We start from the raw sequence: 72,089 nt of genomic DNA, 5'->3' as shown, positions 1-72,089 counted from the left end.
GATCTATTATATAAGCTGAGGGGCAAATGAACTGAGAAAGGCCCCTGCTGGCACTCTGTAATGTATTCTATTGTGCTCAAGGTTAGCGAGGTATGATACCATTGGGTGGTTGGGGGTGTTCTCCTTGTTGTTCCATGGTTGATGACTGCAGTGGTTTTCAAGCTCGGCTTTTTTTACTTTAAACTGTGTACCTCAATTCTAGGTTAGACAAAGGCTAACCCTCCATCCTCAGAGCCATTCACTTCCCCTTTTCACTCCTCTACAATGTGAACAGAGTGGAAATAACCCAGTGGAAAGTTACTGAGAAGATGTTGTAATCAAGCTGAACAACCTTTCCTACAGGTGCAGGTAAACAACAAGCTAGTGGGTTTTCACTGGTTCTGATTCTGCTGACCCCAGATCAGCAGAGGTCATCTTAGCCATGAGGCGTGGAGAAAGACGTTTGTGAAGGGTCTCAAATGTGGCTCCAAGGAAGTCACTTTCATCAATCACAGAATCCTCAGAGAAAGTCTCGCACTGACTAACTTTGCTGGAGGAGCTTCTGCAGAATCTGTGACATTACCGTTATCAGTGGGAGAAAAAAACGAGTGAACTTTTCACTTTTGAAGACGTTGCTCACATCTGACAAATGGGCTGATGTGCAGTCAAGTCAAATATAAACAGAGACATTCTCGGAGGATGATTATGTATGTACTGTATAGATGGATAAGGTTGGTTTTTGCATGAGAACCCAAACCACCACGGGGCACGTTTCTTTTGGATATATGAAGTCTAACACATGCCCGCCGAGATGACAGCTTCTTGGATCCCAAAATGCGAGGTCTCTCAGCCCGGGAGGTGTTCACATTTCAAAATGGCGGAATCGTTTCTGACCGAACTGTCAGATTGCCTCCAATCCCAGCATTGCCTGCAGACACACACTGCACACTTTCCTTTCCGCATTCATTCTACTCTGATAAGTAGGAACTAACCTCTTAGCTTAACATTATGTAACTCACATACTGTATATTCATGTCCACTAACAAAGCTGCTCATGCTGAACAGCTGGTACAGCATCAGAAACACGGAGCTATTTAGTGGTTTGGCAAACATAACTTTGTCATACCTCAAGTGTCAGGTTAGCTTGCAGTAATATGAGAGCATGACAAGATAGAACTAGATGTACCGCATAGCGGTACAAAATATGACCGTCGCTCAGTCCTGTACATCCGTTCCGCGAAAATAAATCACACTTCAATTTGTCTCCATCTTTTACTCCATCCCCCACTCTTGAAACTTTTGTGTATGCTTGTTTGGCATGCCTGAGTGTGTGTGTGCGGCTGCACAGAAAGTAGCCTACTGGTGCTGAAAAGGTGAATAGATTGTAGAATAGCCAAAGAAGATTAAATTTTATTTATTTATTTATTTATAAACAAAAACATCTCTGTCAGTTCCATGCCGTTTTCAACAGCTATCAAAAACAAAGGTCATTTTTGGATGGATGGATTTTTTGTGAATGTTTCTTCTTCTACATAAGATTTTAGTCATCTTTAGTTCATGTGATACTTTATTGTCAATGCACAAATTAAGTAACAGTAGTCTGGAACGTTATTGTTAATGCACAAATTAAGTAACAGTAGTCTGAAATGAAATGCTGTTTTACATCTAACCAGTGGTGCAAATAACTGACATGTCCAAATGGGCCTTGATGAAATGCGTCGCTAGACTGTTCATACATGTACATATTTTAACGGGCCAAAGTTGAAGAGCTTTTGTCCGTTATTGTTCGTGCAAATATAGGCTGATTCATGTTCCTTTGCATTGTGTAACTGAGGTCCATTGCTAGTCTGGCTTTCACCATACCAAGCTCAATCTTTTAAGAAATCAAAAAATAAATAGCGGGCAGATCAGGCTAGGTTCACCCAGCCTAGTCCATAGGCACCCGATATTGTTTATTTTTCCGATTGAGATATCCACGCTCTGGCTATTCTAAATGCAAAAATGCATCAGGGAGTTATGACAAAACTGTAACTAACAAACTAGATCCTAATAGAAAGCTGTTAGCTTCCCTAAGCTACAGGTAGGCCTATTTACAACATAAATTGTCAATAGGCTATGCTGGCGACACAAATAAAATCTCCTTTGGAAACCAATGGCTTACGCCTTACAGTATCAAGCGGACTTAAATTGCCATATCGTGGCGAAAAGTTGTAATAAAATTCACGCAGCTCCATGAGTCAAGGAAAGCGCGAATGAAGTGGCCCCCGGGGACGAAACGAAATTTTTCCGTAAAAGTCTAGTGGGGCTACGTACCCACCAAATTTCATGTGCACCGGTGTTTCCGTGTCCCGGGTATCGTTGACCAAAAATTCAGGAAGTAGATGATAAAAAAAACTTTGACAATCATTATATGACTGCTTCGCTAGCGGCGGTCCTAATAATTGGGTCAGATGTCAGGAACAATACAGTGTATTGTAATATATTGAAGAGGTTCATTAGGCTTACTGTTTTACTATAGAAACAGTAAGAATTAGTGTAATGTAATGTACAGCATGTGTAATGTGAAATGGCTATAGCTACTGTCATATGATTAGCATCACTGATTAAATGCACTGTACACAAATAGATGTCTGTTCCTTTTGCTTAGTACATTAAGCTGGCATGGGCATACTGTACATTTGCAGTGGAATAGAATTAGCATAGCATTCTCAGATTCCGATATCATTTAAGCTCTAACTGAAGAGGGAGATGGATGCTTGTATCGTTTTGAATGTCATTCACTCACCAGACACTCAAAGTTCTCTGTGAGTTTACCCCACCGTGTGTGGTGATGTGTAGGCCGAGGGTGAAGACAGCTCGGGCACAGCTACCAGCAGGGAGCCTTGTGCATTAGCAAGAACAAAATCCTGCTGGGCTTCACTTTATCACAGTCGATGGGCATCGAACCAGCAACGGGCAGGCCCGATTCACAGGCGAATGTGCTGTCTGAACAAACAGAACAAGCCCACACAGTTCCATTAGCAAAACATCCAGCTCATCAATACACTCCTCAGGAGTTCTGGCACTCATTTACTGTAAGGTGGCCTTTCTTTCAAATTCAAATTCACTCTCTTTCTCCTTCTTTCTCTCTTTCATGGTATATCTCACAAAACAACTGAACTTTTCTTTTTCCGTTTTTATTTGTCCTGGTGTTCACATTTGTGGACTGCTACCATGACCTACCACCACAGTGACAAAACATTCAATTAAAAGAACCAAGACTCCTCTAGACACAGCTGTATTGGCAGGGAACCTTTTTCACCCCCTTATCTCTGTGTCCCTCCCTTTTTGGATTTTGACTGACTATCTCTCCATCTTGCCTCCTCAGTCTCTCCCACAGCATTTGCCATCTGTCCTCACATGCCCTATCCTCCCCTATCACTTTCTCCCTTTCTCAAACATCTATCTATCCCACCATCCCACCTCACTCAATCTCTCTCCCTCTCACTCTGTTTCCTGTCCCTCTCTCAATTTCTCTTTCTCTCCACCTCCCATCCTCTCCCTCTCTCTCTCTCTCTCTCTGTATCTTTATCTGTCTCTCCATCTCACAGGCCAGAACAAATGGACTTCTGCCAGTGGAGGGGAGCAGCTCCTGCTAACTCTGTCTGGCCCGTCAAGGTCGACCTCACACTGGTGTGGGCTGCAGACGGAGTGGGCCTTTTTTTGGTTTGTTTTGTTTGTTTTTTTTTTCTTCACAGTGGTCATCAATTTTCCTGGCACACCAACCAGCCCCAGCACACTCACTGCTTCACTGGGTGCCCGTGCTGTGTGCGCCCACGTCAATGGCACACCCACTTGCCCTCCTCTCAGGCCAGCTGTCAGTCAGAGTAACCTCCCCCACCCCCTCACCCCCTGCCATCCACGCCACCTTCACCCCGCCCAGCCAGCAGAGCTAACTTTACCTTCCACTCAAGGTATCTTTAGCCCAGTGGCCAGCGCCATGGCGATGATGCCACGGCAACTCAGACAGAGTCTCCCAACATCCCACTCTGGGGAGGAAAGAGTCGTGTGGGCGTTGTCATGGGAACTGCTCTCATACAATTGGGCGAGCGAGGGCAATTTCCTTGTTGCTTTTTTTTCTGAGAGAGAAAGTGTTTTCATTTACGCAGTTATTCTGGTCTGTAATGAAATTGCAATCTACTTTGAGTCTCCGTCTCCCTTTAATGGTATATCGCCAATATAGTCAGCAAACTCTAATAGATAGAACAACAACATAAACAGCTTCTGCCTAGTGGCAGCTTGACAAAACACCCCTCTCCCTCTCTCTATCCCTCCTTCCTCTCCCTCGCATGCAAATGGGGCATGAAGGAGTCTGAAAAAATGATATTGAAGACTCGGTCTGATCCAAATGAAAGCTGTCTTGTTGATGTGAGATATCCCTGCCAAGATCTGAATGCATGCAATTTAAAGTTACACACATTGGCTCCCATAAGATCAGTTAAAACACACACACACACACACACACACACACACACACAAGGGCAAATAAACACACTCACTTCTCAGGATCAGCCATAAAGCCAGTCATCCAGCAGTGGCAGACACCTCATAAATAGCTCACTTCAGAAACAGTACATTGCACACACTCACACGGTGTGTGATAAACATTCACTCACACACCTATATAGCTACACAGCTACACAACCCCACACGCACAGACTTACACATATACAGCCACTTACTAACCCCCCACCCACACACACACACACACACACACATACATGCAGAGACACACACACTCTACCTCATTATCAGGATGCATTATTATCCTCTCTCTCTGAAATAGACACTCCCATATCAATCAATATGCAAGAAAAGTCTAAAGCGCACACACACTCACACTAGTGTTAATTTTGTCACCTATTTTTAATTTAGTCTTAGTCTTAGTCTTGTGACGAAATGTCCTTTTTAGTCTTTGTCATATTTAGTCATTCAAATATCATTTTTGTTAGTCAAGTTTTAGTCGACTAAAAGTCTCGTCATTTTAGTCTAGTTTTAGTCAAAAGAAAACTAAAGGTATCTTAGTCTTAGTCAGTTTGTCAACACATTTTAGTCTTTTTTTATAACAAATTATTTCTGATTACCATTTGAGTTAAATAGTGTTTCACACATCTCAATTTTCCAACAATATTGTGTGTCCACAGGGCTACTCGTCTGTTATAATTACTCATTCTGATTTTTTGTCAGTCAGTATGTTTACATGCACAGGTAAGTCGAGCTACAGTTATAGCTCGGCTGGGATTTGACCATAGACAGTAAAAGATTTGACTGGACCACTGTCATTTTAAGTAGACCAGTGTTTCTCAAAGTGTGGTCGGGGGGATCACTGGTGGTCTGCAAGCTATCCCAAGTGGTCCTTGAGCAGGCGTGGTAAAATATAATATAGATGAGTTGTTTGCAATATAACTTGTATGTAAATCCAAACAGTTCTGCAACACTGTCTATGTAAGATATGCCAGTTTAAATCATACAGTATGAATCCTCTGACACAATAAGCAAAGTGCAAAGACAAAAAGCAAGGTGGTTCAGTGAGTAGGCCTATTGTGTAGACTAATTATAGGCTACTGTTGAAGTAGGTCTAATTTTTTTTTTTTTTTTTTTAGCTAGGGTTAGTTAAGTGGTCCTGAAAATGAAAAAGTTTGAGAAACACTGTCAGAGGGCCAAACTATTAATGTTTTACTCCGCACTAAGCTAGATGGCAATATGCTACCAAACACAACACATTCCCCAAACAGACTCTCCATCTTAGCCATAGCTAACTTGCTAGCTTAACTTTCCATATTAGCTTACTTGCTAGCAAACTTTGAATCATCAGTCTAACTAGATAAATAGTTGACATTACATGCTGAACATTTTCGTATGGACATTCTGGGGATGTTAATTTGTATGAGAGAAGCTTCAACTTCTGGGTATGTAGCATTGTGGCATAAAGCTTAGGTAGTTAGCTTGCTAACTCTGGCAGAAATCTCCAGTGTTCTTGTTCCATGTAGTTTCGTGTTGCAGCCACAGGGTTGCAGCAGCAGCACGTAGACTAGCCTACAGGAAAGCTGTTAGCGTATGAACTCATTCGAATATTTTGAAAATATAACAGCTAGATATTCTGTCTTCTCATTTTGTAGACAAACATGAAGGGAGATTTTATCTTAGTTTTTTATTTCATGCAAAACATTTTAGTCTCGTCTTTTTTTATAATGCATCTTAAGATAGTCTTAGTCAGTGTTTCAGGACATTACTGCCGTCTCGTCATCGTCTCGTCTTAGTCATGAAAAAAAAGGTTGTTGACGAACATATTTCCTCTCGTCTCGTCTGACGAAATTAACACTAACTCACACTCACAAGAGAGACAGAGAAAGAGCGTGAGATTGATAGATATGGAAGAGAGCAGGTTTCACAGATGCCAGGTCAAACAACAGGGTAGTTTAGAGCCGAAATGGGATTATGAAATATTAATGGAGCCAGCTGCAATATTTATCTGTGATATTGACTTGACTGCAAGCGACTGCAGGAGCCCAGAGTGCGGGCGGCTCTGGAGATTACACCCGGTCCTCCTGAGGGAGTGCCCCGTCCTCGACCCTCCGTACTCCGTCCGGGGCCTCACTCGCCCGCAACCTCACCGCTCTTTTAATGTCGCAATAAAACTTCAAAAGTCATTTTCTCCGTCCTATTGTTTTCCCCTCCATCTGGCCGTTTTCTCTAACACACATATACGGACACGTATGAACCCATGCACATGCCCACACACACACACACACACAAAGATACACATACAAAAACAAATACGCGCACACGCACGCACACACACACACACACACACTTTTATATTCCGGAAAGATTTTATTGCTTGTCTAGCAAAAATGTGCAAAACTCACAGGATTATTACACACGAGTGTCATTCACAAGAGTCTGACACACACAGAAAGTGACACACATTTCACACCCTCTCCTGTGCAGAAAAAAACACACACATACTTACAAAAAATACACACACACACACACACAAAGAACAAGAACGTGGGAGAAATCTACGCTCCAGCAAATTAACTGCTGGTCACGGGTTTTTGCATTTGGTCTTTTATATTTACACACGGCGCTGTCAAATGGCAGACCTCCAGTCTAGTGGCAATCTCTTTACTGTAATAACGGAGCCAAGCACAGGGCCGTCTCCTTAAGCTTTGCTAATTAAACCTCACGCTCCTGTGGGAAACCCTGTTTTTCTACCCAAAAATGGAATATAAAAGCCAACAGGAGACACCGCCATCTTGAGAGGTGACTTTGTTCCTAAGGTTCCTGGGTCCGTAAGATAAATGCCAAGCCAGGTTTATGTAAAAAAAAAAAAAAAACACTAAAAGACCATGGTGTTTATTATTTATTTATTGATTGATGTGAACATTTTAAAGACAAAGGCATATGAGTCACTAGAATGGCTGAGGGAGAAGTTATGGCTTGTAAATGCACTTGACCAAGTTTCTATGTCCAGCTGTTCATTTAAATTAAACATGGTCATTCGGAATGTACGATGCGGTTGAGTCCCTGAGAGGCCACGTTCCCTCCGACAGACACGTGACGGAACAGCAGGAGACCCACAAACAAGCCGGCCGCTCATGGACGTATATGAAAGCTTTATAAAATAAAGAGTAAATGTAAAATGCCATGGACACAGCAGGCTGCAGCTACCTCTGTGTGAGGGACTTACCGCACGTTATGGCAGTACTGCAGAAACAGGGTTAGAGTTTTATATAAAAGTGCTATTCTTTCTGTGGATAAATGCACATACCCTCCTTTGTGTTCTCTCTCTTTCCCTCTCTCTTTCCCTCTCTCTTTGTGTGTGTGTATGTGTAAGTGTGAGTGTGTACATTTGGCAAGCAGCAAACCTGGCCCCCTTGAAACCGTTTGCTAAGATACCCACATTTGTCACCATGACACACCCACGCATACTCCCACATAACCCCCCAACACACACACGCACACACCATACTGACACTCACACACATGTTCCCCCCTGCAGACACATTCATCATGAGCCACGGTGGAGAGAGAAGTATTGCCCGTAAGGTAGCCATTCCTCCCTCTCCCTGAACAGAGGAGGGGGAAGAGTTTGGGGGGAGGACAGACCAAGGGAATAGGAAACAAAGAGTGGAAGAGAAGTGTGTTGGGAAAAGGGAGCACTATACTGAGGGATCTGAGTGAGTGTGTGTGTGTGTGTGTGTGTGTGTGTGTGTGAAGGTGTGATTGAGTGAGTGATTAAGTGAGTGAGTGAGCATGTGTGCGTGTGTGTGACTGAGTGAATGTGTGAGTAAATGAGTGTGTGTGTGTGTGTGTGGGTATGTGAGTGAGTGAGTGAGTTTGAGTGTGTGAATGAATAATTGGAGTGAGTGTGAGTGTGTATGAACTTCATCTCATTTTCTTATCTATTAATTTGCTGCATCTCAGAAATGCTTTTGCTGTGCCAATAAAGCTGATTTGAAAATGCAGTTCAAGGAAGAAGTAGACAGACGGAGGGGAAAAGAGAGCAAGACAAATGGGAGGATGAAGAAAGACAAATAGAGAGACAAAGAGAGACAAAGAGAGACAAGAGGGAGGTTTGATTTATTTACGGTGACAGGGATAGCTTTGAGCAGGATATCGATGCAGTGTGCACACCAAGACCCAGATGAGCTCATGTGCACACACACACACACACACACACACACACACACACACACACACATTGTTCCACAGGACACAATATCACGCAGGATAGTCATCACCCCCCGGACACGTATCATATTACACACAGTGTCAAAGGTCAACATTTCACAATAGTGTAGCCAATTCACTTAGAAATGATCACTGATTTCAGACCGCAAATCACAAAGTTGGCATCTCCCTTCTTCAAAAAGGGTTCTGTCCTGGTGAATGATGTATGACAATACATTTCACATTCCTCACAATATTACTGTCCTCTGCATTACTAGTGCTAACTTTCCCTTGTGTATCACGGTCATGAGATGAAAGCGTATTTTTGAGAGAAGATCAGGAGGTGAATATGACTAGAGGATGACGCTAAAGCATCTTGTGCTTACAGTACAGTACCGTGGGACATTTCAGTCCCTAGAGCTTTTCCCGACATGAAACCGGCACAGAGGCATTGCAGTCCGATCAGCAACTCAAGTCCCTTATGAATGTACCTGCCTTCAGTTTACATGACCAGTCATTTCCCCAGTGGATAAATACATCGCAGATCAGAAAAGCACAGCACTCACTCCTCTCCATAGGGAGTGGGAAAAATGACAGAGAGAAGGAGAGAGAGGGGAAGATAACATAAGAGAGAGAGGGGTGAAGAGAGGAAGAGAGTAATAGAGATAAACAGAGACTGCAAAGAAGAGGTAGAGAGAGAGAGAGGTAGGGAGAGGGAGAGAGAGAGAGAGAGGTGATATAGCAGCAGAGGTGTCTGTCCAGGCTGGGACGAGAGCAGGAACATGCCCTGAGGGGGACAGAATGGCTGTCCTCTGAACATAGCAGAGGCGGAGAGAGAGAGAGAGAGAGAGAGAGAATGAGAGAATGAGAGAGAGAGAAAGAGAGAGAGAGAAAGAAGCCCCTGAGGGCACTGGCAGGTTGTCTCGTCTCGTTTGGACTGAGACAGAGGGAGGGAAAGTGTTCACACTCGGCCCTTCAGTCTGAGGTGGCACCGTTGTGGCACGGCGGAGCCCCGACATGAAGCGCGGCCTCCGCCCCCAGGTGAAGCCCGCCGGGAGCAGGGCTGATCTAAGAGGAGCCACCCTGCCAGGCCCAATCAGACAAGCTGGGAGAAGGCCGGGCCGTTATATTTGCCATGTACGCTACCTCTCACTCTCACTCCCTCTCTTTCTCTCGTTGTTTGCCTACCCCTCTCCTTCCATATCATCTGGCATTCTTTTCTCTACCATTTCTTTTATTCTCCTTCTTTTGTTGTCTTTCTTTTTTTCTTTCTTTCCCTTCTTTCTCTTCGTCTCCTTCAGCAGTGTTGTCCTTGCTTTCTTCTACCTTTCTCTCTCTCTGTCTTTTTTCCTCTCTCCTCATCTCTTCCGCTCTCATGTCTTCCTCAGCCTGTGCGGATGGGGGTCAGTGCTGGAGAAGAATGGCAGCTGAAATTCGGTCCAGTCTGCCGTGACAGGATTGTCATGGTGATGCAGCGATGGCACCCGGGCCCTCAGGGCGCACACAGTGCAGCCTGCCTGCTTGAGACGCTAGTGACATCACGCGGCATGTGGGGCTGGTGCTGCCGTGGCAACGGGGTTAGAGGCAATACACACACACACACACACACACAGAAAAAGAAATAACGCGATGCTACATCTTAGACTACAATTAATTTCAGGAGCAGGGACCGTGCTAATAAAAATGTAAATACAGTCCCCTCCCTGAACATAACCCTTGTGGCTGGCAGATCAGGAATGAAATGTGTGTGTGTGTGCTAATGGATAGCTCACGGGGTCTTGCAGGCACTGGGGTAGGGGGGTTTGTGGGGTGTGTGGAGGTTGGTAAAGAGGTACAGTTAATATAACATTCCCCCACAGACCTGCTTACATCCCCTTCAATACTCCATTCCTTTCCCCCACCCTTCCCATCTCTTTCTCTCTCTGCCTCTCCCCTACCCTCCCTCCCTCTCCATCCATCCTCTCTCTCTCTCTCTCTCTCTCTCTCTCTCTCTCTCCTTTAGTGATCAATAGGTAATGATTTATAGGAGGTGGGCTCCTGTGACCTGGGCTCTATTCATCTCTGACAAGCCCAGCAGGTAATGAGGGGCTCGATATAGCCTCCTCTGAGCAGCCTTGCCCAGCCCAGCACAGCCCAGCCACAGCCCATCCTTGGCCAGGCATCCCCTTCACATTCACACACACACGCAAACGCATACACACACACACACACACACACACACACACACACACACACACACACACAGCGCATTTCCAGCCGGCTGGCCTGCTCTGAAACACCCGGGGAGGGATGGATGGTGGGTGGAGTGGTGGGGGGCGGGGATGGGGGCTAGGGGTTAGAGGATGGAGGGGATGAGGGGTGGAGGTCAGGAGTGGGGGTTAAAGGAAGGAGGTGGATTTGATTTGTTAACCCTGTCATTGCTGAATATGAACTACTGGTTTATGGGGGCCGCAGTAGCGTAAATTAGCAAACGTAGACAGACATGGATGGAGGAGTGTGTCTGAAAGTGTGTGTGTGTGTGTGTGTGTGGATCTATGTAAGAGTGTTTGTGTGGCTGTGTGAGAGTTTGTGTGAGTGTGTGTGGATGTGTGTGAGTAGATGTGTGTGTGCGTGTGTGTGTGTGTGTGTGTGTGTGTGTGTGTGTGTGTGTGTGTGTGTGTGTGTATGTGTGTGTGTGTGTGTGTGTGTATAGTCAGGCCCAGGCTGCTGTGCATCTGTCTTGTCTTGGGGCTCCGTGCTTGAAGGATGCCCTTGCTGCTCTGGCTGTTATCAATGCAGCCCACAGAACCAAGGGGCTTTGTTGCTATTTACAGACAACTTGGCAGTTGGCTCACTCCCTGACTTGGATAAATTGCCAAACACATGAACAAACAAATACTGTTCAGCATACACAGTTACAAAAAAATACACATGCACACACAGAAACTCACAGTTCATACACGCTAACACACACACACACATGCACACACCAACACACACACACACACACACACACACACACACTCACACACAAACGAGAGAGAGAGAGACAGAGAGAGAGAGAGATACAGAAAAGGGACACATGCAACAACAACATGTCCTTCTAACCATACAGATAACACAGCTTGTCTGGTGTGAATGATGTGCACACACACGCACAAACACGCACGGGCACGCAACCCGCACACACACACACAACAAGTGAGCAGATGCCAGAGCAACAAAAGAAATGTTGTAGGAAATGCAACCAAGAACAAAAGAGCACAGAGACAAAGAGAAGGAGCGAGTGACCTAATTCCATCCCATCGTGATATCACATCCTGGATTGTGCTGAGAGCAGGTATACTCTCTCTCTCTCTCTCACACACACACACACACACACACACACACACACTATCTCACACTCTCAACCCACACACACACACACACACACACACACACACACACACACACACACACACACACACTATGTTATTTGGAAAAACAATTAGGTCACATTAACACACACACACACATGCACACACCAACACACACACACACACACACACACACACACACTCACACACAAACGAGAGAGAGAGAGACAGAGAGAGAGAGAGATACAGAAAAGGGACACATGCAACAACAACATGTCCTTCTAACCATACAGATAACACAGCTTGTCTGGTGTGAATGATGTGCACACACACGCACAAACACGCACGGGCACGCAACCCGCACACACACACACAACAAGTGAGCAGATGCCAGAGCAACAAAAGAAATGTTGTAGGAAATGCAACCAAGAACAAAAGAGCACAGAGACAAAGAGAAGGAGCGAGTGACCTAATTCCATCCCATCGTGATATCACATCCTGGATTGTGCTGAGAGCAGGTATACTCTCTCTCTCTCTCTCTCTCTCTCTCACACACACACACACACACACACACACACACACACACACACACACACACACACACACACACACACACACACACACACACACGCCATGTTATTTGGAAAAACAATTAGGTCACATTTATGAAGACATGTATTGTCTTACCTGTCGCTTCTCTTCTTCAAATGCATGAAGATAAATGGTTAGAAGACTGGGTTAAATGATTGGGACTGAACATTTCACATCTCTTCTCTGTGTCCCTTTGTGTCTCTCTGTTTGTGGGTGAATTTTATTTGTGTTTGTGTGTGTGTGTGTGCATGCACTACCTGATAATGAATCTTCCAAATGGCAGTGTGACTGTGGCCATTTGAAATGTGTTTATCAGATTGTCCCATGTGACCACGGCGGGCACAACTCTGCAGACAGATACAAACAGCGTACACACACACACACGGTGACACTCTCCACCTGACCAATGGGCCTTAAGTCTGCGGAGCTAGAAATGTATAGGGCTGTGTTTCATGCTCACACACACTCACAAACACATACCCTGACCAATGACAATCACCTTTGCACAGCCAGAAATATACAGCTATGATTCACACACTTAGTACAAAAAGACACACACACTCACATTAACACAAACACACACACAAACACACACACACCAATGAGTCTCACCTCTGCACGATCCAAGTGCTTCAGAGTCCATGCAAATGCAACAGACACACTAGAGAATGAAAGAGAATGAAACATCGAGACAGAAAGAAATGGTGTGAGAGGAATAGAGTGGGAGGAAAGGGAGAGCAAATCCCTCAACGTGGGTGTCTAAATAGAGAGGAAAGTTGTTGATTGTTAGGAGACAAATGCCCAATTTCTCAGAATGCATCTCAGTGGAAAAGTATGCCCTCATCAACACACACACACACACACACACACACACACACACACACACACACACACACACACACTAAAATTCACACAAAGAAAGAAAAACAGAGAGTGAATACACAAGCACACTCCACTTTTTAATAAACCCATCAAGCTCTCCCTTCTAAGGACCTCAAAATAACTAGCGTCACCTCAAAGGAGGCTAGATGAAAGCTATTGAGAATAGCACAGCATGCAGTTACATAGTCAGAGGGAAAGAGAAAGGCAGTGAGAGAATGAGAGAAAGAAAGAAAGAACTCTCCTGTTGGCATCAGCAAAGATTTTTCTCTGAATCACCATCAATTTGCCAGAGAACAGCATTCCGTCTGAAGAATAAGCAGCAGATGCAGAGTGTGTGTGTGTGTGTGTGTGTTTGTCTGCCGGCTGCCTCTCATCTCCCTGAGTGTGTTGAATATTTCAGGTCCATTATCGGAGTGCGGGGATGAAACGATTGCAGCGGCCCAACTGTTTGATAAGCTGACCTTTCTGTGGCGCTCAGAGATCAACTAGATGTGACTCCTGCTATGGTGCGCTGTTCAACTGGATGGCATGCTGGTCGGTGTGCATACTCACTCACACACATACGCACACACACAAACATAAATATGAATACAAACATACAGACAGGGAAACATTCATGTACTGTTACAGATGAGATGCCTGTGGTCATACATTTCGATCCTCCAACCCTTTGTGCGCGCGTGCGTGCGCACACACACACACACACACACACAGGCACACACACAGGCACACACACAGGCACACACACACACCAGCGTCATTGGCAGGCCTTAGGGGGCCAGGACCATCCAAAACAGGCCAATGTGCCCCCTCAACTGAGTTCTGCCATAAAAAAAAAAAAACATTTAAATATTATTACGGCTATGATTGAAATTAAACCCATATTGAACGTTGAACTCTTAGGCTACTTCACATAAATCATGAATAACACGGACTGACACTTGTGTCAACTACTTATAGTGTTGGCAAACTGCACGATGAAGAGGGATAGTACATATGTGGACATCGTTACAGCAAGTGCCACCGACAAATGAGCATAAATCTTGACCAGTATATTGTTGAGGAGCCGACAGGGTCCGGTGCTAATGACAAACTTGAGCTACTGAAATTGTATTTTAGTGTTTCAGATCGTGTAGGCTACTTGGGAAGAAGCTTTAGTGAGTGCAACATGGGGAGATACAGTTTTGAATGCAGTGACAATAAAGCCCATCATGGACCTGGGAAATATGACAGTTGTGGAGTCGGCATGTACAGTAGGCCTATATTGTTGCAAAACAGTACATCTCTAAACTTAGAAATAGTAGTCTAACAGTCAATTAAAGTGGACAGTCAGAGCAGCACAAAATACTAAAAGTCAGGCCGAATGTCCTGTTAGCTCTTAAACTTTTTTTTGCCACATTTGGTGCATCTACACTTTGTGAATGTGTTAATATTCGTTCTCTAGTTTAAAGAACATTTTGAGCATAAGAGTCCGTTTGAGCAGCTTGTTTTTGAGCAGGATCTTAAAATAATATTTAAAAATGAATAGAAAGACACTACTGTGATGACATTTTGCACTCAGAGTAGGTGAGTTCAGCTGTAGCCTATAGGCCTACTACTGGTGAGTTTGTTATATTTACTTGTACTGTAGCCTATTCAACGCTATGCAGTTTGTTGCTGTGTGCTATTATGTAGTATTAAACGCTATCTTAGGCTATGACCGCTATGTTCTATGACCGCTATGTTCTTGCACTATTTTTTCCCATGATTATATTGTTTCAGTTATCCAAAGGGCTCGTAGGATGTCCTTCATTATATGGCAAATTTGTACAATAACAAATGCTAATAAAAGAAAAGTGAGATACCCCCCTGTCAATGTTCATGCCCCCAAGCCCCCCCACACACACACACACACACACACACCACCCACCCTTTGCTCTCTGGCGCCGTGCCTGACACACACAAACACACACACTCAACTGGAGTTAATATGGCCGGTGAAGACAAATACATTGATGAAAATGTTGAAATCCACGTGAAGTATATGATACAAGTGTATGTAACCTGAATCAATCAATTTAAAAGAAAGAGAACACATCACAAGTCTCCAACAGTGACCACAACTTTCTCCTGCTTAAGGATGAGTAAGGGTGAAACTAAAACATGGAGATAAAGAGGAGGAAAGAGAGACAGACACAGAGGAGACTAAGGGAGAGATGGAGAGAAGGGAGCGAGCGAGGGAGGGAAAGATGGATGGATAGAGTGTTCCAGCACAGGGCATTTCAGACAGAGTCACCACATCCATCATGAGGACAGCTGAGGGCTAAGATGGGTTAGAGCTGCTACCTTTGGACACAGGCAGAGTGTGTGTGTGTGTGTGTGTGTTTAAGAGATATACAGAAGGAGAGAGAGAGAGAGAGATAGTATGTGCCTGTGTGTGTGTGGGTGGTGTGTGTGTGTGTGTGTGTGTGTGTGTGTGTGTGTGTGTGTGTGTGTGTGTCTGTCTTTGCTTGCATAACTTCAACTTGCTGTCCAGTTCTAACCCAAAAGACACAAGGTTTAAAAGGCCTTTTTTCTCCTGAGTACACACTGTAATGTATTAGCATAATGTTTCAGTGAAAAGGTGTATCTTTTTAAGATTCAAGGAGTGCTTGCAAATCCATGATAATACAAGACACCAACTCAGCCACACACACACACAGTCTACAGAAAGCAGTGATCACTCAACTTGAATCTACATAGCTGCTCTTTCAACACGCCCTTGATTCTCCATTAAAAACAGCTGTCTAATCAGTCACTGAGTTCTACCCAGGGAGCAGTGAGCATCGGTGCACTGCTGTGCCATGTCTGTGTGTTTGTGTGTGTGTGTGAGAGTGAGAGAGAGAGAGAGAGAGAGGGTGACAGAGCCACTGTGGAGCGAGCTGCAGCCTACCAATGAAAGAGAGCTGTCATTATGACAAGCCTACACGGCTCCCCTCAATCCCTGCTTAGGGTCATGCTTTAAACAGCAGAGAGATTCTGTCTACAACACAAAGTGTGTGTGTGTGTGTGTGTGTGTGTGTGTGTGTGTGTGTGTGTGTGTGTGTGTGTTGCATATGATCCTCTTTTACTCTCAAATGAAAAAAGGAATAAACATGGGGGTCGTTTTGTTGACAGCTTTACAAATGTATGTGCTTTTCAAGAGTGCGTGACAGGGGTTGTAAGAAAATGTGCAATTTCTGCATTTGACAGAGCGACTTAACCTGCATTTGACTCCAGAAGAATTTGCAACATGAGCACATCCTGTTACGCACCCGCAAGAGCTTACTCTTCTTCTCCCATGTCAGGTTGCTCTAGTTCTTTTCATGCAGGGTGTGTGTGTGTATATCTATATGTGCTTATTAACCATTTATAAACCTGTTATAAACAAGTAAATAATTAATCCAATTCCTCATTTTGCTTGTGTGCAATTTTCTCCATTGCCTTCCTGTCTCCATCTCTATATCTTTTGTTTTCAACTTCTTCATAACCTCCCTATATCCCATCTCTTCTGCCTGTTGCCCTTCTCTCTCTCTCTCTCTCTAGGCGTCAGTAAAGGGCGCGCTCAGTGCTTTGTTGTTTGGATGGTGGCTAGTGGAGTGGTGTGTGAGGCAGAGCTGAAGGCCATTAAGAATTCATTGGAGTTAAATGGCCGAGGCAGGAGAGAGTGCTATGAGAAGATTGCCCATCTCAAAGGCCATCACTTATGTGTGTGTGTGTGTGTGTGTGTGGGGGGGGTTGTCTGGAGGTGTGGGAGGGAGTGGAGTGAATTTTGTGTGTGTGTGTGTGTGTGTGTGTGTGTACTGTGTGTGTGTGTGTCTGAGAGAGAGAGAGAGAGAGAAAAAGGGATTAAGTGTGAAGGTGTATGGATGGGAGGATACGTGAGAGAGATATATAAAGAGAGAGAGAGAGTGTGCTTAGCTCTGCTCACAGCAAAAAACCACCTAATTATGAAAAGAGCAGGGACTCAGTCTTGGTTATATGAATGGATTGATCCACACTAAACTCTGACAGCGTCTAATGTAAATGCTGTGGTGCATTAGAGGCATAACGCTGTGGTGTGGTGCTCATCATTACCAGTAGGGGGAGTCCACAAGCCTGAAGCAACCATGGGGGTGAGTGAGGGGAGGGGGAAAACCCTTCACTTTCACCATCTTCATAAGATAAGACATAAACAGGTCATAAACATGACATAACTTGTCAAATGTTATTAACAATTTCATGACAGAGCTGACAGACTGATAGGGTGATAATACCCTACCAGTGTCAGTAACGGTCATGACAGCTCAAAAAGTTGTCATCACATAACAGTTCATAACAGTGAGTTGAAAATATTAAAATGGCATCTGTAGCAGCATCTGAGTGATGTGGTTATGCTATTCTAATGAAGAAAACTACTACTCAGGTGCGGGGTGTATACACACAACCTTCCACACAGTACATCATAATATGCTGTCTCCACCTAGGCAAGTGTCAGAGATGGGAAACCTGGCTTCAGAAAGAAACAGTTTCCTTGTTTCAACCGTTCAGTAACGGCTCAACTCTTCAGGTAGGTAGATGAGCTAATTAGTGAAATCACTTGTTTTAGGTGCATGGGTAGAACCAAAGCGTGGTGGGACTTTTACATTCTGAAGCCAGGTTTCCCATCTCTGATGAGTGTAATGTATCAGGGTGAGATTAGCCCAAAAGTGTACGTACAATGAGTTACGTTCTGCAGGAGCACTCTCTTCACTTGTCCTTATCAGCCTGCAGTGCAGTGCAGGTGAGCGGGGATGAGGATGGGTGGCTGTGGTGGACGGCGGGCCAGCGTCATTAATAAATGAGTATCCTGTAACAGTCTGGCCACTGAACAGGATTTTTAAGGACATGCTCCTGGGCCCGAACCTAACGACTCTAAGACATCTGAGCCCCCCCCCTCTCTCTCTCCTCCACCCATCCCTTATCACTCCCCTCAGCAGGCTCCCTGAGGTCAAGTGAATCGGACGACATTGGGGCGTGACGCACCATGCACTAGAGTGGGACATATGCGAAGGGAGCTCGGTGTGCTCTGCAGTACTGCAGTACATCAATGTTTTTATTATTACTATTTATCACTATTATTTTGCCAGCGCGGCTCTCCTCAGCTCTCCACGGCTTTTCTGATGCATTTTTAATACTTTATTTGGTCGGATTTTGGCCTGAAGAACTGGCATCGTGTCGGGTATAACAAACAGCCACGTCGGGTCCCCCAGCCCCCCGAAATAATGGCCGTCATTACAGGGGAGCGGACACTGGGCACTGTCTATAAGGCTATTACCAGTCGGTGGTGGGAGTCAATTATTCAGCGGCGGTCTACAGGGAGGGAGAGCGGCCCTGCCTGCTGCACCACTTACAACATGCCTAAGTAGGCCAAAGAGACAAGAGAGAGGTGTGTGTGTGTGGTGTGGGGGTAAATATATATTTATAGGAGGTGCTGCTGCCCGGACAGAGCTGAGGGATGGAGCAGACTACATCTGCATTAAGTCAGTAGTCACACAGTAGACGCCACGGGGGATGCCAGAGTTCCCCCTCATTTGTACTATACCGGAGTTGCCAAACAGCTTGGAAGTGGGTCACTACTGGGTTCTGTAATGAAACAGGAGGATTTGTGTGTGTGTGTGTGTGTGTGTGTGTGTGTGTGTGTGTGTGTGTTTTGTCTTGGAGTTGTTGTTGGCTCCAAGTTCTCGATGCCACCCATAAATCTGCACAATTATCACTCCAGCTGCGACTGTTTAGGCTGTAATGAACTGTTACCACAATTACAGCTATTGGTGCCGTTGCTAGAATCAACAGTGGTGCTATTATGGTAATAGAGCAACACCACTCTTTGGTGTGATCAGCAGATATCCTACCAGCAGAACAGGCACAACCACCATATTCCTTGAGTTCCATGCCTGCTACCTCAAAAGATGAGTTTGAAATTCTCAACTTTCTGACCACCCTTACTGAGGACGGGGGTTTTCAGCGCCCCCTTGTGGCTAACGCACAATAGTTAACGTCTATTCCCTGTCTTCCCATGATGCCTGGAAGGCATTAGTAGTCAGCCCCTTTTGCTGCGCTGCACAAGACATTGGCAATCTATGCTGACAGGCAAATGCTTGCTTAATAGGCTACCACCAAACACAGTGATTCACCAACTGACCCCTTCACCCTGCCCGCATAGGGGCCAATGCAAATAAACCTGGCCCCTACTTACTGTCATTCATATGGATAAACAACTTCTCTCTGGGATCCGTCAGCAGTGTGGGGAAACTGCCACCATCTGAGGAGGCTGGCAAATGAAGCGTGATCCCCATCTTTGCCTTCCGACTGACACCTTCACTCTGAGGCTGGGTCTGTAATAAGGGCGTGCTGAGTTGAGAATTTTCAAACGATTTGCAAGAGCACAGGAATGCAAAACCTTTTTTTCCCCACGTACAGCCTGTGTGTGTGTGTGTGTGTGTGTGTGTGTGTGTGTGTGTGTGTGTGTGTGTGTGTGTGTGTGTGTGTGTGTGTGTGTGCATGTGTATGTGTGCTCCTTATGAATAGGACAACTAGGTCTCGTCCTGAATATGGATGCGAGGGGTGACATGAGTCGAGAGAGAGAGAGAGAAATATACCGCGCACCAAAATAGACGCCATGCTAAGATGCTAATTAAAACATCATTGCCACTCTCGGTCTGCTAGCATGAATTAGCATTAGTGGGCCTGGGTTGTCCCGAGTGCAAAATTCACCCTGACACTAATGCGTGCTTCTGTCCGCTGCGGCGTGCTAACGTGCCGAGCAGAACCACTGGTCTTTGGGAAAACAGGATTATGAAGGCAAGATGAAGTGAGAGGAGGGGGGTCATATTTCAGGATTCAGTTTTTATAGAATAGTGTTGAAATTGAAGACCTGACCAAAGCAATCTGTGGAAGTTATTAAGCGGGTGTTATTAAAAGTTGAGGGGACCCAGTAAGAAGCTCACAAAGAGGGCGATCTAAGTGCCACAAAGAGGATCAGGCCTCTACTGCACAGAGTCCGTGGATTATCTAGGGGGAGAGGGAGGGAGCGAGGAGAGAGAGGAGTGGGGGAAAGGGGGAGAAAGAGAAAAAGTGAGAGGGAGAGAAAAAAGGGGGGTGAGAGAGGGGAGGTGAAAGAGAAAGGGAAGACCCCAGGATGGAAAGACAGTAAAGAACATTGTGGTGGATTTTTGTAAGTTTCCTGATAAGATAGTCTGTAGTTGTGCTAAAAGATGTTCTATACATTGGGCTAATGTGTAACCTCTGTGTGGTGGAAAGAGCAGGGGTAAATATAGCACAAGCTAGGGGCCCAGAGGTTTACCTATCAGGATATGAATGCATAGGAGAGACTGGACATAGCAGTTGTTCAGCTCAGGTCAAAGGTCCTTTGTAGAAATAGAATAAATACCTAGGCACATATGTATTACCAAAAGAGGTAAGGAGGACACAGGAGATATTTTCTATTCTGAGTTCACACAAACAAGTGACGACATGAGAAGGTATAAGAACCATGTACAGAAAGTCAGAAGCAGCTGGCTTCATGAACCTATGCTCCGTGTTGGATTAAAGCTACACCTTCTGCAGTATTCTATTGTTTTGTCACAATTCTTCTGAGTTTGAATCAGTTAATTATTATTTGACACCACAACATGAGCAGAGGTATAGATAGAGAGGGGGAGGACACAGAAAGAGAGAGAGGGAGGACAGAGAGAGAAAGAGAGAGAGAGAAACAGATGTGAGTGCTGGAGAAGGCGGTGGAGATGAGGCTGATGTTTATCGCTGTTGACGGTGAGCCCCTCCAAACGGGTCAGATAAATAAAGTTGGAGGCTTTAACCTCCTTCAGGCGCTACTCTCCCGCTCGCTTGTAGCCACTAAAGCAGAGGGACCGTCCGCAGAGATAAGGGCTGAATATAGCAGCCCCGAATTAATCCTGTTTCCCAAGCACAACACGCTAGTCACATGAAAGGGAAGGAATCTCACAATAGCCCAAAAGTTGTGCTAATGTAAACACACTGGGTGGGTGGATGGCTGAATTCACATGAGGCGCTGAAATGCCACCCAATGGAGTTTCAATAGGAAGAGTTTGCAGGTCATGTTATATGGGTCTGCAAGTATGAGTTCTCAACAAAATAATGTGAGAAACATTTCCAGAAAAGCAACCAAAAGACCATGTTTGATAAATTCAATCGACATCTAGAAAGGTTTATCGGCAATGGTTTTGTTGACTGAACTACTACAATCCCATAACACTATCAATTGCATGAAATGGAAAACTACATCACAAGGATACAGCCACTAACCCGAGTTTTCTCTCTTCAGTAGCAACACTTACAATCTGTTGCTATGTGGGTGTTGGATGTACCCACTTGACACACACACTCTCTCTCTCTCTCACACACACACACACACTCTCTCTCTCTCACACACACACACACACACACTCCTTCAGTCATTTGTCCTCTGTGTGCACTCTTTTTACTCTCTCTCTCTCTCTTGTGTGGTGGATGCAGATGATAAAGCGTAAGGGATCCATCATTGTGCGGCTTCCTGTGAAGGCGAGAGTGGGAGTGTAAACATCGGGTACACAATGTCTCTCCCGCCTGTTGGAAATCACATCTGCGCTCGGCCGGGCGGCTAGCTGCCTACGTGACCGGAACTGAGGCGCAGAGAGCAAGGCCGTTGGAGTGGAGAAAACAGTCTGTTCATTGATCACTTAGAAGCAGGGACATGCAGGAGCAATGGAGAGCAAGAGAGAGAAAAGAAAGTCTGAGAGAGAGAGAGAGAGAGAGAGAAAAAAGGCTGAGAGAAAGAGAGAGAGAGAGGCTTACTGCTTTGAATAATTTGGCAGTTTGCCCATAGATAGATAGATAGATATTTGCAACCAGTTATAGAGGGCTCTGTTCTGAATCGGACGAGAGATATAAGTACAGATGTGACAGTGGGGAGAGGTGTTCCTCTCAGTGATTTTCTTTTGATATCCTTCATTTCTCTTCTCTTAATGCCTCTTTACTCTTGGTCCCATGAAGAGAAGATACATTAAGAGGTGAGAATCAGGCATGGTTGAAATATGTGTGCTGCAAGTACACATTTCAAATTGATCACTGCCATTGAACAGGTTCCATGAGGCTTTTTATGGCCCTCTGGCATTACAGGTGACTCCAGTTTATCATGCTGTAAAGAGAAGAGAGGCGACCGCAGCGTCACAATCAATCATTCTCATCAGCTGATGGACCTGTCCATCCTTTCTTTTGTCTTCCAGTTTCCATAAATGCATTTCACTCCCGTAACCACACCGCCCCTCACCCTCGTTCATTTTCCCTCTCCCTCTCTCCCTCCAAACCTCTAGGACAATGCAGTGGTCCTCTCCTAACCTGCAGGGTAAGGTTAGGTTATTGACCCTGGCACCCCCCTGCCCGCACGTAATGAAAAACAATTGTCCTGCTATGATGAGACCAGGACAGACAATCAGCTGGGATCAATGGAGGGGTCAGGGGAGAATATTACCTCCCCAAGACCTGCACCCCTGCACCCCAACACACACACACACACACACACACACACACACACGCAGCAGGCATCAACCAGACGAACAGCACTTTCTATTACTGGACATAACAAATGAGGTGGGGGCAGGGGTGGGGAAGGGGTCAGAAATGAGGCTGAAATATGGTCAGCTTGTGGTGGTTGTGATAGGGGTGGGGGCAGACACCATCAAGTATGTGGCACTGTCGTGACCACCCCACCCATGAAACGAGATTAAATTAGACTTCAGTGCTGGATTTCCCCCACTGAAGATAACAGCAAAGCATGCCATCCACTCTATCAAAGCTGGTCCACCACCGGGCAATCGCTACAGAGGGGTAGTAATCTACTGAGTGAGCATGTCTAGAGAGGCCTTAAACAGTGTCCACATACACAGGTTGTTTTAGTGACCAGAGTAGGAACTCTTCAACTCCATGGGCCTCATTACAGAAAAATATCCTAAGTGCTTGTCCTATATTAACTTAAAGGGATATTCCACCATTTGGGAAATTACTCATTTTCCACCTCCCCTTGAGTTAAACATTTGATTTTTACCCTTCTCCAGTTCATCCAGCCGTTCTCCGAGTCTGGCGATACCAGTTTTAGCTCCTCCCTAGCATAGATCATTGAATCTGACTAGACAATTAGCTTCTCGCCAGCTAGCATCAAGTTTAAAAGTGACTAAGATTTCCAGGAATTTTCCTATTTAAAACTTGTCTCCTCTCAAGATAGAAAGTGTAATAAGACCAACGGAAAATGAAACGTGGCGATTTTCTAGGCTGATTTGACATGGAACTATACTCTTATTCCAGCGTAATAATCAAGGGGCACCATGAGCACAGCAGCACAATGGTATCATGCAGCACCTGAAAATAGTCCCTGTAGGCTAACTTCCAGCAACAAGGTTGAGCTGCAGCAGACGAATCGGTTAGTGACTGGATTATTACGCCTGAATGAGAGTATAGTTCCATTTTCCAAGGATTGAAGGTGGGACACCACGACAATTGTGGTAAAATAATTCCGTGGAAAAATAATTCTGTGGAAATGCATGGATTCCAGTTGCTTCCAGTTATATTATATTTTGAATCTGATCCCTTATCATACCTGTTCATTCGTACTCGTCGCTCGACTTATCGTGACTAAATTCAAGATGGCGGCGAACGGTAAACTTCCTGAAGGTACTGTCTGTAAATCGTCTTGTAAATAAACCACCAGTGCTTTTTCAAAGTTCTCAATGTCTCGTTTTAAATGTCAAGGCCCTCGGAAGTCTACCAATGAAGTATGGAGCTACTTTGAGCCTCGTAAATGGTGTAAAACAGTGATTTATTTGCATGGCTAGGCCGATGCCCGAGGCACCCCCATCGAAAAACTGTTGGTAGCATTGGCTAACTAGCGCCAGATTTCTGAGTGCAGGGGACAAGCTGAGATGAGCTATGAGACATACGTTTACACTCGGTATCATGTTTCAACACACTTTAGGTCAATATCACACCGGAATTCTCCTTTAAGTTAAGATAGGATTTTTTCCTAAATGCAGTTAGGAAACATGCTTCTGTAATACCAAAAATCCTAAATGCCATCCTAAACTGAGATAAGATATGATTTCATAGTTAGGAAATTTCTGTCAAAGATTCTAGAGCTCTGTTCTAGAATTTTTGGTTTCTGTAATGAGGCCCTGAGGCTACATCATACCATTCCGTTTATGATCACAAAGGTGGCTAGGCAACATCATGATGCCATAGAACACAGGGTAAACTGGAATTTTTGTTCACTTTTGCTTGAGTTTGTGTAGATGTTGGTTGGTTTCAGATTTTTCGATATTGAAATTCAAACTGTGATTTTTGACAATCTGATTTTAATGTGGTTCTGGTTTTTAGCCTGCTGCCTGGCAGCACGGCAGGATGAAGTCAAAGTCAAAGTCAAAGTCAAAGTCAAAGTCAGCTTTATTGTCAATTTCTTCACATGTTCCAGACATACAAAGAGATCGAAATTACGTTTCTCACTATCCCACGGTGAAGACAAGACATATTTTACCAATTTTAAGTCCACAGACAAACATAACATTCAAGTAAACAAAAAAGTAAGTAAATAAGTAAATAAGAGGGCACATATAATAATGAAAAAATAAGAGCAGCAAAATTTTGTTGAAATTGTGCATAGACAGTCAATAAAAATACTAGTGCAAATTCAGGCCAATAAAAGGCTTGGGTAGTTCTGTTTGACCTGAGTAATGAAGAAAGTGGCATAGTGGTGCAAGTTATGTAAGAGCAGCAGAGGTGTTGTGTTTTCAGGACAACAACACCAAGTTGTAAAGTGTACAAGTGTGCAAGTGTTCAAGTGTGCAAGTGGAGAGTGCAGGCGGCCATTGTGGGTCCAATGTCCAGGATGTTATGTAGCTGAGGGTGGAGGGGGAGAGGAGGGAGAGAGTTCAGCATCCTTACAGCTTGGTGTATGAAGCTGTTGGTGAGTCTGGTAGTGCGGGAGCGCAGGCTTCTGTACCTCTTCCCAGAGGGCAGTAGATCAAACAGATTGTGAGCAGGGGTGACTTGCATCACTCACAATTTTGGTTGCCTTGTGGGTGAGGTGGGTGGTGTAAATGTCCTTCAGGGAGGGGAGTGAAGCACCAATGATCCTTCCAGCTGTGTTCACTATGCGCGCTGCAGGGCTTTCCTGTTGTATTCAGTGCAGCTTCCGCCCCCCACACAGCGATACAGCTGGAGAGGATGCTCTCAATGGTGCCTCGGTAGAATGTGGTCATGATGGCTGGTGGAGCACTTGCTCGCCTGAGTTTCCGTGAGGAAGTACAGGCGGCGCTGAGCTCTTCGCCAGTGATGCAGTGTTGGTGGTCCAGGAGAGGTCTTCGCTGATGTGCACCCCCAGGAATTTGGTGCTGCTCGCTCTCTCCACCACAGCACCGTCGATGGTCAGTGGCAGGTGTTGGGTGTGACCTCTCCGGAAGTCAACAACAATCTCTTTGGTCTTGCTGACGTTCAGCAGGAGGCAAACAAATTAAGAGATGCGTCAAAAGATATGGACTGGTGGAACTAAAAAGAGAACTGAGGGCGTTGGGTGTTAATATTGATGAGGACGTGGATGGGACTAAAAAGAAAATCAAAAAGAAACTACAAAAGCTCCTCATAAAGGAGCTGAAGAAGATCGACAACAAAAACGGACTGGAAAATAGGGCTTATAACGACTACACTATGCCCATGGATACCCCTGAATATGTCCTATCTGCTCTCAATGAACTGGAGGCTTTGATAGTTTACATTGATGAGGACGTGGATGAAGCTCAAAGGAAATACAAAAGGAAGAAGGAACTACAAAGTTTCCTAATAAATGAGCTAAAGGAAGTCGAGCACGGCAAAACTGACCTGGACAACAAAGTTTACAAAGAGACATCAACTATGCCGATGGAGATCCCTGAAGCATCAGAGAGAAATGAAGGAGAAGCCGTGCTGGACAGTCTCCTATATAAAGTGGACTCGACTCTGGGTGAGTAGAATACCTGCTCACATTGGGTGTGAGAAATAGCCTTGCATCACCAGAACCCAACTTGAGCAATAAGGGGGCTATGTAAAAAGTGAGCTCACATTTAAAACATCAAAATGGTTCAATAAAATGCTTCTCCAATTTATTTCGCCACAGAAGGACGAATGAAAAGGAAGAGAAAGGGAGAGCATGGAGGCCAGACGCTGGAGACAGGAAAGAAGAGGCGGAGCGGGAAGCCTGTTTCTGGAGTACCCTACAGATTCACAAACGCTCCGTCCCTGGGAGGAGGTTTTGTGTGGTAGGACACAGCAGCAGACGGGACAGACGAGGGCAAGGACCATCATCAACAATTAATAAAACCAAAACCAGAAGCCAGACTAGAGTACATACCGGTATACAGTAATTTCCTGTGTATTAGCTGCATTGTGTATAAACCGCAGGACAGTGTTTTATGCAAGTTAAAAAAAAAAAAACAAAAAAAAAAACATATGAATACCCTATTAGCTGTCCCCGTGTATTAACCTCATAGCTGAAGATTTTTTGCAAGAGCAATGTATAAGCCTAATAGTTCATTATTCGGCTAATAGTTGGGAAATAATGGTCACATTGAAGCTAACATTGTAGAGGAGACTAGCTAGGAGTAGGATATGACTGAGTGTGCTTGTATGACAGCATGTGTGTGTACCGCTGCCTCACCTGGGGTACCTGCGCAGCATGAGGAAGCGTAGGCGCTCCTCCTCCTGGCCTCCTCCAGGGAGCATGGCGGCCGGTGACATGTCTCTGGACTCTGCTCCAGACGGAAGCACAGGGACTGCATCCGCACCAGCAGGTGCGAGCACTCCTGTCCCACAGACACCCACTGCATCCCATCAGGGAAACACTCGGCCAGATGTACGTAGCCTATTTTGCGAACGTAGCGTTATCAGCGCCATGGACAAACCGCAGATAGCGATCACTGTGATACCCAAGTTTACGACGTACTTTTCAAACTTTCAATTCATTTCATAAAGGAATCTGCCAAGTAATCTGCGCCTTCCTCTGCCCCCTACCGCAATTTACGAATGTCCACAATTGAACAGCATAGCCTATACCTACTGTACAAGCGCAGTTGATGACAACATTAAAAAGAATCAAAGATCATGAAATAATACCATAAATGATAAGAGGTCAACAACGAGAGTTGTAGATGTCAACCAGGGTGGGGAGGGGGCGGCCAACCAGTTTCTGTGCAGTCTTCACTACCCTCTGCAGCCTATTCCTCTCTGCTTCAGTGCAGCTGGTAAACCACACCGTGATGTTGTATGTCAGCAGGCTCTCAATGCAGGCTCTGTAGAAAGTCTCCAGCAGCTTACTGTCCAGTGTGTTCTTCCTGAGCACCCTCAGGAAGTGGAGTTGCTCCTGGGCCTTCTTGGTGACTGCGTCAAAAAATACGGAATGGTGGAACTAAAAAAAGAACTGAGGGCTTTGGGAGTTAATATTGATGAGGACGTGGATGAGACAGTCAGTTTTGGTAGTTATTTTGAATTTAGGACAGGGTCTAAGTTAGGATTCCTAAGTTAGGAAATTCTTGAGTTAGGATGGTTCTGTAATAGCCAAATTCCTATCTTAAGTTAAAATAGGATTTTTTCCTAAATGCAGTTTGGAAACATGCTTCTGTAATATCAAAAATCCTAAATGCAATCCTAAACTGAGATAGGATAGGATTTCATAGTTAGGAAGTTTCTGTAATGAGGCCCCAGCTCCTTTGGCTCTGACTGCTGGGGACACTGTGGGGATGAGGGCAGGGTGTGTGTGTGTGTGTTGGCCTTGACGGAGGGAGTGGTGTGAGGGTCTGGCTGGCGTGTGTGTCTCTGTGTGTGTGTGTGTGTGTGTGTGTGTGTGTATGTGTTGGCCTAGATGGATGGAGTGGTGTGGCTGTCTAGTCTGTGTGTGTGTGTATGTTGGGCTGGATGGGGTGACCTCGGGTGCTGACTATGAGGCATCACTCATCTCACACACACTCCCCGCTGCCAGCTCTCCGACCAAGAGCCATGTCTGACTCAGCCTCTCCTTTGTGTGCCTTTGTGTGTCTCTCTCTCTCTCTCTCTCTCTGACGCACACACATTCCTCTCTCTCTGACGCACACACATTCTTTCTCCATCCTACATCCTTTCCCCAATCCCTACTCCATCACTCACTCTCTCACACACACACACACACACACACACACACACACACACACACACACACGGCACGCACGCGGCTCCACACGCACACAGCTCTCTTCTGATGTCTGACTCACATACACTTACAAACACACTCACTCATCCACTCTCACTTATTTGCCCAAGCCTCACATATTCACACCGTTCACATGCTGAGAATCTCTTGGTGAGCAATTTGGGCCCATATTCACATCATATACGTACACGTACAGTACATTCAGATCCTGTCAACATGAAACCTCAAACTAAATTTGAGTCTCAGAAACAGACAAACCTATAGGCCTATGGTAAATACGAACAAGAGTTCACCAGAAATTGAGAGACAAAACACAGAAATTGCATCTGTTTTCTGTGGTTCTGTCATCGTATAGTAGGTGATGAGTAGAGATGAACCTGATGAGTAATCAGACTCATGTAACAGCACTTATCATTGCTTTGCCCTTCACATTTGAAAAGATGGTAAACGAATGGTGGAAACCATGGCAACGAGGCCACACTTACACAGACAGTATTGAGTGAGGGCTGTTCGTGATCGGTAAGGGACTTCATAAACAGACACAACACCTTCACACCGACAGCTCTCACTTTCAAATGTAAAAACGCCAGTGCTACATGTCACTCTATACACAGCAAGATAGTTCCACATTTACAGTCTTTGGTCTGATGAATGTTAACATACAGTATGGACAAGCAGAGAAAGACTTTTTGAGCAAGAGTCTACAGCAGCAGGGAAAGCAGTCAGATTGGCTTGAGGACAATGGGAAGAAAATAAGTGAGGGAGAGAGAGAGAGAGAGAACGCGCGCAGTCGACTTTCTCTTCAATTACACGGCCTTTGATTTTGGAAATGATCAACATCTCTCCAAAGGAACTGTGCTACGCTTTACTGGAACAGGAAACTGATAGCCCCCAACTCCACCCCAGTCCAAAACATTCACCCATGCCACATCTCAGACACTCATCGATTCGTGATAGATTTCAAACCAAATCAATGGCCCATTTACTTGTCATGTTTAGCCATGGTGCAACGGGCAACCTCAAGAGCCTTCGACAAGCATCTTCAAGTGCCTTCAAATTGATCACACCAACGATCAATGATGAACTCAGCGATCCCTTTGTCTCCATCGAGGGGCCTTCGGATATCAATCCTGCCCTCTGCAGAAAGCCATGGCTACTCTCTGTGTCTCGTTCTCAGACTGTATTTCTGTATTTCTTGACTCTCTCAGGGCATTAGTCAGCTTATTTCCTGGCTGGAGCTTTATTACTGTCCTTGTTCCAGCGATGTCTGTCTGCGTTCTTCGGAATTATCTGCGTCTGGTCTATAACACCAGGGTCGGTGTCGCATTTGTGAACTTGTTACATTTACTTCACCATGCGCCATTTCCCCCACATAAGTACACTGCAGCAGCATCCGTCAGGAATGCTAGTCAGCACTGTGCATATTCCATACCCTGCTCTGTAGTGCATTTAAACTAACTCTAGGCGACATCTAATCTGTAAACTGAGTGCAAAATTCACCTACGCTGTACATCTTTTCTGTATGCACATTTCTATCCTATATAACATAAAGAGTAGGCCTACACCTCTGCCTTCAGTCTGAAGTGGAGTCTGAGATGCTTTAGTCATTTCGCTGTGTTCATCTGTTGTGTAATGTTTTAAGGTAAGGTCAGTGGTCTGTTTAAACATTGTGATGTAAAATCTGCAGGGTATGGTGTGGGTAAGTGATAGAAATAGTTTAGTGTATAGCATTCAAAGTAGCCTACTTACAGACCGAGAGCTGCAAGAATATGTACTTTGCAGTGCCGGTGTTAAGTGTTTAAGTCAGTCATGCCTCTGTGGTGTTTCTGTAAAGTAGTTTAGTGTGGTGTGGAGTAGTGTGTGGTGTATATTAGTGTGTGGTGTGTGTATGGTCTGCATCCAGTTGGCCCAGTTCTCTTAGCGGAGCATGGTAATTAGCGGCAAGGGGATTTCAGAGGCTCTCCAGCAGCAGGAGGTCAGCGCGCGCCTCATCCTGCCCATTAATGAGGCCTGCTTAACGCCCGAATTAAAAACGAAATAAATGTCGAGACGTAGTTTCCTGCTCCTGCCTCCTCAGGCCGAAAGGCGCTGCATAAATCAGCCACAAGCTGTAGATTAAATTTCCTCCGCATGTAAGTGCGGACTAAATTATTGTGAGTCGACGCAAGCTGAATTTTTAATCAAGCCGATGAAATGTATCACCGCGTGGCGGCATGTTTAATGCAGGCCATGTTTAGGCTCCGCATTTTCGCAAACGTCAGACCTGCTGCTTTCCTCTTCTTTTTTTGTCTTCATGCAATGTCAAATTGCAGTGTCAACATCACAATGCACGACACTAAACACAAGCAGAAGTTGTCAAAAGGTTAATGTGAAATTATTCAAATGTATTCCCCCGTGTTAATCCTTGCCCATTTCACATACAACTTTAACAACCCACAGTGGATTCACTGAGCCCAGGCTGCAGCAATGCATCAACCAGCTACTTCCTCTTCATATTCAACCCTGAGTCACAAAAAAAACAGACAAGTAAACAAAGAAAGAGAGGGGAAGAAAAAATAAGGTTACTGAATAAAGATCAGGCGGTTATTATTGAGCTCAGAACCTGGGCATGACTGGCTGATGATTATTATTCGATGCACAGCAGCCGACACCGCAATGATGAAGTGACTGAGGATAAAATCTATACATGGAGTCAGACTCAGAGGGGGGTTCACAGATTTGGGGAAGTGGGGTAGCAGAAGCATACAACGCACGCACGCACACACACACACACACACACACACACACCACTGTTTAGATAATGCAAAGAGCGGAGTACTGCATGCTGGCACGGGTCCAAGCACACCCACTGTTTCTTCAAATTATCAGCATCAATTTCCCTCCAGTTTGAAACTGTGATAAGTAGATAAGCGCAATGTTTATGAGGACCACAGAAGGGAGCATCTTGTTTATTTATTCATCTTTAATTTTCTCCCACCCCAGAGCCTATTACAGGCCGCCTGCAAATCTAGCTCCCGATGGCAGAGGGAAGATTGATATCGCCGATGCAATGAAAGCCCACGACTGTTCTTGACTCCCGACTAAACTGAGTAATGTGTATTCTGCACCAAGCTCTCTATTTTTTTTTCTTAATCAGGAAGAAGCTAACATGACTACGTCTTATTGGAGTTGCATCACTTAGGTGTAGCCAGACGGCGTCATTGAAATTCTTACACCCAGTATAAGAAGCAGAGTTGTTTTTCAGTTAGTAGACCGGTACGCCTTTTTCCAATTTAAAGCAACATCTCAGTGGACACAGCAACACAACTGCTGTGCATCACTCAGAAACCCTGAGCACTGACCCAGCACTCCGCCTTTCACAAAATGGAGCCACCAAAGCTTAACCAACAGAGAAACCATCGGGAGAAAGGAAGGCTGGAGATTACCCTTTGAGCCACAGATCTTCTGAGAAAAGGCTGCTGTTATAGAGTAAACAGAAAAGCGCTAGAGAGAGAGAGAGAGAGAGAGAGAGAGAGAAAGAGAAAGAGAGAGAGAGAGAGGGAAAATAGAAGCTCTGGGAGCTTGAGCTTGTTTTTTGTGTCGGAACTGAAGTGAAGCCGTGATGCCTAGAGTGAGTTGATGTGTTCTAGTAAGCGGGAGAATGTGTGTGTGTGTGGGGGGGGCATCGGAGTCTTGACCGGTGAGCCTGGGTGTAAACATGGTTGAGCAACCGTGTTTGGCAGTGATGGACGGCAGGGTCTGAGTGGCTCAACCACGCTCACCATGCCTCCAGCCGGAATGTTCCACAGTTCCGCACCGTGCTCCGCTGGCCAAGTGTGCTGGAAGAGAGGAGAAAAAAATGAACTCAAAATAAAAACAGGTGCTGTTTGGTGGGGTTTTCTCTGCCAGCTTCACAATGAAAAACCTCTCAACACTTACACACACACACACACACACAGACAAACACACACAGAGACACACACACACAGTCTATCTTTATTAACTCATTCCCACTTCATTTTCAATAAAATTATTTTAAAGCAACACTATCTCTCCCTTTCTCTCATTTCAGTTTAATCCCCATTGCACATTTATACATTTCAAATTCACATCAACGTACTTCAGAGAGGGCATTTTCAAATGATGTCATTAACCAATGAATTGGACAGTCAGTGACTGGCAATGCAAACCTGTCCCACTGCAATTAAAGAGCACAGAAAAATCTGCCAGGCAACACTGCCAAAAGCTCCAAATTAATCCACATCATTAAACTCACAAATAATGTATTCTCCCAGTAATCATTTGCCAGAATAAATAATTCCAGCTCTTATCTGTAGTTGAATACCCCGATATTTCCATTTGAAGCCCCATGGTCAGATACAGGAGATAAGAATTCAAGGCATTTTGAGAAACTCATGAACCATGCAACCATGCATGTTGGATATCTCTGCTAACCTATTTATCAGCTAGAGAGATTATATATGGCAACAAAGTAGCATGAGCAATATCTGATTAAACACTGTAACCAACACAAAGAGGTATGGAGAAGCTCTGTTGAAAATCAGCTAAAATATAGAAGACAGAGGAAAGAGGTCTCATAATAGGCAGATAAATGCTGTAAAACATATCCAACCAGATCGGTTATACCAGTGGTTTTACAGAAATATGCATCTTTGAACTGGCTCCAGCACACATCGCCTGGTAGAACATCAAGCCTGAAGTACATGGGTGCAGCTCCTACAGGAAAACCAGCTCGTCATGAGTTTCACTCAACTAATGCAGAATTCATTGATTTTCTTGGTGTGTAAATAAATAATCTGCTGAACTGGACATAATATCAGACTGAGAACAGCACTGAATGACTCGTTCAGTTGCCTTTCCTCTTTGATCAAATTGTGTTCAAAAATGTGTGTTACTAGTCCATCTTTTCCCACAAGGTAACAGTCAGAACATAATTATGTTAAGGATATGTCAAAGGATAACCACTATGCATGGCTATGCAGTCTGCATTGATTTCAACGCATGAGATGATTTGCAAGAACACTGCCTCAAGCTGCAAGCTGCAAAAAAAAGACAGAAAAAACAAGGGGAGGAAAAAATGACAAAATTCTCTTTTCTACCTTTAGAGCTGGCTTTCTAGGGAGAGATGAGTCTATTTATACTGTTCTAACTGGGTCAAACTTCTGCCCTTGGGGCAAGCGCCAGGCTTTTTAATTACCTAGGTAACACAAGAAGAGGCAAACTGCACTGTAACAACAGAGAAGGACCCGTCACATGAAGACCAATGAGAGAGACAGAGAGGAGAGAAGCAGAAAGGCAGAGAAAGAGAATTAGGAAAAGACAGACAGTGAGATGCAGTGAGAGAAGAAAAGATTAGGGGAGAGAGAGAGAGAGGAGAGAGAGAGAGAGAGAAAGAGAGAGAGAGACAAAACCCTCTCTACCTCCTTGGAGTGGGATAACAGGATCTGTCAAATACACAGAAATGCTAGCTCAGCCTCCATGTCTTTTGGCAAGGGATAGAAACTCATGCACAGGTCAGGTCACCTTACCCATCCAGTAAACACCCCCCAAACACCAGCTAACACACAGAAAGCCTGATAATCACCTCACCGTCGACAAAACACGGGGCAGAGGAAGGGGAACTGCTGTACACCACCACAAGTAGGCCACCGCTAGCAATTTCTGTTAAGGGCCGTCTGTCAGTGCAGGGCCATTGGAGTCATATTAAAGGTACTTTTTAGAGATTATGATCAATTTCTAAACAGATACCCTAGCTGTCCATTCTGTGACTACACTGTTAAAACCCGGTTGTCGTCTACAGCTGTGGCTCTGTGAACCAGAAACACACAAAGTGGAGCAAGCCTGTGGCACCCAAACCATAACAAAACTCGCCAATGTTCCGTGCCAATCACGGAAGAAGGGGGAGGAGGGAGGGGGCAAATGTGTGTGTGTGTGTGTGTTGGGGGGGTGGGGGGTGTTGCTGCCTGATGTTTTGTTTTGTGCTTTGTTCACATATCAACAGATGGGACATCAGAACTTGACAACAATTGATAGTCTAGGGAGTCTAGCTTGTTCTCTTATGACTGTGAATGGGTATTTACTCATGTAAGTGGACAAAAGTAATGCAGTAAGTATAATAGAGAAAGCTCAAAACTCTAGCAAACCTGACACTTTTAAAGTTTCAAATGCTGGTCAGCAGCAAACTTATAATGGGTTCGTAACCCTCCTGATTAGCAGTAAAGAGTTCCATTATAGTGCTGGTTGCCTCTCCAGCCATGGTAGAAAACCAACTGCGAGTGTGTTTTCACAAAAGTAATTTAAAACAGAAAAATAATGGATCTATTCAGAATAATGGCATAAAGACCTATCAAAAGTACCACTTCTCCTGTTTGCTGATACTTTCACAGTATCCCAGGTGTTGTGTAGGTGCAGCTCAAACGCGCTCACCTGAGGGGGGGGATCAGAGGTCAGAAGCAAATTGCATTGTGGGTAAACAGCTCCACCCACACACTGGCCCAAAACCCAATTCCATCATCCCACGTGCATTGCTGCAGTGCTTTTTGTTGTGCAAATTATATTGAGCACCACATTTTCCAACAGACATACAAATCCACAGAAAAACATTTACTCACACACATTCATGCACACACACACACACACACACAAAACGGCTCCATCCTTGAGCGCTACTCCTACCTGGCAGCTCACAGTGTGGCGCCTTCCATCGACTCCGTGGTAACCGCCAGTGGGCGGGAGTGAACACAAACACCGCTGTCTACTCAGGGGGGGTGGTGGGGTGGCCATGCGGTCTAAACATTAGAAGTCTGCCATGGTGGAGGATCCATTTCCCCTCCTCTTCCTCCTGCTCGGCGGTCCCACGCCATTCCCTCCTCTGCCTCTAATCAGACACAAGTGGTTCCAGGTTGGGGGGGCCAGTGCATGGGCAGGACAAGTTTGTCACAATTAACCGCCGTTGAGCTCGCACTCCTTTTGGAAGTGCTGAAACAGAGGACAGCAGCACACTCAAATGAATGGAGATCATCATGTTCTCCTCAGGAACAAGGCAGGGGAGCTATTCATCCTGGTACCTTAAAGGAGAGTTAAAGCATTTTTTCATTTTTCATCCCTATTGTTAGATGTCTTTTGGTACTACTAAGGACAAAAAATAACAAAAATCTGTTTGGTAGTGAGCTAGCTAGCCTGCTAATGCTGGTAATGTCTATAAGCACCTACAACACACATTCACTACTCACAAAAAGTTAGGGATGGCTTTCAGGTGAAATGTAATGTTTCAGTACAGAAAGTACTGAAACGTTAAAAAGTTGGACGTGCGCATTCAAACGTTTAGAGAAGGTCACTTGAGTTCACCTGTAAAGGTTATAGTGGATTTTAGGTTCATCCTGAAATTTCACCCGAAAGCCAAATATCCCTGACTTTTTGTGAGTAGTGTATATGGGGGCAGATGGCTAACATCTCATTAAATATGTGGGAATGGAAATGGGATCTGAAATAACCTGTCTAGAACAGCAGCTATACAGTAGTACTTCAACAGTGGAGGGTGACATGCTCTTCACAGGTAGTCTGACCAGTGGCCAGTTAGCGACATGAGAGGATGACCTATAATTTTGAAATTGAAAGTGACTGTGGTAAACGGTAGTAGCAGGCTTGGAATTTCACCATTCTGGGGGCAAGGCCACTTGGCCTTCAGTTGGGCATATTTGGTGGGGGGCACAAAGGCCACATGTCAGGGCACCAAGGCCAAAGTAAACTATACAGTAGTAGGCTATAAAAATGATCAAAGTTTTATTTAGCCTATTCACTGCAGTAGACCTGCATCACTGTATGAAACATTACAAAAACATCAAACATGACATATTACATAGAACTGTAAATCATCTGATCATCTAATATTTACAGGTATCTAGGCTATATATAACATTTATTTTATATTTGGCCTGTTATAAAATCATGTATTGAACAATTTAACCACAGCTCAGCTTTAAGAAACTCAAATAGCCTAGATGCATGCTTAGCATTTTGTGCTCATTAGGCTAAGGCTACTTTCACAAACTCAGTCAGCTGCCCTCTGATTTACCAATATCTAGGCGATATTTGTAACATTTGTTTTGTATTTGGTTATGAAATCATGTGGAACAATTTAAACACATAGTAAAACGTAAAGCCCAAATTTGGAGACATCCATGCATGTCGAAATTTACTGCAAATTCAAAACTGGATTACTCTGGAACGGCTAACTGTACAGGGGACTGCTTACACCTTTGTGTTCAGTAAGGTATGCTGTTTATTCTGATATTGGTTTGTTGTGTGTTAAAAGAAGGGTTCGTGAAGTATTCCACCGAGATGAATGGATTGGGAGATCATGGGACGCAAAACCTTCAGTAGAATGTATGATTAAATTGAATTATATTATTTACTTTTCTCGCGAACCGTTCAACTCAGCAGTTATCGGGTAACATCGTTTAAAAGCTGAGAAAAAGCTCTTTCATGTGATACTTGTGATGTCTGTGTGATGAACAGGCTACTTCGCGAGTAGTTCAACTGAGATGAATGGGTGAATTTGGACGCACTTTCTTTCTTGCGCTGTCACTGTCTCCACTGCGTAAAAGACTAAATTAATTTGCGCTGTGAATGCTAAGATTATTTTGACAGGCCACAGGCTAAATAAAAATCGCTATTGGTAGGATGCAAAGCAGAATATTGAAAGAAGGGGGCACCAAGGCCACCGTGGCCTGTAAACCTCTGATCTTCAAAGGGCCCTCACGGCCAACGCAAGAGGCAACGACATGGCCGTCGTGGCCGCCATGAAATTCCTAGTAGCAACACCTGCAAACTAAAAAAAAACTGCAGTCAGAAGAATGTGTAAATGTAAGTACAGCAAAGGTAGGCCTGCATACAGTTTCCTGACTGCCGATGCAGTTTATTATCAGTTTGTAAAGGTTAGGAATCCCTAATCAATGGGATTGGTAAGGCTGGACCAATGATTTCAAAATGAACGCAGTCTATGCGCCCATTACGATGCTAGAGTTGGAAACATTTCCCAATCATGAGAGAGAGGCCAGACTCTCTTCAAGAAGTGAAACAAGTAGGGAGTTTAATATAACAGGCTATTTCACAGGCCTGGAGTCAGAAAAGTGACATCCACTTCGGGGAGACATAAGAGACGACTGAATGCCTTAGGGCCTAATGTAATGTTTTAACACCCCTTTGAAAGATATCATTAGTTCTGTGTCAGTGTTTAGAGTCCCAGGGTAGAGGACCTGATCCGGGATCACTTCTTTCCATTAACTGTGCAGTAGAATATGCTTCACGTCGACAGAAGTGGCCTGATCCCTGTACAGCAGTCTTACTTTAATTCCTCTGCTTTGTGTGTGCAGCTACGATGTTGTCTCTACATGGCGCCTGCCCTAGTCGGCTTATTTCAAAGCCCATTTCAAACCCCATGTGTCTGACACTCTAATGCCTTCCGACACTGGGGAATACCTTCAGACAATTTCATTGCGAGATTTCATTAGAAACTATGGGAGGAAATAGGCTTTTCATACCCCATCTATTTCCCCTATTGAGTTCCGAGAGACCATGGACACGTGGCTCTTCTCCTCCTCAACAGTAGGATGGAGAGGAGGATGGAGGATGTAGGATGGTCTCCACCCGATCCCTTGTTCTTCCATCCCTCCGTTTTTTTTTCTGTTTCTTTTTTTGTTGTTAATTGGCTTGGAAATTGACGGTGAGGAGACGGCGCGGCAGCCTGATGCTTCTTGTGCAATCTCACATCTGGTAATGAGTTTCTTATGCTCAAGTCCCAGCGGAGGAGTCAGGGCAGGGAAAAGTGTGGCTACTGCAATACGAGAGAGAGAGAGAGAGAGAGAGAGAGAGAGAGAGAGAGAGAGAGAGAGAGAGAGAGAGAGAGAGAGAGAGAGAGAGGAAAGGGAGAGAAAGAGAGAATAGGAAGAGAGGGAGGGAAGAAAGCTAAGGAGCCAGGCACGTAAGGAGACAGACAGGGAGAAGATTGGTCAGGTGGAAAAAAGACAGAGGCTCCCTACTCCTCAAGCAGACGCTGCAGCACCAGCAGGAGAGAAGGGAGAGGGAGAGCGCTCACATGACCACAGGAGGACTGCAGCTCCGACCCCACACAGGTCTGCCTCCACTGCACATCACCAAGGGAAATACTGCAGTTTCGCACACACACTCACACACAGAGCTTGTTCCTTATACGTGCAAATAAGAAAGCACACACACAAACACATAGTGCTCAAAGGCTACGAAGGGTACTTACAGTAAAATATTTATTTCCCTGATGTTCAACACAGCAAAATATTGCTATTGAGTTATAGAAATGACCTCCCTCCACTCTCAATGATACTTTCAAAAATAAAAACAAAACACAGAGACCATGTCAAAAATATGCTGAAGGTCAAAATATTTAAAATCAGTAGTGAAATTGAAATCAATGTGCGTTGCCTTTAAGTACCCTTTTGTCATGTTCTTGACCTGGACCCTTTGGAGAAGTTCACATGCACACAATAGGGGGTGCAAACCCTGACCTACATACAGAGAGAGAGAGAGAGAGAGAGAGAGAGAACGAGAGAGAGAGAACTCTTCTCATCTTCCCTCCTTACTAACAGAGGTACCACAGTGTTGGCAAAAAAAAGCCTCCAACACGCTGTACTGACACACCACTTTCTTCTGCTCCCTCGACTTCTGCACTTGATAGAGAAACACTCAAATTCATCTGGTCCTCGAGGCTGGAGCGAGTCAGACTGGGTTTGAAGAGTGCGCTGCTTGCGTCACTGCCCGGAACCTATAGCACACACATTAAAGGAAGTGCCTGGGCCCTTTGATGAATAATGCACATCATAATGCTACCCACTGTATGGGGCCATTATGCTAATCAGACGATTACGGCTAATCACATCCACATTTAGAGCGGTTTCATTATTAACGCGATAATATTGCGCTGCGAAATGCGGTCAACATTACGCGAGAGCATCCCGACTCATTTTACACTCTAATGAAACAGGCTTACACTTACGCCTCATCCATCTAACACGTACGCACACACACACATGCATGCGCACACACATGCACACACACACACACACACACACACACACAGCTGAACAGTAAATCAGAGTACACACACACACACACACACACACACACAGTAACAGCTGTGCTATGCCATCACTGAAATGAGAGATTGTCACATTACACATCACATAAGGATATTAGTGTGAATTTCAAGGCTTAGTCCCTGTGGCCATGCCTGGTTATGCATCTCAGGCTGAAGACCAGATCCAGGTTTATATATCAGCCTTCTGATATAGGTTACCTAACATGCAGAATCCAGAGCACTAACATCCTGCACTGCTAAGCTAACCGGAGGAGACCTTAAGATACATTCACATGTACATATATGTAATCTCCCAACAGGAAAAAGGCTAAAGGCAAGTCTGACAGATCAGTGGAGAAACAGAGGAGGAAGACTGATGATTAGTGGGAAAATACAATGCTACTGGTGACCACTGCCGAGTGTTACTATTGATGGTAAAGTCCAGTGTATGGTTCTGCTCTCCTGAGTGTCACTTGCTGGGGAGGGCCTGAGAGAGGACTGGCGTGGGGGATAGCACTCCCCCTAACTGGCCTGGGGGCCCAGGGGCCAGGGGAGAGGGAGCATGGGGAAGTGGCAGGAAGATACCACCACCGCCGGAGGCGATAGACAATTTCCCCTCCTTCTCTTTGGCCTTCTCGGCACTCTCTCGCTCCTTCACGCTGTTTAGCAGCTGGCGGACGCTCTCGGAGAAGACGGCCCGCGGGTCAGTGGCGGGCAGCGCCGGACAGTCGCAGCTGGCCCTCAGCTCCAGAGCCTGTGGGTGACATGGGAGAAGACAGATAACCTTTCACCTCTCACCTGAGGCAGACAGATTTACATGTGCTCTATTACCCAACACAAACCATCACATCAATGTACATTTGTGTATTTGTGTGAAATGTATGTAAGATGTAATTTCGCAAGCACATTATGACACATTTTATCTTCCACTCTCCTTAAAATTACATGCAACGCAATAGCGCAATTGAATTTTTCCCATAGATAAAATGTCGTCTTCCCATCAAAATTTGCCCACGTTGAAAGCACTGTTGCTCCTTAATCTGCTCGTAAATTGTGTTTCATCCTAATGCATAATGTGGCTGTACATTGAAGTTGCTTTCACCCTTCCATTTCAACATTAAGGCATGTCGGCCTTGAAGCCGCTTATCAGCCTGTCTAATGTGTAGCCCAAGGCAGTCATGCACGCGTGCAGAATGCAGATGCTCCTCCACTCAGGTAAAAAGGTGATGCATTTTAGCGGCTAGCGAGCTGCCTGGAGGATGAACCCAGTCCTTTGGTATTGGTGTTACCGGCATCGTGCTTTTGCCAGCTGTGCTGCATGGAGGAGTCATTGAACACCCTCCGTATATTAGAATCAGCAGGTTAGACAGCACGGGGCTGTCATGACCACTCCCCCTTCTCTCATCTATTCTCAAAACGTCTCCCTTTAGACCTCTTCTTTCACATGCTTTGTGAGTGTGAATGGCTTAATGTGGGTCACTGAGGTCAGGTCTGTGGTTATATTCACTGACCTCCACGGACCTATCCCACCTGATTGACATTCATGACAGGGGACTGAGGCAATAGATAGAAATGGTGAGACAGAGAGAGAGAAAGAGAGAGAGAGAGAGATGATGTGAAAGGATTTTCTTCGACAGACGTTTCTGATTTTGTCCAGCATGTAATGAGACCAAAGAAGCAAGTGTGTGTTTGAAGATGAGATCATCAGGGTCGTTTCCATGGCACAGAAATACACCGCGTAAGTCAACAGCTCTTTATTAAAGCTGCTCTCATTCAACTATTATTACAACAGCCACCCAGACAGGAGACATATACAGCTATTTCACTTCAACCTGGCCACACTAAAAAAACACACATCCACACAGAGACAGACCTTACAAACATACACACAGTAACACAAGCTCATATACACAAACATACACATACACACAGAGATCCATAGATCCAGAGAGAGAGAGAGAAAGAGAGAGAGACTGGCACACACAAACACAGACAGACACACACACAACTATGTGTGTCATCAGGTAATCTCAGGTAAACAGCACATCCTGAGATTATGGAGGATATTGAGATTCATTTTTGTATATTTTGTTTTTAAAAGGTCCAGTATGTAGCAAATAATGGAAAATAAACTGTAACCATTCCAAAAATGATCACCATATGTTGTCAGAGAGTAAGGAAACACGATGAATTGAAGTAATGGCTTATTTGACAACATTACTCTAACCCGTCAGACTGTAACTTTCCAAGGCGTGAGGCACAACCGCATTCGCCTTTCCTCCTCCTCCTCCTCCTCCCCCTTGCCCTTCCTCTGCCCACCAGCACACACACACACATCAATTCCACTCCAGCACACCGCAGGCCGCCACTCACTGCTGCTGTTCGGCCTCGGCCTTAAAAGCCATTTGCATGTCGATACGTGTGAGGATTTTTCCAGAGAGATCCATCCAGCTGACGCAAAGGCCTGAAACACCGCGCACAAAGAGGTCGAGGAAGATGGTCTGAGCCAAAGTCAAAAAGGCCCCCCGTGGGGAAGGGGTGAAAAACGTCTCTTCCTGTTGGCTTTCAAACTGGATATTTAACAGGCGAGGTGAGGGTGTGTGTATGGGTGTGTATGTGTGTGGCGAATGATGGCTGTGCACTAGCCATGTTAATTGGCACCGCTAAACAGAGGCATGCTCTGGGTTAAAGAGGCTCTCAGAAATTAGACAGTGAAAGTGGTTCACATTGGAATTAGAAAAGTTGTCCTAAGGGTGTATGCTGATAACTGAGAAAGGCAGATACACAGGCAGTAACAAACAAACACACACACACACACACACACACCAGGGCAGTCACACACACAGACACACAGTTGATGAACAATTAGTTCTTTCGCCATCTGTTCCCCCTGCGTTTGATGCACCTAACTGCCAGCAAGGAGGCAGGATTCCTTTCTGCAGCTTAAAGTTCATGTTCAAGGTTAAGTGAGCCCCTGTGTGTGACAAATACACACAAACACAACTACACACACACACATACTCAACCACAGAGACACACACATACACATACACACACACGCATAAATGACAGCTCCTTTGGAGCGTGGCCATGTTCTTTACTGCTGCCCTTCAGTCCTGATGAGTTTAAGTTCTGGTGATCTTTTCTACCATAGAGACAAAATGCTACCTTTAACTAAATGGTATGTGCTGCAGCGAAGGGAAATATGCCAGAGGCATCCAAAGATACGACGCCATAACAAAACGGTGTAAAGGCAGAGGGGGCCTGTGGTGTTGTACTCACAATCACAGTAAAAAGCTTCATGCAGAACGTAAAAACAAAATAGACTAGAGAAGGAAGTGAGACCAAAGAGAAGGAGTGAGAGGAGGGAAAGAAGGGGGGGAGGAGAGGAGGAGGGAACAAAAGTGAAGAATATTGCTGCTGTGGAGATCAATCGGCAAACCACTAATGCAAGAACTCTTTATTACATTACAGCCAGATCTGTGAGGCCGAGAAAGCGCAAATGTTTAGCCTAATTAGCACTAGCTGGAAGATGATTCCATCTGAGGTAATGTCTTCTTCAACTAGAGTGTGCGCAAGCAGCTCTGGATGATGCAATCACAGCGCTGCACGCGCTTAGCAGGAAACCAAAAAAGATTGAATTGGAGGAGTGCTTAGCGCAGTCTCCTGACACAGATACCATTAGGCCGTCTGGTCTGGTAGCCGATGCTGGGGGCTACTGAGCACACGTTCCGTTGAGAGGGGTGTGTTGGGGGGAGAGGGGGAAGGGGGGGGTGTGTGTCTCAGGACTGCCGACGCCAATAGGGGCCAAACGTGTCTCACTCTCGTCCCTCTTGACTAGCCAACTTCCTCTCCGGCGTCGAGTCCGCTGTGCGGCTAATGGCTTAATCGGTCTTCCGTGACGGCCAATACAAATGTCCTGTGAATTATTGAGGAGATGCGGCTGTTTATAACGAGCAGGGTTGCCCATTGTTGGTCACTAGGAGCCTGGGCGACTGGACGTGCAGCCTGTGGCTCCACACTCTCTCTCTCTCCCAGAAGACCCTCCCTACCTAGCCTCCAGCTTCTCTCTTTACGATGCACTTCCTGACTCTACAGCTGCTTCATTGTACCCTGACAACTTACCTGAAAGGAACGGACAGTATGTGTGTGTTCATTTGTATGTGTGCCAGTTTCTGTCTGAGGAAGTGAGTGTGTGTTTGAGTGTATGTGTATGTGTGTGTGTGTGTGTGTGTATACACCACTCTGCCTTCACTGCCACAGGTCTCCATTAGCAGTAAAACCGAGCGGTCTCCTGGCATCTCGTTACGCTAAGCCTGCCTCTGCAGCGCTAACTTAACAGCTGCTCTTTAAAGCACCACCGTCTCCCGTCCTCCCGTTAACCGCTCTCCGGCTCTAACCCGCAGTCAAAACAACTTCCGACCCACAGTCCCACCAGCTCACCGCTCGCCTAGCCCAGCCCAGACAAGCTGTGCTGCCAACGTCTAGACGAGCATCCCCGCCAGACTCAGGGTGTGTGTATGCGTGGGTGTGCATGCTGTGTGTGTGTGTGTGTGTGTGTGTGTGTGTGTGTGTGTGTGTGTGTGTGTGGGGGGGGGAGGGTTGAGTTGGTTGCTGTTCCAGAGGATGTAGGGTTAATGAGCTGCAGCAGCAGGCCTGTGTGGAGTGGGGAGCAGTGTGTGTATGTATGTGTGTGTGTGTGTGTGTACCTGAGGGATGAGGCGGTCCAGTTGGTTGACCCGGTTCCGGTGGGACGGGTGGGTGGAGAGCCACTCGGGCACGGTGGACTCGCCCCGCAGCTGATCCGAGATCTCCATCTGCTGCCAGAACACTGGCCCGGCCCGCACGTCCGCACACGCCTACGGGAGAGAGAGATGTAGATGAGGGAGGGAGGAGGCAGAGAAAGAAAGAAAGTAAAGAAAAAAGGAGAGAAAAATATGAGGGATGGAAAAATGAGAACATGAAGGAGGAGAGAAAGGGAAACAATGATGGAGAGAACAGTGAAATATGGAGAGAGAGAGAGAGAGAGAGAGAGAGAGAGCAGGCAGACAGATGGGCATCCTGAAAGAGAGTAGCCAGTGGGAGATCCATATAGGAATACGTTCACCTGAGCTGACACCCTAAAACTAAAATGGATGATGCACTTACGTCGCCATATTTCATGTAGTCTACTGGGGTCATACGGGAGTCTCTCTGCAAGTAAACAGGCCATAAGCAAAGCAGTGGTACACATTTATGGCAAATGGCTCCTTTAGTCACAGGTTTGAGTGCTCTTCAGTATCCAGGACAACAGCCTACATCTCATGCACCCCCGCAGGCAGTTTACATCTCACACGGCACAGGACTGTTCCAGTACCCTGAATTAGGCCAAGCACTCCCAATTACACTGGGCTTCCACCAAAACGGGTCACATTCCACTGTGCCACTTACCACTGCAGGTCTCCAGAACCGTTGTCTAGGTAACCGCCTCTGTGTCCTTCACTCAGCTCCACATGTGATGTGGGCCTCTCTGAGCATGTGTTACAGCAGGAGCTCTCTCTTTCTTTCTTTCTTTCTTTTCTCTCTCTCTCTCTCTCTCTCTCTCTCTCTCTCTCCCTCTCTTGCATTCTCTCTATCCCTCTCACACACACTGACTGACTGAGGGCATCTCTCTCCCTCTCTCCACCAGACACATCTGAAAACACTGACCCGCTTCTCCCCACTGAATCTCCATCAGCTCAAGCCAAACGGAGGAAGAGCACCAGGCAGCAGGAGCTTTGAAAACGCTTGTCAACATTGCCACCTAGTGGCACCTCGGGAAAATGATCACCAATGTCAATGGAACAGAATGGCAGAATGAGGCACTTCAGCAGTGTTATCTCATTAATGTACGTGTTCAATGTATGTCTTTGTCTAATTTTTTTTCACTATTCGTCCTCTATGCATCCATGTCCCTTAAGCTTGTTAATGAAATGTAATGGACATAATCTCACATTGTCTTGATCTAACACAGGGGTTCCAAGTCTTGCACCATCTCCCCTCCCTCCTAACATTGCTTGTTTTCCATCTTCCCCTGACAAGGCAGTCTGACCCTTGCTGTCCATGAGCCTTTTAATAACAATCATTTCAACCAGGTTTGTGTAGAATGTGGTTTATGCACAGAAGGCTATTTAGCCAGCTCATATATTTACAGTGGAACATCAGCTGTGTTGTAACTGCATCTTCTGCATATATTCTACTCCCATTGTGTTCACTCGGACACTGAAAGTCGTACTTACGTTATGCCCAACAGGGTAACTCTTTATTTAACTTTTATTTGACACACACATAAATCCTTCAGCATCTTAACTTGCTCATTCACTGAGTGCAACACCCAACTGGGTCCGTGCAAACAAAAGGTACACTAAAAGAATAACCGCTACAACACAGGTGATGCTCCACTGGAAATATATATGAGCTGCCTAAGAGACTTTCTAGGCCTAAACCCCATTAGACTGGACAAACTGCTTTCATTGTGCAACAGTCACTCTTGTCATACACAGAGCAGACACACAGAGGACCGCAACACAGGTGTGCTTCTTCAAACAATAGCACACAATGGACCCACAATGCTATAGAGTGAGTCATCACTGTGAGGAATTACAATTGAGTCTAATTCACTGTGCCACAGGGACTTTTGCCAGCTGAAAGCAACAGGTGGCCCTGAGAGACAAAGGCCCTGTGTCGGAGTGCCACAGGAGACACAGGAAACCGCTAGTTGAGACAGCATCAGCATCACCGTGGTGACAGTGGCGGCGGCAGCACGTTACCTTGGCAGCCAGCTGCAGTCCGACCTGGTCCGCCTCCGCCTCCAGCTTCCTGCTGTACGGCCGATCAAACATGAACTGGAACACACACACACACAAACAGACGTATGAGAAGGACACATGGAGAAAGACATCACCCAGAGAGATGAGAGCCAAGAGAATGGCAGAGAGATAACAAATGGAATAGACTTTTACAAAGTGTTCCATTTCAAAAACTCAGTTCCTGAAAAAATTGGCACACAACCATTTTTCTGCTTCATTTGAAAGCCTGTCTTCACTGAGATATTGCCTACGCTACCTAATTTTCTAAAAAACAAGAATATGTGACAGCGAAGCAGTTCTTCTTAAAGAGGAAACCTGCCAGCCTGAAAAGCCTGGGAAGAATAGTTCGCTTTGTAACGGCGAGCCGAGGACTTTATTATTCGTAACGTTGAGACGCTTGAGAAATCGGCGGACTGTGCAGTAACTCAATTTTACTCAGCGCTTGATGTATGTCAAACACCCCGAGATCGATACCAGAGAGTGTTAGTGACTGCAGGTTTAACACAAAAACAATAATAAAACGCCTGTACTGTCTGACGCACTAGACAGCTATTTTGCACTAAATACTAAACGCAACCCATAACTAGATAAACATCCCACAATCCCTTTCTGACTGAAGGTGGCGTAGATTCTGAGGTCATGCCAGATTTCTTTCATCCTCTACCATTTTTAAAAGATGCAAAAGCTGATAATGACCAAAGATTTTCAAGCGCTCTAAAATCTTTGATTGTGACTATCCACACATGCCTGGGCCGTATCATAGGTAGTGGGGCCATTTGCAGGAAGCACATTAGAGGGTTCAAGAGTCCCCTGATCCCATTATTGCCTCCTGCTCCAGATTGACCCCCATGCAACAGGGGCTGCTAGATTAAAGCCCGACGCTCACACATTCCTTACTCTATCATAATTAGCAAAAGTGCATGGTCATCTCCTTTTGGACATTTACATCCCTCATGCATTAGAAACCAGGGGCCTCATGTACAAAGACTTGCATGGATTTCATACTAAAACATTGCGTACGTGCAAACCTGAAAAGTAGCGTACGCACAAAAAAATCCTGATGTATGAAACTGTGCGTACGCAGCATTCCACGCAGCCTTTCTTTGTACATCCCAATTAACGTGAAATTAAGCGTACATGCACGAGCAGTACACTCCACCCTCTCTCCTCCCTCAATCACACTCATTTTAATATGCTAACTAGAAGGCCACTCGAGAGCGCAGACCTCTGCTAAGACAAAATGGCTTATCCCGCAATATTAATAACAATGAAAACTCATTTGTGAATCCATTCATACTCGAACCTGCTCCAAAGTTTAATAATTGCAATCATCAAATTAATAAAAAAAAAGTTGATCTCCAGCGAATGCGAGGTAGAAGTGTTTATCCGACGAAATGGCAAGAATCTTACGTCTTTCTCATCTGTAATTAATAACAAAAGGCAAAAAGTAGCACTATAGGGTCAGAGACTGTGGCAGAATTATTGGTCAGTCTGCATGTAGGTGACAGGGTTTGCATAACTGGGTTTGATGCATTTGAACCATTACAACACAAACTGCATTAATTAAAAAAACATGAAATCAATCGTGTCCAAGTAGGCCAACACGCATCGCGCACTCGAGGTGGAATAAACAAAGTTGATCCAGGCCACATCGCCACAACATTACAATTTCTGGATCATATCCCTATATTTGCACACGTGTGACAATAATAATGTGAATGCTTACTCGAAGTATCCTATGCAGTCAATCACACTAAGGGAAATAGCTTATATCCGCGCTTATTAGTCAGCCTATCGATTCTATGTGTAGGCTATAGGTTTCACATTACATTCCATTCTATTCTATGTGTAGGCTATAGGTTTCACAAGTCTACAGTTGTTATTATAGATAGGTTGTTGCATATAACTTAGTAGAATTTGAGCATGTTGCATGTCCATTTATATAGAAACATTGACCTACTTTCGAAGTGTTATCATTGTTAATAAGCCACGTTTCACAATATACTGTGCAAATAAAGGCCTAGACTCGCGATCAGCTAATGTTGTTGCGCTGCATTGCCTCTAAGTGTCGCCAACTGACGATACACATTGGAAATGTGCGTACGCCAGACATGAAGTTTGCGTGGAGGACCGCACATTCTCACGTTCAAGTCAGTCTTCGTACATCCGGACGTGAGCGTGAGAAGTGGCGTACGCAGAATTTTTGTGCTTACGCAAGCTTTGTCCATGAGGCCCCTGGTCATTTTAGGGGAAGAGAAAGTGGGCTTGTGAGATGGTCATCCATAAAAGGGAATACGGCAATGAGTGATCAGATTAATACTTCTTTAAGAAGTGAGTGCGTGCTCAGTGAAAACAGACAGCTCAGCACATGCACGCACAGAGACGCACATACACAAACATACACTGATACACACACACTGTTGCCTGGTTTCCAGAGGGGAGGCCCAATGGACCTCACCTGCACAAGCTTGCCCTGGATCCAATGGCCCAGCGCAGCCAGGCTGTCCCGTGGACACACGGCCCAGATGGCAGTCAGCAGGATCAGGGACAGGAAGTCCACCACATGGGACATGCTGGCCTGCTCCGCCTGGGACCGAGAGAGACAGAGAGAAGATGGACAATTAATTCAAATACATTTTGTATAAATAGTCATGTGTTTCAGAGACACAGAGAATATTTATTGTACTCTACCTTTTAAATTGATTTAAATGATTCGAGAATTGTTGAGAAAATTGTTTTAAAAAGCATTAAACTGTTTACCATGTTGTAAGTCGCTTTCGCTTTGGTTAAAACCAAACAACAAAAGAAAAGAAAGAAAGAAAGAAAAAAGAAAGAAAAAAAACAGAGAGAATATGTTGTACAAACATGTATTACCGGTATATAAAATGATAAATTCATAAAATAAACACATTTTGTTAAAACACCCTATTTGTCACATAGTTGTAGCCATGCTATTAAAGCTATTTTTTTTTATTTCAGAGTGAGAGAAGGGGGGAGGGGTGGTGCAGAGCGAAAATAAGAAGTAGAAAATGAAAGGGGGTGAGAAGGATATATTTCAAGAGTATTGCTATAGTCAGATGCAATCTCGCCTGTCCTACTAACCCCAGACTTGCTTCTCTACACACTTCAAGGAACAGGAGTTTCAAAATCCCAAAGGCTATGTTTCCATCTTTGAAAAGTGCTTCATCAAAACCAAAATATTACATAAATCATTAGGGACCATGGCTGTTCCTAATTAGCCCTGGACCATAGTCATATATTCTCCGCTAAACATAACAACAGGTAAGTTACAAACCCCTCTCCTCAGAGAAAGCCATACACAACATGAAAGTGCTTGAACACACATCAGTGTAAGCCATTTGCCATTATTTTGCATAATGCAGAGCAGACACACAGATATCACTTTCAATCTACTCTAGTCGGCCTGGTGGTGAAATCTATACTGGATGTATATAAGTATATATACTCTTTTGATCCTGTGAGGGAAATTTGGTCTCTGCATTTATCCCAATCCGTGAATTAGTGAAACACACTCAGCACACAGTGAACACACAGTGAGGTGAAGCACACACTAATCCCAGCGCAGTGAGCTGCCTGCAACATCAGCGGCGCTCGGGAGCAGTGAGGGGTTAGGTGCCTTGCTCAAGGGCACTTCAGCCGTGCCTACTGGTTGGGGTTCAAACCGGCAACTAGTGATGGGCAAATGAAGCTTTGGTGAACCACTAAACCACAGCAGTGTGAAGCTAGCAACACTAATGAAAAAATCCAATATGGCTGCCACATGTAGATTTTTCAACATAAAAGTCCTTACCCAAACCAGTATAGGTAACCAAAAATATTGGTTTGCTAAGGACTTTTATGTTGAAAAATGTATGTGTGGCGGCCATCTTTTTGCTTTTCAGCTAGTGTCGTTAGGTTCACACTGCTGTGGTTCAGTGGTTCACCAAAGCTTCATTTGCCCATCACTACCGGCAACCCTCCGGTTACAAGTCCGAAGCGCTAACCAGTAGGCCACGGCTGCCCAAATTCTGAATCCTGTGACTGTCAGCCTTGATTCAACTACAGATAAAAACGTCAGCTTCTTCATAAAACCCTAAACCTGCAGCGTCATTCAGCTGCACAGCAATTTTAAACACCATGTGACATTAATGTCTGTGCACTCCATACATCAATGACACTGAGTATTAGAGGAGAATGTTGGACATACAGAGTAGAGCCCGACCGATAAATTGGTGTGCCGATATTATCTGCCGATATTAGCTATTTGCCAATCCATCGGTATCTGTGTTAATGACAGCCGATAATTATTTTTAAATTAAGTAAAGGACAGTCAAATAGTGATCCCTTATCTAAATTTCCAGTATTGTCTTTCCAGCCTAATGTTACGTCCAACAGTAAAAATAATGTTAACCTCCCCTATGCTAACTTGATTGTTGGTGTATTTGTGAAACATAAATGCGGTTATACCATGTAACTTAAAAACAGCACTATAATTTTCTCTTCCGACTGTTATCCAATACATTTTCTGACATGTAGCTAAGGTTCTTAGCCACAATGATAGCGTTAGCTAATAGCCGTTGTTCGTCTCAGATGACCATTCATCAGGATTTCTAGCCCTCTGTCTAGACCTAGGTAGAGTGTCCTCCTTTTTGGCCATTTGGTGCACCACAGCAAACAATGTTTTTAAGTAGCGATTATACAAGTGCTCCATAGCAAATCAGGTTTATAATGATCGATGATAAAAAAAAAACAACTCGTTCTTTGTGGTCCACATAAGGGGCTTACAGGTAGGAGGCGGCATGCACTACACTCGCTACTAAGTTTCGCTGGGTTGAGTGAATGGGACAAAAATGTGGGACTGGGACTAACACCCCCCCCTTATATGTTTTGTTATGTCACTATGCCTGCGTAGAGAAAATTGCCCCTCGGGGATAAATAAAGTTTTTTTAATTGAATTAAATTAAATTAAAATAGACCCAACTAGCCTCTGTAGCTGCTTGGCATATAAGGATTCTGGGTTCAGCTGTGGCACAGGAATGCCTAAAATAAATGTGAAGGGGAATCACTTTGCGACTTCTGACTACATGCAGCCTGACTCAAGTCCTCATTTCCATAAACAGCGACAGTGGCGGAGTGCTACCCTGCTAGGAGAGAAGGGGAACGGGCGGGGGTGGTGGGGGTTGACGCACATACACCTGCCATAAGGTGTACAGGATGAAAAGCAGACAGACACGAGTGGCCCTGGAGCAGACGTGTGCTACTGCAGCCTCCACCCTGAACAACATCAGCGATCTCTGACCCCCCCACCCGCCACAGCAACAGGGCCCCTCGGTTTCACACCCAATGTCACCGCACCTACTGATGCAATGACTCTACAATTAATGACACCCTCCTTCAAATTCACAAGCAGTGTGCATATGCTACCCCTTCTACCAACCCTGTCTAAAATGCTGGTGTCGTCTTCATTTTAATTCAAGCTAGCCTCCGACAGGAAGGCTGACGCGAGGCATCAGCCGAGATTAAACAGTTTTAAATGACCGCATAAAAGATGCGCTGATGCTCGTGTGAGGATCCAGGGAGTGCCATGGAAACAGGGTGGCCATCCCATCATTAGAGGGAAACGCCTGCCAAATGGAAGACTACAGAAAATGCATGACATCTCAGTTCAGCTGAGGATGCGAGTACTCCCGGAGAGGATTGCTCAGAGCACACTGCACTCAAGATACTTCAAGACATAAAAACAGTGAATAAACAAAGCGGCCTTGGACAGAGAGAACTCAGAGCAATCTTAAAAGCAGATGCCCCTGCCTTCTGAGGTGAATTACATGATGAGTCACCAACAGGATTGTGGGAAATGACTGAAAGCCATTTTTTCCTGGTCTTATGAAACAACAATACAGCAATATATATAACTAGATGTACCGCAGAGCGGTACAAAATATGACCGCCGCCCAGTCCAGCACATTTTTTCCACAAAAATAAATCACGCTGAAAGGCCTATATGATTCTAACTGTCTCACTAAATTGCATTATCCACACTCAATTCTCACTGGTATCTGCTAGACAACAAGTACCAAAATATGATTAGTTCATAGATTTCACATGTAAAATTAATTTTATACAACCCCACCCCCATCTTGCCTGTTCATAATTCTGAGAAATTCTTGAATTGTGTGCATGTGTGCGTGTACACGTTTATGTTTATGTGTGTGGGTGTGTGTGTGCGTGCTTGTGTGTTTGTGCATGTGCATGCATGCGTACATATGTCTACTGTGTGAGTATGTGTCATACGTATGATTACTGTGAATGTATGTGTGTGCGTGTGTATCTGTTTATGCACATGTGTGCACATGGAATGGGTTAACATGACCCCTGGAGGCAAACATACGGAAAAAATCATCCTAGGCCCTACGGTTCTCAAGATATTCACAGAAAACCGTGTCTGCCCTACCCTCCTTTCGGGGGGTCCAGTACAGCGGGGGCTACAGATCAAAACGAAAACGATGGTTCCATGCTATCCATGTAGGGTTACATGCCCACCAAGTTTCGTGTACCCGGTCTTTCAGTGTCCGGGGAATCCTTGTTGGTGTCACGGTCACTAAATGTACACATAAATTATTTTATTGTAAGGCCCCCATGAACGAAAAGTTCACAAAACTTGGCATGCATTAGGAGGGTGTCATAATGATCCTACACTTTCAATTTAAATTGCAGTTTTGACCATGTCAGCCAGAGATATTGTGATGAAAACACCTCATTTTTGCTTTTTTTTTAATTTTTAACTAGGTGGCTATACATGAAATAAGTGGTAATGGGATGGGTTGGCATGCCCCCTTAAGACCAACATACAAAAAAAAGGTGGACCTCCTAGGCCCTACGGTTCTCGAGATATTCACAGAAAACGGTCTCCAGCCACCTACAGGCCAGTTGGTGTATAGTAACATAAATTAATTTATTGTGTGGCCCCCATGAACGGAATTCCACGAAACTTGGCGTGCATTCAGAGGGTCTCATAATGATCCTACACTTCCAATTTCGTGCAGTTTTGACTATGTTAGGTCACAGATACCTGCGATTACCTCATTTTTACTTTTTTTGTGTTTAACTAGGTGGCGCTATACATGAAATGAGTGGTTATGGAATGGGTTGACATGGCCCCTTGAGATCAACGTACAAAAAAAAATGGTCCTCCTAAACCTTACGGTTCTCGAGATATTCACAGAAAACTGTGTCTGCCCTACCCTCCTTTCGGGGGTGCAGTCCAGCGAGGGGGCTACAGATCAAAAAGAAAAACGATCGTTCCATGCTATCCATATGGGGTTACATGCCCACCAAGTTTTGTCTACCCCGGTCTTTCAGTGTCCCGGGAATCCTTGACGGAAATTTGGACATGCGAAAAATAAAAAATAAAAAATAATAATAAAAAAAATAAAAATTTGACTAAACCTATATGACCGCCGCTCCGCTGTGCGGCGGTCATAATTATTACTGCACTGGAGGACACGTAGACATACTCTTTGTGAAGGCATTTTATAAGGCACTTAAAATTGGAGTACATGTAGGAATTCAGGAATTCAGGCAACTGACCTTTAATAGGTTACATTTCCATTATTTTGTTATTTCTAAATCTCAAAATGACAAAATTCTCACTATAAATCAGGCAAAATTTCTCTCTCTAGAGAAGCTCTAGAGAGATGACCCGTGATCCCTGAAAGTCATCATGCACATGCCCCATTAACCGGCAAACCGCCAAGACAATTTACCACATTAGACTCCGAGACTACAGTTTCAGCACAATTAGAGGAACTACTTGGCACAATTACTGCACAATAACATGTGCCTAAGAGTGGACAATCACACTGTAACTGAAACCTTCACTATAGTATGTGAAGCATCAGTACTAATTCACAATACAAAATGTCTCTATTCCACTGCCAAAAGACAGATGGACCATAGTTTCAATTTCATGACCCTCTGATCCTCTGAGACCCAGTAAAGGCTGACATTAAGCAGGCTGGACACGGCACTAAAGATCACTGAAGTGAATTAAATCTGATGAGGACTCATTATTATTTCCTGGGCCAGTGCTTTTTAACATCTTTATCTGTAGGTTTTGCAAGACCAATCTCCCAGGCTAATAATTTACAGTATAAATATATATTTTTTTTAAAAAATAAGGGAATGTAACAATGACAAGTGAACACAGGGAATGTAACAATGACAAGTGAACACAGTTAATAGAAATGTTGTCTTCGAGATATAAAACTGCATTGAAAAGCACAGTGTATTTGCAATGTGCTTTCTGTTTTTTGAGGAGGTCACAAATTCCAACATCTACATATTGGTATTTGGTATTTAAGAGAGGCCTACATGACTACTGTAGGCCTGTCACGGTGACAATATTGTCCAGCAAAAATAGTTAACTCAATAATGTAATTACAGGGCCTCTGCAGCAGCATTTTTCTGTCCCCAGCTCAGAAAACTGGATGTGACGGTGATGTTTCAGATGAGTTAGCTTACTTAAAAATGTTGTATTGCCATGCTTCCTTGCTTCTGTCAGAGACTGAAAACATAGGACTGTGTATGCAAGTTTTCAACTATTGCCTCATAATCTATGCTAAATATGCCTTTAGCAGAGACGTGCATGCAAATGGGTCACAGACATCCTGAGATGACTGCAAACTACTGGCTAAGCAAATGAGAGGAAGATCGAGGAGTAAATTGGTTATGAAGGGGTAGAGAGAAGATTTGTAGATTTGCAGGATGCGGAGATACTATCTCAAACACCAATGGCACTCAGCTTGTGCATATCTGCAACAACTAAAGGAAAACACTTTAGAGACACTGAGGCGCACGACGATGACCAGTATCCGCATAAGTACACTCAGGCCTTTAGGTTAGTCATTGTAATATTTTAGGACACGACTTTTAAACACAAATGTACAAGTATGTTGAAAACAAATTACGCAATATTGAGGTCTGCAAAAGTTATTGTCGATAGTTTCATTTATCGTGCGGTAAGTCGATAGTGTAATTATCGTCACAGGTCTAGACATGACTTTAAATTGTTTAGTCCCAGTATGTAGTTCCACTTACAGAGTGTCCGATGAGGGCATGGGCCATCTCATGTCCCAGAATAAAGGTCAGCTGATGAATGTCTGCCACTGCCTCCAGCATCCCCGTGAAGATGAACACCTTCCCGTTCTGTTTTACACATATCACAATACTGACTATTTGAGACATGTCATTTCAATCAGTGAGTATCCATGATTGGCTAAACTATTAGTCACGCTCTGAATTGTACAAAGATTCCTTATCAACCCTGTTTCCTCAACTTCAATGGATGAACCATGTGTTACCATTTTGATTATATAAAATCAAATTGTAAATTCCATTCTCTAATCAGTGAACAAAATGTAATGTTCTAAAGTGGCACGTCTGTAGGTCCTACCGGTAGCACAAAGGCATTCATGGTGGGACTGTCCACCACGTGGACGCTCCAGGGTACAGTGGAGATCTCAGCAATGTCCTGGTTCCTTTCAGCCAGGTGTTGCACCACCCGTTCCACCACCTGGTGCCTGGGGTCTTTTGGGGAGATGATGATGTCCTTAAACTCCTCCATGTGCTGATGGGCAGAGGGGAGGTTAGAGGAGAAGAGTTAAGGTGGGGAAAAGAGATGAGGGTACAAAAGTGAGGTACATTTAAGATTAATCTGAAGATTCCTTGGCCTGAAATTTCCCACAGTCTGACGACGCCACGACATAATAATACAGACAAACTAATAGAGAAATATCTAGATCAGTGACAAACCAAACAAAGAATAATGTAATTCATATGTACACAACGCTTGAGTACCATGACTGCATGATATGATACCATGTCTGCCCCGATATGATTTCACCTGTTCTGCAGTCAAGTTGGCCAGCTCCAAGAAGTTCTCCCTGCTGAACACAAGCAGTCTGGTGCGTCCAGTCACCGGTGACTCATCCAGGTGTGTGAGCAGGAAGATCGCCATGACAACCAGCAGTCCTGCTGCTCCGGCTGCCAGGTGCCACCTTCGTCGCCATGCCGTCTCACGCAGAAGCTGCTGCTTGTTGGGAGGAAGTGCTATCCACCACTTCCTGAGGCTCCTGAAAGAGTAGTGTGATCACAGTATTGACACCTCTGTGGGACCTGACGCAAATCCACAAAATCCCTAATCTTGGTATTCACAATAAGTGCTCTTGTTCAGATGCTGTGTAGGAGTGAGAAGATCCTTTGACAATTAAAATCTTTCACAACCTATATTGAGAGCCACAAACAAGATGCCAATGATTTCTAACAGTCACAAAAACAAACAACAGAACCCTTTACTCGAGTGTGGTCTTACCTGCCTAGTATAATGGCCAGGAGCTTTTGAATTGGCTTTAACACAAGCCACAGAAGCGGAGCAGGTAAAGCTTGTAGACGCCCAGAGGTATGGAAAAACTGTTTCGGTAAGGTGACGGTAGAGACGATGTTGAAATTCCCTTTTAACCGATGGCTGCCAAAAGTGTTGAGGCTTGTCCTTGCGTTGAGACACTGGTTCGGGCTTGTCAGCTCTCTTGAAGGTTGACAGGTTTTGTTTTTCTTTCCAAACACCCGAATGCTCCGAGATCCGTGAACACTCTCTAAACACGGGGTAGGCCTACAGCATTTCTGTAGCTCGCCTCTACCAACACAATACCATCTAAGCGATTTAAGAATAAAAGCTTGGCTGTTGGTTGGAAGAGAACGCAAAAAGTTCTGTCTTACGAAACGCACGCACATTAACTCCATTCTAGTTTTCCGGACAACTGAAATGTAGCCTTGGACAAATAGGCCTACCACAAAGCTAGTTTCTTCAAAATTATCTAAGAACGTTATCCCTTGAACAGACCTTTGGTATGTGCTCTGGGGAAAGAAATGTATCTGGTGAATTTACCTTAGCGCTACGAGAGGAGACTAGTATTGCAGCCTAAGCTCAAGGTAATATAGTTCCAATAACATATATTTAAACAAAACATTTCCATCTTCAAAAAATGTATGCACAGAAACATTCTCCTTGATACGGTAATCGAGTCTTCACTTACGGACTGATACGGACATTGCCTTGATTAGCACAGCAAGACAAGTCAGGATAGACTCCGACGCAATCTCATACAACTTCTCCTAACATTCAGGTTAGCAAGCTAGGTAGGTGCCCCGCGGTCCATTAGAATTACAAGTTCTAGACATCCTCGTCAAAAACTACTCCTTAAAATGAGCAAAAGTCATACCTACTGTGTGCGGTCATTTCCACTGTGACCTTATCAAAACTTATCTGGCAAACTGTCTAAAGCTGCTCCAGCATGAATATTAGTGTGTCCACAAAAACATTCCGCTGTAATCAAGGTCAAACACATTGGTTCCGCATTTTCTAAAGTTCCCTCTGCCTTTCGCCCTAACATTTTGAAGAGAAATATGCAGACACCGGCACATTGCCATGAACTATTCCAGTTTTATTTCATACAGTGTACAGAATACATTATTTCAGTTTAACTATACTATCTATTATATTTGTTATAAACCACATTGGTGATGTCACTTAAAATTGCATACATATTATGCTACAACATAGCTATCCAGTTTAAAATGTAAAATATTCATCCGAATCATTGCGTTGAGGGACAAAAAAATAATAATACTGTTATATACTTCACTTAGCTGCTATATGAAAATCTGATCTGGAAACTGGTCGCACATTAATGAAGTACGGTGAAGTTGTTCACAAGCTTCAATATAGCGTTTCACTGACAGAACCTGTTGATCAAGATGTCACTGTATTGCATTGGTTGCCATAGTCTGGGAGATTCGGGTCTGATCCTTCCTCTAACACTTCCTCAGCATAGGAAATGTCATCATCTTTGACTTGCCGGGGGGATGAGAGGGTATAGACATGATCCTGCATCACTGGTTCATCCAAGAAAACAGCAGCACTGCTGCTATCGTCTCCACCATCATTTCCCTCACTTCCACTGGTAAACTGAGTGATAAAAAGAGTCTCAATCTGTACCAAGAACGTATTGACTTCAACCGCTGGTAAGAGCTCCAGATAGGTCTTCATTGATGCAAGCATCTGAGGGAAGATCACATAGCCAACATGAGGACTCCACACCATGAAACAATCCACAGGACAAAGTCTTACAACTTATTTGACAGCATATACGCGCTGTCAAATAATGAAGTGTCTGTGAGTAGCCATCAAGTATACACCTTGTTTAAGCCGACATCTGAAATTCTCAGTCGTTTACCTTTTCTAAGCAAGTGAGCTGAGAGTCTCTGTGGAAGATCCTGTCTAAAGGTACACTCCTACAAAACAAAGAAAAATTACGATTAAGTACAATAACATGCATACAATTGATTTTGTGCTCCAAAAGGTCCAAATATAATAAATCCTATGTAAAGAATGCATACATATCTTGGAGAAGAATGTTAAAAAAAAAAAATAAATTACACTATGTACACTATGCAGGTTTAGGTATTTTTGGCGAACATAGAGCTCCCTCTAGAGTTGCGATATATTTATATTTTACTCTGCTGTTGTAAATAGCAAACTTCTCGTGACTTATCCCCCCAGTACACAATGAAAATGCTTTTGATGTGGAATCTCCAAGAGCTATATCTACTGACAAGGTAATGTTTCACGATTCTCGCGAGATTTGTCGGGCCGCTGTTCTTGAAGTTGCATGGCTGGTTTTCTCGGTAGCAACCTGTTCTTGCACTGAAATAGTTTTTTTATTTTACCTTGTCTACATTACACTTTACTCTCCTATTTGTCTATATTATTTATGTTGGTCTCTAGACCTTACTCTTGCACTGTTGGACTAATGTTGGACTACTTTTTGCACCTCCACCATGACACTCACTCTCTTGAGCACCTTGCCAGGCACACATAACTAAGGACTATGGTTGGACTACTGTTTGCACCTTCACCATGACACTCACTCCCTTTAGCACCTCACCAGTCCCGCCCTGTCACTACAAAGCGCCTTATGCTTGATCACCCTCAAGCACATTGGACTTTCTTAATTTAACTTATATAGTGTATTTAGTATTGTTAGTTTTCTTATCTGTCTTATCTTCTACTGTCTTTATTGTACAGTGGAGTTTAGTTATATGTTTATCCTTATACTTATGTTTACCATTTCTGCTGTAAGTGCATGTTGTGTGTTATTTCTGTATGCTACTGAGACCCTTGAATTTCCCCTTGAGGATCAATAAAGTATCTATCTATCTATCTATCTAAATCTACGGTATTTAATTTTCATAGAACATTCAACCTAAACTAAACTATCAATTACAAATGATTATAGTTTCAATGTCCTGCCATGTTTTGACCCATCCCTCCCTCCGTAGTCGGCCACAGACTGACCCGGGTGTTTGCCTGTACTTCTGCACGACCCATTCGGCTCTCCTAATCACCTCCTCCCAGTTCGGCCTCTCAGAGGAGTGCTGCAGCTCAAACCTGTACGGCAGCCCTGAAACACACAAAGATACACAGCAGTTATATAAACATGCATGAAAATGTTGTTGTAAGATACATACAGTGCAAACAGGACCCAGCTGACAAATTCTATTTTGTCAGCTGCACTCAAACTACCGAGCATATCCTCAATGGAGGCCTTAATACTCAATAGTGTAAACTATTTTTTTGGAAGCAGCGTGGGCTCATGTTCGGACACTGTTCACCAATCAGGGAATGTCAAAGGAGATTGGTCTTTTTTGGTAAACTACACATTGACAGGAGAGGCAAACAAGACATTTTGCAGTGAACATGTATTTGAATGAGGTGGATACGGTGACTGATGTGACATATACATACTCTGAGTGCCTGCTGGTCCCTCCTCTTCGCTCACCACCAGGCAGGTGGTCTGGGACACCGGGGAGGAGTTGGTGGGGTTATACGGGCTCACGATCATCCCGATGAACGGCGCTCCTCCACGGGAGAAGTAGCTCTGACAGCACACAGGACAGACCAGAAACAAATGAAAAGCCAGCACCTCCTTTACCTTTATACGCTAAGTCTCTTACTGAACATGATCCTCCTGTCAGCCTGACAAGTAGAGAAGACATGCTGCAGAGAGACCAGAAGCCAAGAGTTGAAAGCAGTGAAAAAGTTGAACAGAGGGGGACAGTGATGCATGGAGGGAGCAGAGGGTAGGTGGATCATCATCACCTGGAATGAGCCAGCGCTTTCAGATCTCTTTGCTTTGATCTCTTAAAAGGGCTTAGGGATGTGCTGTTTTTTTTTTTCAACCTTCACTCAAGTTAGAATGACATACACAGCTTCAAAAGATCAGAAAATGATACCACGGGTCTCATTTAACCTTGCCCTAAGGCATTTTGTAGAGCAAATCTATATTTGATAAGAGGCTAAAATATGCATTTTCAATTCCAAGTATTTTTTTTTTTTGTTCACACAAACGTGATGCCTCCTGGTATTAAAAACTGGAGGGATATCTGAGAAAAAAAAAAGTTCAAAAAGCTAAGATATGGCAAATGCACGAAATATTCGCTTATGGCATTATTTTTGTTTATTTAAGTTTAATTGAAGCTTTGGGACATTAGCATGTCAGCTACAAAGGACTCCACTGAGCTGTAAAGTTCATCTTAGACCTTTCAGTCCTTTCTGAAAGGATAATGTGTGTACCTGGAATTTGGCCTGGGTATCAATGTCCCGCACTGAGGGGTTGGGGTCGAACGCTGGGTGGGAGTGGTACCAGCCCACCACGCTGTGTCCCTTAGCTGCCAGCAGCTCAGAGGCCTGGGTCTGGGAGACGGGGTCCATCTCACACTGCATACCCGTGCTCAGACTGTTACAGGGCTCAGCAGCACGGATCTGCAAAGCACACACACACACACACACACAATTAATCATGTTGATTAAGTTAGTTTTTTCATCTTTTATTCAAAATATGTCAGAGGTTCAATTCCCTAAGAACAGGCGTTGTACCAATCTGTATGCATCCAGTGTACTGTACTTCAACAGGCCGGATGAAGCCATATGACTTCATCACAATGCAAATGTAAGACTGATAGTGCTGCCAGGCTGGGTACCGCCTACAGCCTGTGGCTGGGATCCAAGTAGTCCACCTCTCCCACTACTCACCTTCAACACTTTATCCTCCTCGAGGTACGCCCCACCGAGCAGACCAATCACCTCCCCCATAGACACATGAGCATGCTGGGTAAAGGACAAACGAACAGAAGTTCGACATCAATCTTAACAAAATAATGGGAATGACGCACTCATTTTCCATTTCCTCAACAACTATGACTGACTGTGTATGCATACCATATCCATGACAACCAGGGCTTCAGCACTGACAATCACCTGGAATGGTTCCTTTGGAAGAAAAGAAAAGATTGGAAATTAGCATGTATGAATTAAGGATGTAACAATACATTAGGAAGTGTTTATCTTAAAACATTTTTTTTTTTTTTTTGCTTATTTAAATCTTAACAAAACCCTTAAGCACTGGAGTAATCAATGTTAATACATAGAACCACACAATGACTCAATTTATTGTAAACTTTGGCAGCTCTGCAAAGACAAATACTCATGGAAGACAAATATAATCAAACCTGTTTCTCCTCTCCAAAAACTTTGCATGGGATAAGCTGGAAAGGATCAATGGACCTACAAGAAAAAAATGAGAGTGTGGCAATCAAAAATGCCATCCATTCCACTATTTGTTAAAATAATCATACCCAAAGCCTGAAATCAAGAAGACATGCATGGCAATAAGATCTGGATCTAGTACTCATTCCAATGTGGAGATGAGAAAATATTTTGGAGAACGTTTTACTTTAAACAGGGCAGACACACACACACACACACACACACACACTCACCCCTTGAGCCTGGCCTGCTTAAAAGGTCTGGGCTGCCTCTTCTTCAGCTCCTCTCTTCTAAGGGCAAGCTCCTCAGCGCTCAGGTGCTGGTGCGAATTAGCACACACACACACACACAAATATTAAAGTCAGCATGTGAATAAAATAGGGCTGAAACGATTCATCGAGTTACTCGAATAACTCGATTACAAAAATTACTCGAGGCAAAAACCCTGCCTCGAAGCCTCGTTAAATTCCTATGACGCGCAGGGATCTGATTGTTCCACACGGACCGTTGTTCAGGAAGCACACCACTACCGCGTGAATCGTGATACATTCTGAGTCAAGATGTCCATAAATGGCAGAGAATGTCTAAAGTTTTCAAGTAAAGTTTTGGGATCATTACATACTCAAAAAGGAAAAGAACAAGCATCTGAACCGAAAACATCCACTCCATGCTGTTTCACCAAGCGTCAATAAAGTAGGCTATCTATCAATCTATCTAGCCTATCTATCTACGTAGCCTAGGCTATAGCCTACATTGATGTTGGCTGATTTTAATCACATACTGTATTTGTAGCGATGTCGTGATATAATGTTTAGCTTTGATGTTTTTAAATAGTAAACTTATTCACGTTCAACTGCAATACAGTATGCCTAAAAAAGAACCCCTTCTTACACACCTGCATGCACCCTCATCTTCCTTCACGCACCGCACGCGTGCACGTGCACACACACACACACACACACACAGGTTGCTAGGTTACCATAGCAAATATCCGATTAATCGATTGATAAAGTGCTAGATTAATCGATTACAAAAAGAATCGATAGCTGCAGCCCTAGAATAAAACAATCGCATTACAATCCTTCCCTATTATGTCTAATAAGGCTACAGTGATGCTCTGTTGGTCTCCATTACCTCATATGTCTGTCCTTCAAGGTCTTTGGCATCGCACCAGTTTCCCCACACATCCCGAACTCTACGTTTCCTTGTGCGCTGCGTCACAGAAAGCAAAGTCAGTCAAATACATCAGCAAATATAAAATAATTCCAATTAATTACGATAACAAATCATACAGTCACAACAGAAAGAAAACACATGCAAATGTATACCAATTAGCTGGTAACATAAAGGGCACAGGAAAATAACATTGCTCAGTCTCACCATGGACTGCAGCCGGTGTGCCAGCTGATATGCCTCCAGCGTGTCCTTGCCCTCCTTCAGGCGTGAGCGGTCTGCTGGCCGGGGCCTGTTGTAGATGGCCTGGTCTGGAAGAGGAAATTAGTGGGAGACTGATGAGGGAGAGGGACAGACATAGAAAATAGACATAGAACATACAGGATAGATGTGGTAGTGGTGAAAGGAGTTGGCGGGGAGACAGACATATGTTGCCAGAGAGGAGCTTCAAGATAGAGAGGAGCTGGAGAGAGGGGTAAAGTGAGGGTAACAGGTCTCAAGGTGACCAAGATAGACAAAGGGAAAGGCAGAGACCAGACAGAGAGAAAGAGAGAGAGAGAGAGAGAGAGAGAGAGAGAGAGAGAGAGAGAGAGAGAGAGAGAGAAAGAAAGGGGGGAGGGAGACAGAGGGAGAGGGAGAGAGAGAGACAAAGGGCTATTTACCACAGTTGAAGTTGATGGCACCGATGAGCTCTAGATAAGTGTGCACTCTGCCAATGCAGTTCACATCGCCACAGTTCTTTAGACCAGGCCGCACTGATGTTTTGTTCAGATACTTGGGTTTACATTTCTCCCTGGTGGGGAAATACATTCACATCATGAGAAAATCACAAAGAGGAAGGAGAGGAGAGAAAGGAGAGAAAATGAGACAGAGAGAGACAGGTTTGATTCTCAATGTCTGTTGTGAATGTGTTCCCCTCCATAATAGAAAATCTAAAGATGCAAAAAGACAGAAGTCCTTTCCGACTACCAGTAAGGTCATTCAGCACATACCAAAGAGTGAATACTGTGAATACACACACACAGTCATAATATATCACTGCATACAGGACACCCCAACCAATCATACTCTAATGTCACTTCAGCTCAACTTAAATGTCTTAAATCTTAACACTCACCATTGCTCCAGGATGTGGTTCCGGATTTTAAGGTATCTCTCTGGCGTCTTCGCCGATCGCCCCTCAAAGAATTCTGGAATAGCCTGCTTCTCTTCCTCAGTGATTTCATCCTTGTCTAATGTCACTTCCTGTTCAGGAGCCCTGATCTCCTCCTCCTCGTCCTGCTCTTCATCAGGACACTCAGGTTTGTCTGTACCTATAGCCACACCATCCACAAGATACATCAGCTGTCTGTATATACATCTACATTTGCATTCAGACAGGAAGAGACCATAGAATGTTAATGACATGATTGATGAGTGATTACAGGCAAAATGACCATTGGCTATGCAAGACAGTGTGTGACAAAGTTAACTTAATCTCAATTTTTGACAAAAGATTATCAAAGAGCAATTCCTAATCTGTCTGTACACAGCTTAACAAGAAAGCTACACGTATGTCTACAAACGGATAATGAAACAGGAGAACATGAGCACATATTACCAGGGTCGTCACTTTTCTCCTCTTCTGTTTGAGGTCCCCTCTCGTGGTTTGCTGGTTCATGGTCAGTTTTACTTTCTTCTTCAGTGACACTGGGATCGAACTGGGCTCCACAGTTTGCTCCACTGTCCCCTTCCACCACTGTCCCACCACTGCTGCTTGCCTCTGCTAGCGCGGCTGATGAGTCCGTGGGGCTGGGTGGTGTCGGCGGAGACTGGGGACTCTGGCTGCCCTCTCCCTGGCTATCCTGCTCATCGAAATCCTCCTGACGTCCACCCATCTCTGGCAGCTGGTCAGTTTGCGAGTCGTCATCGCTGAGATCATCTGTAATGTCCACGTCCTCATCGTCAGACAGCGTCTCGATCCGCACCGCGTTAGCCAGCGCATTGATATGGTTCTTGGTGGGTTTCTCAAGTGTAGTGGGCTGAAGCTCTGAAGGCTGGTTGGATGAAGATGCAGGGGGAGGCTCAGATTTAGCCTGAGGTCAAAAGGTCAAAGACAACAGTCAGAATTGCTCATTAGTTTGGTAGATAGGGAATGAGGACATAATCTCCAATTCAGTAGCTATACAACTGCATGCAGCTAAAAGAACCAGCAGGGGGCAGTCTTACCTTGTTCCTAAAATACTGCCTGGCATAGCTCTTCACCTGCAGCACGGTGCGGCTGCCAATAAGCTTGGCTATTTTTGTCCATCTACGACCATACTGTGCCTACAACCAACACCAACACACACACACACACACACACACAGGATATTAGCAGACCATCCTCAACAGAGACATGGGTCTCATTGCATGGGTTCGAAGACATGACTTTGTAAGCCTTTTTGAATACCACTACTTGTTGTGATAAGACTAGTCTTATCCTTATCTATTATATTTTCTGTGAGGGACATCTAAATAGTTTCCAATGCTCTGAAGAGTTTGCATGAAGCTCCTACCAGTCCTTTCTCAAAAAGAGCCTTCTCCTCCTGAGCCCAGCGAGCTGGTGGTGGAGCCGCCTTCATAGGGGACCTAGAGAACAGCGTGCAAAATAAAATGATTTTTGCATGTTTAAAAAGACCTCATTTTGAAGGTCACAGAGGCAGCAGATTCAGCTGTTGAGACAATAATGCTTACTTTTTAGGTTTTGGCTTCTCATTGGTCCATGCACTTTTCGGTGCTGCTTTGCCAGTGAGATAATACCTGGATCCAGTCAAGGTAAATGTAAACATTTGGAGGTTCCTTTGCATAAACAAAGAAAGCTTTAACATAAATGTAATTGAAATGTAACATTTAATACATTGAAATGTAATGTTCAGTTATTTTTAAGCGTGTTTGTTCAAAGGATACTGCTCTTCCAGAAGCATGTTCTCAATCACCTCCCTGTTTTCTGCACTGATGGAGCTGTCTAACGTCCAAGGCTGGAAAAAAAGAATAGAAGTACAACTTTGAGCTCAGTATTAAACATCTACATGGTAGCAATTACCATGATCATATGTATACCGGTAATTTCTATTAATTCTGTGTCCTGTATGCAACATAAAGACATTAGGCTGGCTAAGTATAGACTGTAGGAACCGTGTTGTACGTTACCAGTATGCTGCTGTTGTCCTTCCAAGCAGATTGCAAATACTGATCTTGAAGGATAGCAGTAGCACCATCTCCTCCAGCAATATCGCTATGAACCAGATACAGAAACAGTTGTTAGACCATACACAGCTAAAAACAAGACAGGCCTCTAAACCAAACACATAGCTTAAAGTAACCTAGCCCACCCTGCATTGCAGTATGTCAACTTATTTTCAATAGGTTAGGCCGAGTTATGAGTAGATAGCTGCCTTTCAAGTGACTTGTCGGTGAGGTAGCAGCTAGCGACAACCATCAGATAGAACTCATGGGGCATGTAGTTCTTGTGGAAAGATCCCGCTAATGGGATGTCATGAATGCAATGAGAGATGTTGAGTCATTTAGGCAAAGCTTTGCAAATACCACACACAATTCACAGTTTCTAAAGCGTGGTCCAATAAGCATCAATCGCGCAATATCTCTCGCTGTTTTAAAGACTACCATTAGCGAACTCACATTAGCTGACATTTTGCGATCAGACGTTACTGCACAATTGTAAGCAATGGGTCTTCTGTCCATTAACAACGGCGAGTAGGTTACACCCTTTTAAAATGTCCTCGCTGGTTATATGACATCAAAGAAACACACAACAGCCGTTTTACCTGAAAGTTTCGTCGTATTCATCTCCTTCAATATCAACAACATCAACTTCGTCCGCCATGTTTTCTCATCATAGATTCAAGCGCTAGTAAACACCACCAAGACGTATGACAAATTTCTAAATGTGCACTATTTTGAATAGCGACCCCTGTAGGATTGCTACACTGACTCCTATCACATCAAAAGATTCTAGAGCGCTCCTACCAGTGCTCTCTCAAATCTTTGATGGAATCAAAATAGAACCTGGTGATAAATTCGAAATATGTCGGCAAAAATTCAAATATACACAGACGCACAGATTGCAGCTTCAAATTCCCCACAAGGCGCAGAGGCTATAGTCTACACCGCCTAAAATAGGCTAAGTTAGGTATGGGGAAAACTGCTCCTAGCTTTACAGGCTTTACCTTTACCAGCTGTTTTGAGATAAATTAGACATAGTTAGTATACAGAACACATTCAGTCACAATATCAGCTTGTAGCCCTGTTGGATTTGTTACAATTTCAACTCTAGATCATTGGGTGAGTATTCTATTGCTCATCAGCTGTCCACTTAGGCTCAAGTTCATCAGAAAAAAAAGCCTAATATTAATTCAGACTATTTAGGTAGCCTACTATCTGTTGGGTGTTGGCCAAGCATGTTGCTTAGGCTACATTTAAAGCCTAACGTTACACATAGGCCTACAGTATGGGCTTGGGTTCTAAAAAGTATATATTATAGCCTATTATTTTAAAATAGCAGTTGTCTTTCTTTTTCCAGCCATGGCATCACTTCGACGAAAGCAGATTCGTTCACATGCAGATGATGAAGAGTTTCTCTCAACAGTCCAAAGCTTGCATTTTGAAATTTGCAAACTGGTAGGCCTAAACAAAATCTTTCAAAGTACTTTAAAATATAGCATTATCCAGCTGAATTAGCCTACACTGCATATGGGAACAGTGAAATCTATCTAGCATTGTGTAGTTTGAAGTTGAAGTTGATTGTTTTATTCTGTTGCACAGCAGATGGAAAACAGGGAACTTGGTGAAAGAAGCACACAGCTGGATCAGCAGGTAAAGTTCTTTAATGACTATATGGAAACAATAAATAGGCTACTGACATCTCTGATATCAGAAGTGTGTGTGTGTGTTTGTTTGTATTGAAGCCGTTAAGAAAGGCAAGAAGACCTGCGGACAGCCCCCATGAGAATATCAGTCGTCCCATGTTTGAGGTTGGTGTTCAGTAAGATCCAAGTCTCTCATGCACACAAACATCGAGCAGGTCGAGCATTGGTGGTGGTGGTGGTGGTGGTGTGTGTGTGTGTGTGTGTGTGTGTGGGGGGAGGAGGGGGTGTAGTCAGGGACAAAAACGTTGGTTACAAGTTGTTCCAAATGGAAAGAGCGAGACCACTGGATTGAATAAAGCACCAACTTCTATATGACAAAGCCTTCACTGTTTTTTTTTTTAGTCTCCACAGTTTCGAACACAGACGAACCTGTTCCTGGCTTCAATAGGTGTAGAAGAATCTTCACAGGTATTAGTCACCATTAGTTTGCTTTTGACTTTTATTGCCTTGGGCGTAAAACAGAATGGAGGAAAGCCTTAATATTTTAATGTAATATGCTTGTAGAGGAGTGAAAATGTGAAATTTGACGCAGCATATTTCAGCTTCTGGTTTGGTTGTGTCTAATGGATGTTTCTCTGTTCTTGGCTGGCACCCAGCGTTTGCGGGACACCCTGAGTCGCCTGCGCTGGAAACTGGTGCGCGATGATTCCGATGAGTCTTCGTCAGAAGAGGAAGATGAGGAAGAGGCGGAAGAGGAGGAGACGGTGGCAGTGGCGGTGGCGGAGGTGACCAGTCAGGAGACGGAAGTGGTAGGGGACCTACAGGAGGCGCCCAAAGATGCCGAAGCACAGCCGGGTAATGCACGCACGCTGATATCACACAACATAAATTACAATGATCACAGAAAAGCACTACAAGCTGGTATTGCCTAGTATCATGCCCACTTGGCACTTATACACTGCTCAAAAAAATTAAAGGAACACTTACAGTTTTCCACAATTGTTAAAACACATTTTTTGAAACCTTCCACCGTTTTTCTCCATTCTCAAACTACATTCACAGAATGTCTGACAGTTCTTGCAAAATAAAACACTCGCCTCAAACGTTTTACTTGTGCTCAGAACCAAACCGTGTCAGAGTACCGATCCAGTGTCTGATTGAAGTGTTCCCTTAATTTTTTTCAGCAGTATATTACTTACAACATAGTATTTTAGCTTTCATCATTTGAGTATCTTATTTTTTCTTTACACAGGATCTGGTCACGAGGCAGCAGCAGAGAAAAGTCAAAGGAAGTGAGTAATTTATAACCAACAGTTCATTAAACAGACTTTTTTATTTCATTGTCCACTACAGAACGGAATAAAAAACTGTAAACCTGAACGGGCCTGTCTGAATAGCACAGTATTTCTCTTTCCCACAGGATCAACGGTTGCTTCGCTGCTTTGTGGGGATGTACCAGGGAATAGATAGGGGTCTGTAAGGACAGCAGTATCCCTTCTCTTCATTTTCCTCTACATATTCTTTACTTACATACTGTTTGTCTTCATACTTACTTAAATCTTGTGGATCCACTGGTAATGGCATCATTGATATTGGTGTTTTTAATCATCATTATAAGGAATGACATTTTTTGCCATGTGCCGTTATTGTTCAATTCTTTGTCATCCCTAACAAATTAGGCCATCAGTCGTGACAGTGAGTCATATTAAATAAAGAACAGTGTTGCAGACAAGCAGATCAACTTGTATTCACCTCTAGCAGAAGACCTCTGTCTCTATGTACTCCCATCGCCTCCCATCGCATTACATTCTTAATCTTATTGACCCCAGCTTATGGAGAGGAGTCCTTTTGTCAGTCACACATTTTCATGTTCATTTTCCTGTTTCTATCCCTATCACTGAAAGGGAGGCCCCACAGCAGCACATGCCAGTGCATGCATTTCCACAGGACATCACACCTTGATGGGGGGGAGGGACACGTCACAACAGGTAAGATTTACTATTCATCTCATCATCTCATATAATTCTACAAACATCTTTTGTGTTTCTGGAGAGACCAGAGGCTGCAAAATCAGACAATCAAGCAACAGTTATGCATACACTACATTAAATAAGATGTAGACTCAAACTGTTGTTTTTTGTTATTATTGTTACAGACTGGGTGGACATAAAGACAGTTGGGAGGAGGATTAGGGCAGAAAAACTGCAGACTAAGGGAGGTACAGTACATGTCCATTACCCATAATGGTGTATTAATATGTCACGTTTTACCAAACTGAACTTCCCACGCCATGAATATATTGCAGCAGAGTGGAAATACAGAAATACAACTTTTAGCAAACGTACAAGTGTGTAGCATTATTTAAAATGTAAAAGTGTATACGTACAATGGAATTCAACATTTGACATCATAAATATTTAATTGAAACTGATTGAATTAGTTAGGCACAGACTTATTTCTGCAGGGTCAGTTTTTTTTTTTTCTTGCAGCAGTGAGCTGTCTAAGAGCTGATCTTTTGCTGGGAAAGGAAACAGAAGAGGGCACACATGTAGACTTCAAAGAACAACACAACCATAACTCACTCCATGCCATATTCACATGGTACAGATTGAGGGCTTGACATGTGTAGTGCATCATGTTGCCATGATGCACCATGACCAGATTTCTGTCCCTAATAATATAAATACATTTTATCATAATAAACCACCTGATAAATCACACCCATGTCAGTTTAATATTCATGCATTATAACCATGAATCTATAAAGGACCTAACAGTAAAAGAGTTGTAACAATCAGCCTGCAGGGAGTGCTGCTATCCCTGTTTATGGTCATGTATGTGCCAGGGGGGTTGCTGCAACACACTGCAGTAGATGTCGTTTGCACCCTGCAGTTGACTTGTTACCAGGAGGTTAATTTGGGACTTGTTGATTAATATTAAGGTTAGTACTGTAATAATGTGGAACATTGTTTTCTATTGAGTGTAGTGTACTGAACGCTGGAAAATATTATAGTTTTAAATGTTTATTTGTTTGTTTTTATTTTGTCTCTTTTTTTAATGTGAAATCATAAAGGTGTTAACCTTATGGTGCAGTCATTTTGGGACGCCTTTCGTTTTTAAGATGTTGCTAATGATGCCTTAATTTTCAAACATTCATTGAAAACATCTTTGTTTTCATCCCCTAAGTCGTAATGAAAAACACTCTGTTCAGCTGCCTCTTATTGAAAAGGCGACCACAGCTCATTGTGAGAGAGTTATTTTATTCTGAATCCCACTGGTTCATAGTGAGATGGACCACCTTGAATAAGCAGCCGGTCAGTCAGGTGCTTTCCAAATGGAGTGCCATGTATGACCAAGAATGACCTCTATAAGGTCACAACAAAAGTATCTTGAGAGGATTTGAGAAAAATTAGAGGCTTTAAACAGCATAATTCTCCATCAACTGGAAAATAAAACTTCATATACATTTTCAAATGTGGCTATTTTTAGACCAACACAGAGGATGCACAAGTGCAGTACATTATTGTGACACCCTACAGGGACTTGCCAACATGTTCATGTCAGGCATCATGTAGCGAACACGTGTGCGCGGTTTCTCCGCAACCTCTAACCTCACCGTGGACCTTTTTAAAAAGCTGTAATTCAGAGCAGAAGCATCGTCTGCTCCTTGTTAAGCTCCTAATCTGTTTTCAATGTGGACAGTATATAAAAGGATCCCATAATCCTATTATTTACTT

General features: G+C 44.1%; 2 protein-coding genes across 2 annotated transcripts; both read right to left on the bottom strand.

Annotated features, from left to right (window-relative positions):
• Positions 1–38,999: 38,999 nt before the first annotated feature.
• oma1 (OMA1 zinc metallopeptidase) lies at positions 39,000–57,109 on the bottom strand. Its single transcript, XM_048253481.1, has 8 exons — positions 57,045–57,109; positions 56,573–56,801; positions 56,123–56,296; positions 55,768–55,875; positions 49,130–49,258; positions 46,633–46,707; positions 44,554–44,703; positions 39,000–40,598 (listed from the first exon to the last, which is right to left on the bottom strand). Exons 2-8 carry the CDS (start codon positions 56,684–56,686, stop codon positions 40,314–40,316), a joined length of 1,035 nt encoding a protein of 344 aa, XP_048109438.1. The 5' UTR covers positions 56,687–56,801; positions 57,045–57,109; the 3' UTR covers positions 39,000–40,313.
• A 1,037-nt stretch (positions 57,110–58,146) lies between these two features.
• Positions 58,147–67,519, bottom strand: mysm1 (Myb-like, SWIRM and MPN domains 1). Its single transcript, XM_048253686.1, has 20 exons — positions 67,312–67,519; positions 66,677–66,761; positions 66,434–66,504; positions 66,221–66,286; positions 66,043–66,115; positions 65,714–65,812; positions 65,106–65,580; positions 64,623–64,818; positions 64,168–64,298; positions 63,713–63,816; positions 63,467–63,544; positions 62,566–62,651; positions 62,296–62,350; positions 62,006–62,056; positions 61,820–61,894; positions 61,361–61,549; positions 60,533–60,665; positions 60,083–60,188; positions 58,962–59,019; positions 58,147–58,786 (listed from the first exon to the last, which is right to left on the bottom strand). The coding sequence occupies exons 1-20, from the start codon at positions 67,368–67,370 to the stop codon at positions 58,478–58,480; spliced, it is 2,499 nt and encodes an 832-aa protein (XP_048109643.1). The 5' UTR covers positions 67,371–67,519; the 3' UTR covers positions 58,147–58,477.
• Positions 67,520–72,089: the final 4,570 nt, after the last annotated feature.

This window comes from Alosa alosa, chromosome 9 (genome assembly GCF_017589495.1).
Source record: "Alosa alosa isolate M-15738 ecotype Scorff River chromosome 9, AALO_Geno_1.1, whole genome shotgun sequence".
Taxonomy (NCBI): domain Eukaryota; kingdom Metazoa; phylum Chordata; class Actinopteri; order Clupeiformes; family Clupeidae; genus Alosa; species Alosa alosa.
The sequence above is the reverse complement of the archived record's forward strand: the minus strand, read 5'-3'. Positions and strand labels throughout refer to the sequence as shown.

Coding starts and splice junctions, on each gene's coding strand:
- mysm1 (XM_048253686.1), bottom strand. CDS start 67,370: ATGGCGGACGAAGTTGATGTTGTTGATATTGAAGGAGATGAATACGAC. Junction 60,666..61,360: donor ATACCCAGGCCAAATTCCAG/GTACACACATTA, acceptor GTGTGCTGTCAG/AGCTACTTCTCCCGTGGAGG. Junction 58,787..58,961: donor AGCTCACTTGCTTAGAAAAG/GTAAACGACTGA, acceptor ATCTTCCCTCAG/ATGCTTGCATCAATGAAGAC.
- oma1 (XM_048253481.1), bottom strand. CDS start 56,686: ATGGCGATCTTCCTGCTCACACACCTGGATGAGTCACCGGTGACTGGA. Junction 56,297..56,572: donor CCAACTTGACTGCAGAACAG/GTGAAATCATAT, acceptor TCTGCCCATCAG/CACATGGAGGAGTTTAAGGA. Junction 44,704..46,632: donor GACTGCAGCTGGCTGCCAAG/GTAACGTGCTGC, acceptor TCTCTCCCGTAG/GCGTGTGCGGACGTGCGGGC.